Source organism: Onychostruthus taczanowskii, unplaced genomic scaffold (assembly GCF_017590055.1).
Source record: "Onychostruthus taczanowskii isolate IOZ18803 unplaced genomic scaffold, ASM1759005v1 scaffold110, whole genome shotgun sequence".
In the NCBI taxonomy this organism is placed as follows: domain Eukaryota; kingdom Metazoa; phylum Chordata; class Aves; order Passeriformes; family Passeridae; genus Onychostruthus; species Onychostruthus taczanowskii.
Genome location: NW_024497630.1, coordinates 1,553,396 through 1,619,404, shown reverse-complemented (window position 1 = coordinate 1,619,404; position 66,009 = coordinate 1,553,396). Strand labels below are relative to the sequence as shown.

At 45.4% G+C, this 66,009-nt stretch overlaps 3 protein-coding genes across 3 annotated transcripts; 2 read left to right on the top strand and 1 right to left on the bottom strand.

Moving 5' to 3' along the window:
- Positions 1-8,278: 8,278 nt before the first annotated feature.
- LMNB2 (lamin B2) lies at positions 8,279-44,965 on the top strand. The gene is made up of 12 exons (XM_041422981.1): positions 8,279-8,556; positions 16,748-16,884; positions 27,953-28,109; positions 28,796-28,921; positions 30,966-31,136; positions 34,240-34,365; positions 34,564-34,784; positions 35,351-35,642; positions 36,135-36,242; positions 37,017-37,136; positions 38,548-38,649; positions 39,755-44,965. The coding sequence occupies exons 1-12, from the start codon at positions 8,320-8,322 to the stop codon at positions 39,794-39,796; spliced, it is 1,839 nt and encodes a 612-aa protein (XP_041278915.1). The 5' UTR covers positions 8,279-8,319; the 3' UTR covers positions 39,797-44,965.
- Positions 44,966-46,283: 1,318 nt separating this feature from the next.
- On the top strand, positions 46,284-48,006 carry TIMM13 (translocase of inner mitochondrial membrane 13). Its single transcript, XM_041423198.1, has 3 exons — positions 46,284-46,486; positions 46,639-46,707; positions 46,783-48,006. The coding sequence occupies exons 1-3, from the start codon at positions 46,361-46,363 to the stop codon at positions 46,879-46,881; spliced, it is 294 nt and encodes a 97-aa protein (XP_041279132.1). The 5' UTR covers positions 46,284-46,360; the 3' UTR covers positions 46,882-48,006.
- A 1,184-nt stretch (positions 48,007-49,190) lies between these two features.
- Positions 49,191-64,137, bottom strand: TMPRSS9 (transmembrane serine protease 9). The gene is given in 19 exon segments (XM_041422955.1): positions 49,191-49,352; positions 49,829-49,965; positions 50,504-50,769; positions 50,931-50,995; positions 51,078-51,253; positions 51,895-52,011; positions 52,101-52,458; positions 52,944-53,080; positions 53,773-54,044; positions 55,469-55,640; positions 56,424-56,739; positions 57,940-58,076; positions 58,252-58,526; positions 58,743-58,914; positions 59,905-59,946; positions 61,061-61,236; positions 61,654-61,721; positions 62,130-62,257; positions 64,020-64,137. Coding segments are annotated over 19 exon segments (3,294 nt in total).
- Between the last annotated feature and the right edge of the window lie 1,872 nt (positions 64,138-66,009).

The window sequence follows — 66,009 nt, the reverse complement described above, 5'->3', positions numbered from 1 at the left end:
ACAATTTTCTGCATGCCAGCCTGTCACACCACACTACATAGGGCCATGCTGAAGCTGATCTGATCTTTTTTGTACATTCATAATTTTTCCCAACAGTATAAAACAAATTAAATCCTTCAAATCTATGCTATTCTCATACTCAGAACTGGGGTTTAACAGTGTAGAGGAAGCCTGCAAATATCACCATCAAATAAAAGCTTTTCCTCATTTGCTGTAGCTCCTGCCCATTTACTCCATCCAAGCAAATCTCTTTCATGGCTGCCCAGAACTTACGATTCTTGCTCCTGCCCATCTACATGAATTCTCATGGAAAAGAAAGAAGTGATGTGATGCTGCTAGCCTTCAAAACTCAGTACAGAGCACAGGCTGCAGGAGAGTGGGGTAGGGCATGGCCTTTCCTGACTGTATCAAACTCAAGACAGCAAATGGCTTCCTACTGTAGGTTCATGGTTAGCTGGGGCTGTTCTTTAGGGACATGCAGCTCCAACACAAGTGTTAACTGAGGCAGTACTCGACCACTTCGCTGTTGTCCCCAGCTGTGGACTGGAAAAACATTTTCCAATGAGACAGATATATTGAAAGCCCCTAAAAGGGCTCTGAAGAAACCTGTTTCCTGGGCTTCGGGGTCCTCTCTGGCTAGCTATAGACCCTTACCCACAAGATACTTCATAGACGAAGGTAAAAGATTAGAGAAGCGCTCTCCTCCACGTGGGAAACATTGTCCTTTATTCCAAGACACACATCAGGCAGACAAACCCATGGGAGAAAAGAGAGCGTTTTCTGGCAGTAGGGAGCTTTTATACCCCCCAGGATGGGGACAGAGGGAGAGGTCCACAGCCAATGGGACACCAGTGAGGAGTGGCAAGGGGAGGGGTAACCCAGGGGAGAGACCACCAGGGGGTACCTGGACAGGTTAGGGAAAGACCAAGAGATGGGGAAACGGGGTAACAAACCACGTGATATAACATAAGCTATACAATACAAAACTATTCTGTGCAACAACTAAACTGGTGCACCACAATAGGGCTCCAAGAGAGATGGAGAGGGACTTTGGACAAGGGCATGGACAAGGGACAATGGCTTCCCACTGCCAGAGGGCAAGGTTAGGTGGGATATTGAGAAGAAATTCTTCCCTGTGAGGGTGGTGAGGCCCTGGCACAGGGTGCCCAGAGCAACTGTGGTTGCCCCATCCCTGGAAGTGTCCCAGGACAGGCTAGATGGGACTTGGAGCAACCTGTGGAAGGTAGATGTCCCTGTCCATGGCAAGCAGTTAGAACAAGAAGAGCTTTAAGGTCCCTTCCAATCAAACCCAAATCAGTCTGTGATTCTGTTATTCTGTGATGCAAAAGCCAGGTTCAAAGAGCTACTTCATGAAACTCTAAACATACAGACATTAACTGAAAAATCTCCATGGTCATAGTTTTGTGGCAAGATCATTATAAAGCTTAATGAATTATCCTTTGTAAAATACTTTGAGATCTTGGGTGGAGCACACTTTGGAGTAGCAGAAAGCATTCTGTGGAAGTCATATTTTCTGAAAAATCACTTTGCCCAGGATTTTTCTCCTGGGAAGCTGAGAAGCCTCAGAGAAAAAGGAAAACAATATTATCTCATTTGCTTCTCCTGTGTTTTGCTGCTTTGGAATGTGGTTGGAGAGGGTTTATCCAAGAGGTGATTGTTTCATTGGTTTCATGTGAATTGTTTTGACTCAATGGCCAATCGGGGTCAAGCTGTGTCGAGGCTCTGGAGAGAGTCACAACTTTTTCATTAATGTCTTTTAGCCTTCTGTAAGTATCCTTTCTGTATTCTTTAATATAGTTTAGTATAGTTTAGTTTAGTATTCTTTAATATAATATAGTATCATAGAATAATAAATTAGCCTTCTAAGAACATGGAGTCAGATGCATCATTCCTTCCTTCATCTGGGAACCCTGCAAATAAAATAGCATTCCTTTCATCTCCTTGATTAATCATGTAATATATCCAAGAGAGACTGATCCCATGCACATACCTCATTATCTCCCTAGGCCTGTCTTCTTCCTTCTCACATATGTTTTACTCTACAAACTTTACCTTTGACAGAACCTCTGGCTTAAGTAATCAGCACTCCCAAACACATGTAGCATGTTACAGTGCATGATGGGATAAGGAGATAATTCTCTTTCGAAGTGGAACCAAAGGTTTCTACTTTTATCTTTCTACACTAAAAACTGAACTACAGTGGGAGCTGGTTTGTTTGTTTAATAGCATAAGACTGAAATCTCCAGTGAGACCATGACAAAGGCTGAGCCAGCCTGGAAGACATGAAGAACAGAACCGGTTACTGCAGCTGCTGGAGGAAAATATGTAAATAACACTATGGTGGTGGGCACCTAGCCAGCTGCAGTTGGGCTGTGGATATGAAAATTAAGCACCAAATGGTTGTCTTGGAAAAAACCCTGGGTTTGTTTTCTTTGGCAGATGAGTGCCAGGCTTCATATAATAACAGTGCAGGGGTGTGAGCATTGCATGCTCCCCTCCCACAGCTCCACCAGCATAGCAATGATTTAAGTGATTCTTGGAGCAGAGCTGGGATTGCTTCTGGCAAATAATACGAGCTTTTTGAACTCAGAGGAACTGCATTCAGAGCCAGCCCCTCCCTCCTTCACTGTCCTCTCCACACTGCCAAATGGCCAAATGATGAGCGGCTGGCACATGAAATGAGGGAACCTGAACCCCACAGGTTGCTGAGAATTTGGGCTACCCTGACAGTTGGATCCTTGGAAGTATAACGAGAATAAAATCCAGCTCTGTTGTAAAAGATAAAACTCACAGTGTTAGACATTATTTGCCCAATATTTCATTAAAAGTGATGTGAATAATCCCTTCCTTGATTTTAGAATAATGTTACTATTTATCTCTTTAAACAGCAGCTGCTCTGCACAAGGCACACCCATGGTTTGGCTCCAAAGGCTGCCACAATCTGGAAGGAAGCAGTGGCATTTTTCTACCTGGCCAGCTCATCTGTTTTCAGTGGTGCTTTCATGGTATTCAGCTGCCAAGAAATCTGTTTTCCTATAAGTTTGGAAGAATTTCTGAATCCTGGGGGGCCAGTGGGAGTGAGACACAGTAGGGATGATACCCTGAAGGCTGGTGTATCCCACCATACACCTCCTCCTGCAACCTGGGGAAAACTGTGAATGAGCTGTACTACAAGAAGCCACTCTGTGGCTCCTGGGTTACAGACAGGGCTCTTTTTAGCATGTGCTGTGCCTTAGTTTGAAAAATAAGTGTCTGCCAAGGAAGGCGAGAACCTCCCTTGGGATGGAGAGTATGACCTGCTTCACTCCAAATTATTATTATAACTTTGAAATTATGGGACTTTCAGCCAAAGATATGGGAAAATTAATAACAGTTCTTTACTAGTATACATATATAAAATAAGGCAAACAAACAACAACAGCAGGAGCATAAACAAAGAGATGGTGAGGGTCCTTTGTGAGGTGAGGCAGGTGTCAGTAAGGTCCCAGCTCAGTGGCTGCCGTCACAAGCAAAAGCCTCACCCCAGGGCAGAAGAAGTAGGACAGGACGGGGCTGGGCTCCTGCAGTGGCAGCAAATTCCCACCCCAAGCAGCAGCTTCAGCCTTCCTCTCCGAAGCCGAGAGATCAATCAAGCTTGCTGCTGCCCTGGCCCTTTCTTTTACCAGTCCAATTCCTGCAGTATCTCTGCCCCTCCGAGAGAAACTCTCAGATAAGAGAAACGCAGCCGGATGCCCTTCTCTCCCCTGAGCTTGGCAATTTATTTTGCCCTTCTTAAGTACCTGATCATTATTGTTTCTTAGGAAAAAAAAAAAAAAGGGGGGGGGGAGAATTCTCTAAGAGAAAAGAAAAACAAAATGATAACCCAACATGCTATTATAAACAAATCACTGTAGAAAAATGACAAAGTGGAATGGTGGAAAGTCAGGAAGCCCTGAGCACTGACCCCTCAGCATCTTCTTTTACCCCTTTTCTGTTGAAATGTTGGGAAATATGTAGTGTTTTTTGAATTAAATTCTCATTTCTTTCTGATCACATGAGGCCAGGGTCTGGTTGCAGTACAAGAGAGTCTAAAGGGCCATGCTTAGAAGTTACTCTCCTTCCTGCCACAAAAGAGGGAACAATTCCAAGCACAGACCATAATTCTCTCTGTCCAGACTTGGTTGACACTTCCCCCAGTGTGATACAGCTTGAATTCTGCCTCACTAAGGAGGTAAATGCTGTAGCAAACGAATATTGTTTTTCAAAACTCCTGTCAAACAGTAGATACTGGATTCAGAAAAAACCACACCCTTTACACATTACAGCATGATGTCTCATCTTGAAAAAACCCTTGTCCTACAGTCAGTCTGCTGTTGGCTTTAAGCCCACAATTGTGGGCCATGTTCCTCTTTACTCTTTTTTACATCTCAGCAAACTTTCTCGTAGTACATGAGGAAGGTTTCATCCATGACTCATGGTATGCCATTCATTTTCTCTACTTGCTTTAGTGCTGTCTGTCCTGACACTGCTGGAAACAACTTTATTCAATGAAAGATGAAATTCAGGAGCAGAGCTCTGTGGTGAGATATGAGTACTTCTTCCAGACTTGGACTCATTGCTAGCAATTTTTTGAGCACTAATGCTGAGGCCAAATTTAATTTGGACTGATAGGAAAATGTTATGTGATATGTGTTCAATCCTTTCTCCTTCCTGAAATTAATGACAATATGTGAGACAATTAATGAAACACTGTCTGGCTTTTTGAGCAAGGTGAAGAACATAAGGCAGAGGGGGAGTTAGGTGACTACAGGAAAGCTAGAAATAATCCTATTCAAGACATACAAATAAAAGAGTGTAAAATGAGAAACGGGAGAGCATGACAGCAACTGCTGAGAAACAAAAGCAGTTAAGAAGTAGCACTGGAAATCCTGTATCTCCAGATTTATGAAAATGTCAGAGTCATTATGAAATCCCAGATAGAATCAGAAAATTTGTGACACCCAAATGTACAGGAAACTGGTCAACGAATGAGAAGGTGCCCTGCATCAAGGGGTACACAGGGTTTCCCTTTGTCTTTATTATGTACTAGAAACAATTCCTTAATTTATCTGGTGGAAGAAACACTCCAGACCTAAACAGAGCCAATCTCTACTGTCTGTGTCTGACATCCCAAAAATTTATTTTTATCCTATGCAGACAGTCAGACATGTTGTAAGTGTCTTTGAGCTAGAGCTTCAATAGTGAACCCAGGGCTCTTCCAAGTTCCTGACTTTTTATCAGGGTGGGACCTGTACCTGCAGCAGCTTCCTCCTCTGCTCCACCTTCCACAAAGGGAAAGCCTGGGAGAGTGGGCAAGGCAGGAGCTGCAGTGCGGTCAGAACAGGTTTCCAATCTGAATGCCCAGGAATGCAGCCTTTTTTTTTTTTTTTTTTTTTTTTTTTCCAAACTGTTTTTCCAGCCAGATCCAGATGAGGCTGGCACATCCCTATACCATCCCTTGGTCAAACACTAAATTATTTTGTCTTGGAATAACAAATCCATTCTACCTGCTCAAAACAAAAAGAGTTTATTGTAAAATTGTTTTGGGTAGCAAAGATCTGTCAAGGTCTCTAATAAAAAACTAATTGCTAAACATTAAGAGATGAGCCACCATATTGACCATGGTTCAATACTAAATCCCTATCATAGGAGGGATCCAAGAGGACCAGTATTTAAATAGATGTAAAGCCACAAGTGAAACATGTGTTGCACTCCCTGGAAAACACAGCTGGTGAGTAGGCACTCAGCTTTTCTACTTCCCTTTCTTCCTTAATGCTTCCTCTCCCCATCTCACCTCCAAACCATTCTCTTCATTTTAGAAGAGATAGGAAAAGTGAACATACATATTCTGTTAACAAGTGGAGATTGGTGTCAGGGATGGAATTGTGCAAATGTCCAGGTTACTGCTGAAGAAAGGGACTTTCTAAAAAAGGTAGAAAATATCAGGTATAATTATCAATGCATATTTCAGGAAGTATATTTTGAAAAAAACCTTTACTGCAATACAGTTGATAGCAACACTATGAAAATACCCAGTAACACTAGAAGGAAAAAACCCAAACCAAACAAACAGGAAAAAAAACAACAAAAAAAAAACTCACACAAAACCCCCCAACCCAAAAAACCACAAACCTCAACAACGACAAAAAAAACCCCCAAACCAAACAAACCAAACAAACAAACAAACAAACAACCTAAAAAATCCCAACAAATTCCAAAGCACACAAACTCTTGAAACAAATTTTCTAAGCCATTTTCTCAACTTCATGAATAAAGGGGATTTACATCTGGTTTACATTATGAATCAAAATTAGGCAAAAATCTTAAAAGAATTTCTAAAATATGAAAGATGCACAGATGATCACATCAAATAACAAGTGAGAAAGCCCAAAAATGCTTATGCAGAGACTTTCAGCATTCTTAAAATATTTTTTCCTGTCTTAACTCAAACAGAGTTTATAGCTGGTCTTCCACAAATTTGCTGGTGTTGGAAACTGAATGTTAAAGAAAGAATCTAAGTGTACGGCTTGATGCTCAGGGGTGTTTTTTTGGTTTGCTCGGGGGAAGACGGTGCTGTTAGAGCCGACACGGACGCGTGGGGCAGCAGGCGGGGCAGGAGAAGGGGCCGGGGCCGGGCCCGGTCCGGCGGCAGGTCGGTTACAGTTTGCAGACAGGCGCCAAAATTCAAACCACGCGCTGCGCTGCGCTGCGCTCCCGAGTGCGGCTGCAACAAAGCGCAGGAGGCGGACGGGGCAGGACCCATCCTCCCTGCGAGCAGCGACCGCAGCACCCTGGGATTTGTAGTCTCTGCTCTCGCTTCCTTTCCCGATTCGGGCAGAAAGCTGAATTTCACGCTGAGTCGCCCATCATATCATCAGATCCCACTGGCAGCGCCCTGCCGGCAGCGGCCCTCATACCTCAGCCTAGAGAGGCTGTGCCTTTCAGAAAGTGCACGGGAGTGATCTGTTTTCATTTTAGCTGTTACTCATAAACACCCTCCGGGGAGCCCACTGCTGCCCACCACTGCACGGACTGGTGTGGAAATTCCCACCCTCGGCTCTCGGCAGGAGGCGGAGGTGAAGGGACACGCAGCCTGTCCCGGGAGAGGCGATGCCCGAGGAGGTGGGACAGGCATTCTGCTCTCTCACGCAGCCAGGACAAATAGTTTTGCATCAGATGGACATTTTGAGGAAAGTGCATTCAGGTGAAAACCTGTGATTTATGCAGTGATTGCTAAAGAGACTTACAGCTATTTGCCCACATGGATATTGAGCATCCAGAATTCCTGAGTTTATTCCAAGGTTTTCCATTTTGAGGTGTACTTGATACTAGGATTTCACATGAAGATTGTTTTAGTTCTATTTTGAGACCAAATTACTACCTACTTTTTCACCCTGGGTCCCTAAGTTTTCACATTGTATGCTGTATTTTCTTGCTGTCTTTCCTGTTTCTCTATCCAGACCCATACTCCCACCTTTGCATAATGCTCTTGCTACTTTTTCTCTTTAGTCTTCATATAGATGACAGACTTTTCAGTCTGTTTTTTCAACTTCTCCTTTTTCTCAGCCCTCCCTTCAGCTCCCTCAGCTGAAGGCACAAGACCAGGAACAGCTTTTAGCAGGAACGGTGATCTAGTTTATACTAGTTAATGCACAAGAACCGACAGAATTTGGGGTTTTGGGGGAAAATACAACTCCAAATACTCAGGAACAGAAAACTTCTCAGAGAATTTTAGTTTGTACAAAGTCTGACTACGTAGCCAAAAAAACATCACTCTTCAGGCACTCCTAAGAATATCAACCTTGGGGATGTCCAATCTATGTTTTCTCCATTTCAGCACATGCCTGGACTATGGCCTGTGCACAGCCGACAGCAAGGGGCAAAATCACACACAGAACAGGCAGCTGTGGACGATATTTGAGGGAACTACAGAGAAAACACAAACACACCCTTTTAGGGAACCCATCAGCCCAGAGGCCTGAGCCCTGCGGGGTATCCGGGCTGTTGCTCCGCCAGGAGGGGGTGAGGGTCAGTCCTGTTGGTCGCTCCGGTCCCTTCCGCAGTTGCCACCAAAACCTCTTCACTTCACCCACGTCCGGTTCTACCCCTGAGGCGCAGCCCGAACCTCACCCGCGAGCCCCGACTGGGCGCAAAATGGCGGACACTGCTACCCCCCGCGGCCATCTTGGCGCCGGGACTGCATGTCCCAGGCGGCGCCGCGGCGCGAGGGGCCGCCCGCCCGCCATCTTAGCGCTCCCTCCCCCGGTGCGGCGGGATTGAATGAGTCGCTGCCCGCCCGCCCGCCAGCCCAGCGCCATGTCAGGCACTCCGAGCCGCGGCACCCCCGGCGGGACCCCGCTGTCGCCGACCCGCATCTCCCGGCTGCAGGAGAAGGAGGAACTGCGGCAGCTCAATGACCGTCTGGCTGTTTACATTGACCGTGTACGGGCACTGGAGCTGGAGAACGACCGTCTGCTGCTGAAGATATCGGAGAAGGAGGAGGTCACCACCCGGGAGGTACGGCCGGAGTTGGGGGCGAGCAGCGACTGCTCGTGTGGCGCCCCCCGCCTCCGTCCCGGGGCGGGTCCGCGGCCCGGGGCTCGACTGGCCAGCTCCCGCCCGTTCCCTGCGCGGCGCGGGGTGCGCTGTGGCGGCTCCGTGTGGCCGCCGCGCCATGCCCGTCCGCCGCGCGGGGAGCGGGGGCTGTGAAGACCCAGCACCCACCCGCGCGGCCCTTCGGGGCGGCCTGGGGTACTCTGGCCGCGGTGTCGCGCTGAGGGACTACTGGCGACACATTCAAGGCGGGATTCGGCACGGGGAGGAGCCCGTGCCGGTGGCGGGAGCGGAGCGGGGCGCTGCGGGCGGTATTGGCGGCTCCCGCGCCGGCCGGGCTGCAGCGCGGGGCCGCTGCGGCTCCCTCGGCCGCGGGCGGGGCTCGGCCGGGGTCGCGGGCAGTCCGAGCCCTCCAATGCCCCGCGCCCATAGCACATGCATCCTCTGGTACCGGCGTGTTGGGTGTCCCCTATGGCCTCTGGTCTTGACTGCTGATGCAATGGGATGGGAGATTTGAAAGGGTTTAGACTGGCTTTGCCTCTGGCCGTAGGAAATCTTTTACAGACTCCGTAAATACTCGGAATCAAGTCCGTGTAAGCGACTCTGATTTGTTTCCTCCAGTTTTGGAAGCAAAACTGCATGTTTGTTTGTTTGTTTGTTTTTTTTTTTTTGCTAAGCCTTGCTTTTCCCTGTTCTGTGGTGTCTGCTTTCCGCGGTACTGTCCTTCCGGAAGGATGTAGTCGGTGACACCCTGGGGACAGTCCCGTCCTGTGCAAGCCCAAACCCCCTCAGCAAGCTGCGGTGCCCCACCATTGAGATGGTGTTAAGGTGCTGTGGGAAGCCTATCAATGAACAGCGTGGACTGTGATTTCTGGGATGTGATGGCTCACTGTGCCACTGTGTAGCTTTAAAATTTTTTTTGTCTTTTTTCCTTTTTTCACCCCTTGAGATGCTGATTTGATGGTGCTCGGGGTGTTGGGAGGAGGATTTGATTTGATTTAGTTTAAATAGAGCAGATGTTATAATGTCTTATTTGGGGATGGAGTACCTACAATCAGTGTATGTATGCCCAAAGCAGAAGTACCTTTAAAGTCCCTTTGTATCACTTAATGATATATTGTAACTTCCATGCTTTCAAAATCGCTAGCTATTTCTAAGCATGAAACATCGCTTACCGTGTGAAATCATGCTATAAACAAAATAAACACATCTAATTTAGGGAACTTCTAAGCTGTAGATTGCTGGAGGCTGGAAGGAGTATCCCTTTGAAATGCGAGAGGCAGAATGTAATTCTACTGACGGCACATATGTAGCAAGAATAAGAGGACAAGCAGACAACATAGATATAATTTCATTACACTTTTAACATCAGTGTAAAACAGTTTGTAACTGTGTACTGTGTGAGCAATTCTGAAAAGTATTCTGATGCAGTAATCAGAAAATAAACTTGAGAATATTGATAGGAACCTTTTGGTTACTTTGAGCTTTCTGCCTCTGTTTTTTTCATCCAGACTTCAAAAACGTCTTAATCCTTAGACATAACAAACTTCTTTGGGCTCTTCTTTGGCACTGATGCTTTGGCTTGTCTCTGGACCACTTTTGTTAAATACTTTCCTCATCCCTTTAGAAGGTCTATTTATTGTTTATGTATGTCCACAAAAGGAAACTTTGTAGTTTTGTTGTTTTAGTACTGGGTAGTAGACATTGGTTTAGGACTGTAGAAGCCACATAGCTGTCAGATTTTCTATTTACTGGAATGGGGGAATCCTGTCCTTTCACTTTCAGGACCAGCCTGGTAAATTGGATTTTCTGCTGACAATTCAGCAAATTCCAACAATTATTAATTGTTGGAATTTGCATTCATAAAATTATTAGACTTAGTGTGAAATAAGATATTAATTTAAAATAAACCCTCCAAATCCCACAACCTCCCCCAAACAAAACCCAAAGTGGCTCTAACTTCTGTGTAGAAGCACAGTTAAACATAGTCCAGTGTAATTTACATACTGTTCTCTCTGCATTATTAAATCTTTATATATGTAAGCATCTAAGCTCTGCATGCTTCTAGGAGACTATTTTCTTTTTCCACAGTGTTCAAAATGAAAATTCCCATTTGTTGTCCTCAACTGTGTGTAAATTTGAGTCTGATCTTATTTATTATTTATAAAAGCTAATTCAGTATTCTATTATTTTTGGCTTTTCTTTGGTGATGGCAGAAAACATCACCTGCCGCTGTGGTAAGGCGGTATCATGCACATTGTGGGAAGCAGACAGGAAGGACTGCTCACCAGTGGGCTCTTGGTACTACCTGAGACTTTTGCCTAGAGAGCAGATGATTGATAGGGGTCCATGGTCAAAGGTGGATTTCTCAAGGTTAAGGATAGCTATGGCAAGCAGTATACAGAACTGTGGTTATCATGAGAGAGGTGTTTGTTCTTTGCTTGTCACTCCAGTATCCCACAGGGACCATACCTGAGCTGGGTGAGACTGTTATTTACTGACATGACATGTCCTGAGTAATGGGTGACCATTCCTGACGCCCCCTGCCCCAACCCTGCATGCATGGGAACGGTTTTGAGCTGTGCTCAAAGTTCTGGTTTAGGGTAGTGTCTTCTGGATGAGAGAAGTTCTACTGATGCTGATCAGGCAAGGACTGTAGTCATTGTTCTGCCAGAGATTCTTTAATCATCAGCTGATCAGGATGTTCTTTTTCCTCATTGTTTCAATCACCACCTTGAACAAGATTGCAGAAAGCAGGTGTTTGCTGTTTGTGTGGCAGTCTCAGCATGGTCTTAGAACAATATAATTCCTGTTCTTTTTTATGAACACAGGGTTGCTATCTCTTAACAGCAGAGAAAAGGAGCTTTGCAGTTGATTAATCTTTAGTTCTTTATTAATTATAGCCTTTTTCCTAACCCTGTCCAATGCTGCTTTACTTGTATGCAGTAGGCACATAGATAAATAAAAAGTGTATACTGTAAGCCCTCAGACAAATGAAAAAAAAAGTTTGCAGATGTGGCTGAGGGAACCTCTAACTGTCCTCATTCCTTCTCTGTTTGCTTTCCTCCATCACTGCCCTTGTGTAAGTTAGCCTGTGACAGAAGAGAAATTGAGCCCATCCCCTTGTTTTTCTGCATCCTTAGTACATGACTGATGCTGTTCTCACTGTGTTGGGTCACTGTTGCAATAATCTGATTTGTGAGGCTGGGAGGGGACATACTGGAAGAGTTGAGAGACCAGTCCTAGAGCTCTCCTCAGTTGCGTTGTACGAACTCCCTACTCTCTCCTGCAGTGTGTATGGTTGTAGCCTTCTGGAACACATGTTTTGGTGGGGACAGGAGGGATTACTGTGCTGTTCAGAGGACACCCCACTGTGCTAACCCCCTCAAAGGAGAATTAAAAAAAAATAAGATCCTTGGGAGCCTCAGCTGCTGAGAGTGATTGCCCTTGTAACAAAAGGAGGATCTATGGGGTTCCCTCTTCACCCGTGTCTTCCCATCTCCGTGGGTGTGAGTGCAGGTGCGCTCACACCCCCAGAGATGCAATCTCACGTGGTTTCCTCTTACCTGCCAGTGTTGGAGCTACCATGCCCTTTGTGTGCACCATGTGTAGTGACCAGAGCTACTGTCATGACCAGGATATGAGGGTTTGGTGTTGCCTAGCTGTCACCTGCTTCTGTGGACGTTGGGTCACTCAAGTTGCATCCTCTGAAATACTGGGTTAAATGGTTTTCTGGCACTGTAAATGTCATCTTGGAGGTGACATAACACACATCTTCATTGTTCTTGAGAACTTGACTGATACTCTTGGTGGGCCTGAACCACAGCTGACTGGCAGTCCTTTGTCAATCTATAACTGGCTAAATAAGAACATACTGAGCCATGCTTGGTTGGAATACACTTGTGTTTTGCACATTAATGTATTCTTACGAGATTAATATTTCATCAGCAAATTTGTCTAGAGTCACTTGTCGTTGGCTGGACCATGTTTCTTGCCTAGCATCTTGGTTCAGTGTCTTCTTGAAGTGTTTCAAGTCTTCACTGAGTGACATCTTGCAGCTTTTCTCAAGTGGGATTGCTTTGGGAGGGTCTGTGTCAGTGTGTCTGCCCTTGACCCACTGCCTAGTGAGCTTTGAACACTGCCAGCACAGGTAGGTGAGAGCATCCAGCAGTTGTTTCTTTCAGAGTCTGCTATGGAAGCACCTCTGTTTTCTTTTTCAATTTTCTCATTCCCTGTGTTGCCCAGTTACAAATTTGCAGGCTCTTCTGCCAGCAAAAGAGGGGGTAAAAAAGTGAAAGCACATTTGTAGTGCAGTAAGAGTGTCTAGGTTGGCCTCTGTGCAGAAAGATTTACACTTGGGAGCACATGGGCATGAAGTGAATTGGGCTGCAGCATGTCCTTTTGTTTTCTGCTGAACATTTTGGGGTTTTTCCATTGCCTTCAGATGGGGTTTCCATTTTCACAGTTGAGGGACCCATTTGCTGGCCTAACTTGTCATCTGGGAAGGTTCGTTGCTGCTTCCCAGGGCTTGTGTTCTGGACATGGTAGAGAGACTGCTGAAGCACACATGGCCAAATGAGTTTCATCACTTCTGCTCTTCAACAAAGGGACCAGTGCTAGTGGCAAGGGGGACCTGAAGAGTATCAAACATAACTATATGGCTCTGGGAGATTGTTGGAGGTTAGGGGTGGGTTTTGTTTGAGGTTTTTTTGGTTTGGCTTTTTTGGTTTTTTTTTTAATTTGTTTGTTTTGTTGTTGGTGGTTTTTTCCTTTTCTTTCTCTTATAGAATTTTTCTCCCATTTGCTGCTTAAGAGACTGGAGCTATAGATGCTTGAGAAAGACAAAGGATGTGGTCAAGACGTGGGGAAGGGATGCAGCTGGCTGCAGTCCCTAGGGTGGGGGGCTTTCTCTTAAGAAGTGCAGAGACACTATGAGATTTTGGCTGGGGGCTCAGCTCCTCACTCGCTCTCGGGGTCAGAAGGCAGACAGTTGGGCTGCTGCTACTGCAGGGAGAATTCGCTGCCACCGTGGAGTTCTGTCCTGCACTGCTGCGACTACCATGGATGAGCCTTTGCTTATAAGAGCTGCCATTGGCCTGTGACCTTTTCAACACCTGACCTTACTGGGAAGGACCCTCATCATCTACTCAGGTGCTCCAGGGGAAATCTGGAACCCTGAGCCGGTCTGAGGGGGTCTCCCAGCTGCCACTGCCCAGCCTCCCGGTTTTCTGCAGCTGCTTCTGGCTTTTTGCTACACTAAGGGACACCCGGGGCTACCTGACCCCTGCCTCTCCTGGCACAGCTGCTGCGTTTTTGCTGCACTGTGTTTGCCACTCTGGGTGTGCCTACAGCTGCTGTTCCAGCTTGCTGCTCTGAAGTTCTTGCTGCAGGTAATTCAGCTTCCCAAGTTGCGCTGAGACCGGCTGCCCACTGAGGGTTTCCAAAGGAAGCCCCTTCTCTCTCTCACCCGCCATTGCCGTGTGGAGAGGCGGCCGAGCTCGCGCCACAGCGCCCCCTGCAGCCGCGGGGGAATCATCGCACCTGCCCCGCCTGGCCGGGAGCCACTGGCGCCCCTGGCGGCTGTGCCTGGAACTGCAGCAAGGGGGAAAGTGCCGAGAGAGGCTGGGGCTGGGGCTGTGCTTGGGGCTGGGGCTGTGCTTGGGGCTGGCACTGACCCTGTGCTTCTGTTTGTTGCTGCTGCTGTTGTTTGTTTGCCTTGTTATACATAAACATACTAGTAAAGAGCTGTTACTCATTTTCCCATATCTTTGCCTGAAAATCCCATCATTTCAAAGTTGGGATTTTGTGGGGAGAAAAGGTCATGTTTTCCATTCCTAGGGAGGTTTCTGCCTTCCTTGGCAGACACCTGTCTTTCAAATCAAGACAATGATTGTCATCAGAGCCCAGGTGGTGTGGGGAGAGTGAAGGACTTGAGGATAGCCAAGCAAATCCTGCAGTGCAACTCTGGATTGCACAACTGCTGTTGGCAAGAGGGTTTTGGATTCTACAGCAAACCCCATGTGCAAATTTCAGCTGGGTGGAGAATGGATTGAGAGTCTCTCTGGGAAGAAGTGGTGTTGGTGGGTGAGGGGCTGAACCTGCCCTGACCATTGGCACTAGCCCCCAGAAACCTCCTCTGTGATGGGCTGAGCCCCCATTGTGGGCAGCAGGGAATGGGGGGATTCTGCACCTCTGCTCTGTTCAGAGAAGCTATGGCTGCCCCATCCCTGGAAATGTTCAGTCCAGACTGAGGCTTGGAACAACCAGGGATAGTGGAAGGTGACCCTGCACATGGCAGGGGGTGGAATGAGATGGGCTTTAAAGTCTTTTCCAACCCAACTCATTATTTCATTCTTTAAGGAAATGTCTTTCAGGATTCACAACTGCTTCAGAGAGGCAGGATCCACCTGACTAAATGTCCAGCATACAGGTGGATAACCCTGTCACATGCTGGGTGAGGAACTGGCTCACAAGTTGGGCACAGTGGGTTATAGTGACAGAGGGACATCAGGCTGACATTGGTCACAAGTGGAGTTCCATGGGTCTCCAACCTCAGCCCATCAACATCTTCATCAATGATCCTTGGATGCAGGACTCAGAGGGATTCTAAGAAAGTTTGCCAATGGCACTAAACTGGGAGTAGCTGTCAACACCTGCAAGGGCAGAGAGGCCCTCCAGGGAAATGCTGACCAGCCAGAGATGGGAAATCACCAACCATGTGAAGCTTAATAAGGGCAAGTGCTAGATGCTGCCCCTAGGATGGGGCAGCCGTGGTTGTGTGGATGGACTGGGGAACGAGAAGCTGAAGAGAGGCTACAGAAAGCGACCTGAGGGTTCTGGCTGATGGCAAGTTGGATCTGAGTCAGCAGTGCCCTGGAGCCAGGAGGGCAAACCATGTCCTTGGGGGCATCAGGCCAGCTGGGTGAGGGAGGGGATTGTGTCTCTCTGCTCTGCACTGGAGCAGCCTCACCTTGAGTTCTGGGGGCAGTTTTGGGCACCTCAGTATAAAAGACATTAAGCTAATAGAGAAGTGTCCAAAGAAGGGCCACAAGGATGGGGAAGGGTCTAGAGGGGAAGCTGTGTGAGGAGCTGCTGAGGGTACTTGGTTTGTTCAGCCTGGAGGAGACTTGAGGGGAGACCTCAATGCAGTCTTCAGCCTCCTTATGAGAGGCAGGTACTAGTCTGTACACTCTCATGACCAACGAGGGAGGTTGAGGAAACAGTGTGGAACTGAGTCAGGCGAGGTTTAGCTTGGATGTCAGAAGGTTTTTTCCCAGGAGGTGGTTGGGCACTGGACAGGCTCCCCAGGGAAGCGCTCAGAGCACGAAGGCTGCCAGAGCTCAAGGAGCATTTGGGCAACACTCTCAGGCACAGTGTAGGATTGTTGGGGTGCCCTGTGCAGGGCCAGGAGTTGGACACGATGCTCCTGACAGGTCTAACCCAGCATATTCTATGAAAGTTGTTCTGGTATCCTTTCACAGAAGCAAAAGTAGCAGTCTTACATGGTCTGTACATTTTAGCTGTCTGATATAACTTTCAAATAATCTTGTCTTAAAAAAATGTAAAGGTATAGAAGACTTCCAGGTGCCTCATGCAGTCTGTATTACTGATTATATGATAGATTATTTTGGGACAGAGAGAAGTCTGTAGTTCTTTACTCTCTGAGATAGAGAACAAGAGTGGAAGCTCACTTCTGAACAGTTTACATTTCTTTAGTTCATGTGGTTTCAGACCCTTTGTAGCTTTGTAGTGGAAGAACAGGAGAGTCAAAATGGACCCTTGGGCTTGTATTCCACAAAATGTCTTCAAGTGTTAAAAAAAAAAAAAAAAAAAAAAAAGATCTCCCAAAGCACCAGTATTGGGAATAAGGGCAAATAATTGAAGTTAAGATTGTACGGTGCACTGATCTAGTTTAGTTTATCTCTTGGGAAGGTTTGCACATTTCAAACATAGTATGTTTTGTTGCAGTAGTAATGAAAACTAAATCTTTGGGTTGCTCATTAATTGAAAATGTTCAATATAGAATGTTCTTAAATGGCAGAAATCATATAATACATCCTTTTTCAAAGAAACTTGTGTGTACCCTGGTCCTATGTTTCAGTTCTTTGATAGTTGTTGTGATGTTCTCATACCCAAATACTTTTTTTCCCCTTAGGTGAGTGGAATCAAGAGTCTCTATGAGTCTGAACTGGCTGATGCTCGAAGAGTTCTGGATGAAACTGCCAAAGAGAGGGCTAGATTACAAATTGAAATAGGAAAACTGAGAGCTGAACTTGAGGAGTTCAATAAAAGGTGAGGAGGGTATTCAATTTCTTTTCTTTCGATTAGAATGGGCAATATTTGCTGTGGAAATGATACTAGTGATGCTTCTTAAAACACCTCCTGGAAGGAGATCTGTGAGAAGATACAGGTTTGTCAGAGGGAAAATCCTTCAGATTGTTGGTACAGCTGGTCAGAGCACATAATTCTAGCAGTATATACTGCCCACAAGTGCATTTGTTAATGTAAGATGAATGTCATGTAATGTGAGACTCAAGCAAATGGCTGTACCTGCTTAGTCCTGTCATGCCTCCCCTTACGTGAACACACGTGTGTGCACTGCTTGGTAAACTAGATTGAGAAAGAGACCTAGATTAAAATCGATCCATCCAAACTGCTTAGTCCTGTCATGCCTCCCCTTACGTGAACACACGTGTGTGCAGCTGCTTGGTAAACTAGGTTGAGAAAGAGACCTAGATTAAAATTGATCCATCCAAGGAGGGTTAATTAATGATTTTTATTTGGTCTGGTTCACTGTATGAGTGATGGGAGAAATGGAAGAAAATTGAAAAGGTTGGCCCTGAGCAGTTTGGGAATATGGAAGCAGTGTTGCCTTGAAAAGACATGAAGCCACAATGTAAATGTGCTGGGAGAAGACCTTGTACTGACTAAATTTTTTTGAACTGCTGTTCAGTTTGCATCACAGAGAATTGGCATAATAAACTCGTTCCTGAAGCCAAGTAGAATCCATTATTTCAATTCCCAGGGGAATTATTTGTAATCAAATATTGTTTAGCAGTAGAAACTTCATTTTAAAGTTAATATATGTAGTGGGAAAATAAATTTTTGCTTCTAATTGAATTTTGCTGCCTATTTTAATATATAAGATTCAGGAATTACACATTTTTCCTGAGCAGGTCATTATGTATATCACCTGTTTATCAATGTTGTCAGCCATAAAATAGGTTTTAATCTGGCAGTGCCACTAAGGCCTACTGTAAGTCTCTCATCTGTCTTCGTTTGCAGCTGAGTGGTTATAAAAGGACTTAAGTGTTTCCCTCCGCTGTCTTTTTTTTCTGACTAGCTAGCTGATTTATGATAAAGTATTTCACGTTTTCTCTGTAAATTTTGCTGTATCCCTAGATACTCATTTTCTCTGCTTTTTTTGAAGTCAGCCATTGGAGATATTTTTTGAATTTGCCCTAAAACAACTGTCCAAACATGAAATAGTGATAATGTAAGCATCTGCATTTGAGTCAGTGTAAAGTCTGTTGAAGCACAGCCAATACCATAGGCCTGCATGTGGTCAGGCAAGTTGTGTGCTGGTATTTGTGGACTTGGTTAGCTCAGCTTTTGTTAACCGTGAAAAACCCCTCTGGTAACCAGGTCAGCCAAAAAACCCCTGAAGTGCAGTGAGGTGAATCCCACCCAGCCCTGCTGGGATGTTCTTGTTGGGACTGTTTTTCCTCTTCAAAGCCTCAGGCCAGCAGTCTTGGCATTTATTTTGGATAGTATATTTTGCATGGCAGTTGGCATCATGTGGACTTTAAGGTTGTCTCTCTCATCTTGTGATAGCAGGTACTCTTCTTGCTTGGCTTTTAAAGCAAACTCCATAAGAGAGCAGCAGTAGTAACTGGGAATTTGGTTCACCTCTCATATTTCTCTGTTTTGATTAAGGTATCCTTGTAAGAAGTATCTTCACTTGGCAGGTAATGAGAATCCAGTTGATTCCTGTTCTTTAGACTTTTGATAGCCCTAAGAGATTGCACAAATACCTTGTGGAAAATTGTGCATGTAAAGTGATGGAGATAGTGTTTTCCCTTGGATCACCCCCCTCATCCATTGTCTGGGAAACAGAGTTGCCCCTTACCAGTCACTTCAATAATGAATTCTACAAAACTAATTTCAACTTTTTGTTTGCTTGTCTTCTGTGATAGAAGAGGGAAAAATACCTGGTTTTCTGGGTTTCTCTCTGTGTTTACAGTTCATAGCAGTAGAGTTGAATTCCTCAACTTCAGAGTTTCTTCTACTTAATTCCTTGCAGTCCATTGAGATGCTTATAATGTTCTTGGAGTGTTTGTGGTGTCTAGCTTGTGATGTGGCCAGATTTTAAATATGACTCTTGTAAGTGAAACTTCCAATTTTTTGTCTGGTTTGCAATGTTCACTTGACATCTACCTCATTACTGAAGCTTCCCTGTCAATGCTGACAGTCAGGTGGTGCTTCTCTCAGTATTGTAGAGGCAGGCCCCTGAACGGGAATAATGAGCATTGACTCCATGATTGCAGAAGGCTGATCAAATGCTTTATTAAGCTATACTATACTATACTATACTACACTATACTATATTAAAAAACCCTTCACCTTGCCAGACAGTCCGATACACACATGTGGGACCAATTGGTCAATTAATCAAAACACCATCACCAGAGTCCAATTAAGAAACTGCCTTTTGGTGAACGATCTCCATAGCACGTTCCACATGTGCACAACAACAGGTGCAGAGATTAAGATAAGAATTGTTTTCTCTGAGCTTTCTCACAGCTTCTCAGGAAAATCCTGGGAGAGAATTAAGTCTCTCTCTGTTCAGAGAATATGTGATTACCACATCTCAGACCAAACTTGCTTTGAGAACTGTGTAGTGGAAGAGTAGGTTATTGCATAGGTTTATATTCACTACTATTGCCTGTATCTCTCTTTCAAGCTCATAACAGAGGAGAGATTTAAGGATGCCAGCACAGTCTGGCCAGGAGTGATCCCAAACACTGCCATTCTGTTTCCTTGGAATAGGTTGGTTTGCTGGGACAGGAGATAATAGACTTCCCTTGCAACATAGGATCACAGTCAACCTCCTGGTTTATTAGCAGATTCCCCATTTCTTTTTTTCTCCCAAAGCCTGGGTTTGTGAGCATGGAAAGCTCTGAAGATACTCCAGGGAAGCCACAGGGTACAGTTGGAGGTGGTAACATCAGGTCTGGTTTGTGCCCAGAGGAGCCTGAGGCTTATCCTGTGTTTAGTTCCTTCCTGGGGCTGTCTACTTGCACAATTTCAACTTGTGAAGCAACTGACCAACCTGCATCAAGAGCCTTGGATAGGACACAAGGATTTGAGACAGGGCCTGTGGTCTGGGAAAGAGCAAGGTTTTTTTTGTTGATGTAATGGACTTCAGAGGAAGCTCTTCTGCTTATGTCTTTCTGTATCTTGTCCAGATACTGACAGATAACACTGCACCAGGGTTCCATGTGAATGCAAATTCAACTCCCAGGGCTTGGATTCTGGTGCACATATTTGTTTAGTTTAGATTTTTTTTCTCTGTGTTACCAATGTTGTAACATTTGCTGGGGGATTTTTAGTGTTTGAGATAATTGGATATAATTTTCCCTGCTAAGTCAACAAGAAGCATCCCAAGGCTTTTTCTAGAGCAGTTTGTTACCGCGGTGGTGGTAAGGGTGCCAGGACCTTCCTGAAGAGCATGCTAAGAAGGACAGTTCAGGGGCACAGGCATGTCCTTCTCCCAGCCCAGCATGTGATAATCAGCTCAGGCGAGGTGGAGAAAGAGACTGGAGCTCTGTATGGTGTTCCACAGTGGCCTTCATTAAAAGCAGGGCCCTCCGCGAAGGGAGCCCGGAACAGGGGCGCTCCAAACCAGGGATTTATATAGGGATGGTGAGGGGCGGGACAAAGCCAGTAACCAATGGGATGTGGGCTCAGGGGTGGAGCATGAGGGGAGCGACCAATGAGCAACAAGGGATTAACCCAGAACTGCAAAGGCCTCTGGGGGTGATTTTTACTCGCCCTAATGTCAGTGGCTCAGGGGTTCGCCCTCAAGGGGAGTGCAGCAAGCCCTCCTTTGGCTAGCTCTTCAGCCCCCACAGTTTGAATTGGAGCAAAGGTCTACTTAGCCTGTTAATTGATCTCTGTTCCATTTGTCTAGAGAAAAGAGGAATGTAACACGCATAGCAACAGTTCTCTGGAATACTCTTCCACTCTTCAACAATTCCCTGCAGCTAAGGGACTTCCTGATGTCCAGCTGGATTCTGTGAAATAGCCATCATGGATTTGCATTTCATAGTGTGTCCGGTATTCTGAGACCAGCTGTTTGTGGAGTTCTTAGACATACCAAGGGGATTCTGAGTTTATCTACATATTGTATAAACATGTTGTTCAATCTGCCTGCCCAGTTTCATTTGTTCATTTATCCCTTTATTTTTGTATTCTCCTTCATATCTCCTAAGATTTTCTCTTTAATTATCTCGTTTTTTTAAGTGGAAGCATCTTACTGCTTAGTTGCTTCTACACCTGAAGTTGCTTTGTGCTTTCAATCAACATTTTGTCCTCTGTCATTTTTGCTGTTTTAGTGTATCCTCTTGGGAAGGAAAGCTGCAGAATTGGAACTTCAGTCAGTATTCAAGATGCTGTTGTTACCATAACAGTGTTCTATGTCTTGTTCTGTATTTTATTTATGAGTAATTTCTCAAGCACAGTTGCATTTTGAGTGCTTCTGAGCTGCTGATGTGTGAAGAAAGGTAAGCTCCAGGTAGTATTTTACATCAGACTCAGCTGTCTCCCAAGACTGCAGTGAGTAGCAGGAGTGGTACAGAACTCAGAAGTGTTTTGTGGTAATCAGATTTGCTGTGGCCTCTTTAGGCAGAGTAAGGCCCTCTTAGAGCCCTTCTGTGCAGGGTTTCTACCCCTGCTTATGCTCCTTGCCTTCCGTTACAAAAACCAAATTAGTTCTGAATTTTCAAATTCTTTTGTGTTTATGCATATGCCCACTACTTTTCTTCATTGATGCCTTTGTCAAATTTTACCTGTGCAATCAGAGAAGGATTTTGTGGGGGAACTTTATCAAAGGCCTTACAGAATATAGACAGACAATATTCATAGCCCTTCCACGATTAAGTGACTCCATCAGTGGGCAGGGGAAGGCCACTAGGAGAAGCTGTACTGGGTGTCTTGAATCATTTCCCTTTGCTCCGTATGCCTTTGCAGAGCTTTTGAGAGCATCTGTTCCATGATGTTCTCAGGTACGGAGGTGTGGCTGGCAGGTAATAACTCCTGAAGTCCTCCTTCCCATCCTTTTGAAAAATGGGTGCAATGTTTCCCTTTTGCCTGGGCCTTCATCTGACTGCCGTGAGTTTTCAAATGTCGTGGAGAGTGGCTTGGCAGCTACATCAACCAGTTCCTCTGGAGTGCATCATGTCAGGTCCCATAGACTTGGACTCAGGTTTCTCAGGTGGTCACAAACCTAACCTTCTCTTATAGTGTGAGCTATTTTGCCTTCCCAGTTCCTGTTTTGTGGTCCGTCTGCTGGAGAGGTTGCCATTGAAGGCTGAGGCGTAATAGTTGTTGAGTACATCAACCTTCGCCTTGTCTGAACCACTTTGCCAGGCTTGTTCATTGAAGAAGTACGCTTGCTTTGACCTTCCTTTTCTGACTAACATACCTGCAAAAGATCTTCTTGTTTTTCTTGGTGTCTCTTGCCAAGTTCAACTTCAGCTGCACCTTGGCCTTACTGACCCTATCCCTTCACAACCAGGCAATGTCTCCATACTTTTGCCAGGATACCAGCCCGAGCCACCCTTGCGCCAAGGATGACACAAGAACAGATGAACGACCCAAGTGCAAGAGGAGAAAAGAAGGCTTTATTACAAAAGAATCTTCAGTTATTATAGACTGATACTATACATTCCACTTGGTTGACTAGTTAATAAAAAACATCTTTCTCACACACACCATCCTTGAGAAGAACAGGAAAACAAGATGGAAAAACACCAGCTGCAGATTGTTTGTACTAACAAGTTATCACATTCTTACAAATCCCTAAAAAGTCTCACAAGCCACTGTGAGAAACGATTGCCATTTCTCCCTGACTGGCTGGCATCCACAAGCCCGTACTAATACTGCCTCTTCATTATCTTCTTGCCTTTTAGTTTCACCTGCTGGTCTCAACTCATCCATGCTGGTCTCTTGCCTTCCAGTCCCGAGGATCAAGAGCTCTTGTGATCTAGAAAATTTCCTAAAAGATCTTCTCCCTTGTCCCTGAGGGCAGTTTCCCAGGGGGTGCTATTGACCAACTTCTTGAACAGTAGGCAGTTTGCTTTCCTAAAATTCATTCTTCATTACTTTTCAGTTGACCCGTGTCTCTCAGGACTGCAGACTCCTGGACTGCATGATCACAGCAACCCAGGCTGCCTCCTGTCTTGACATCACTGATTGGCTCGTTTGTGTTGGTGACCATCAGGTCCAGTATCTCATCTCATCTCATGTGGTAGAGCCATTTATTACCTGGCTTGACAAGCTGTCCTCAGTGCTCTCCAACAGCCTCCTCGATTGCCTACAGCTCACCCTGCTACTTTCCAGCAGATGCTGGGATGGTTGAGGTCCCACAGCAGGATGAGTCTAAGAGCGCAATAGCTCCTGTAGCTGGAGCAAAAAGGCTGCAGCTGACCAGTCAGCCAGGAGTAGATACCAACCACAAGGGTTCCCATTGTTGCCTCAGTCTCTGATTCTTACCCATAGGCTTTCAAATGCTTATGGCTGTTCTTTAGAGATGGCCCTTCACATTCAATTCACTTCTTGGGGGGGGGTAACCCCTCCACCCCTCCTTCCTCACCTGTCCATTCTTGACAGCCTGTAGCTGTTGATAGTTGAAGTCCAGTCATGAGATTCCACCAAGTTTCACCAGCAACTAGGTTGCAGCTTTCCAGTACCACGGTGGCTTCCAGCTCCTCTTATTTACTGCATGCATTGGTATAGAGAAACAGCTGGACTGTTGGCTGGATTGTCTTCTTAGATGAATGGTCCTTAATTTCTTGGCAGTATTTCACATGTGTTTCCGTGTTGGCTCCTGTTATCTCAGGAGCCACCAGCTCATCATCTCTGTAAGACTTCCAGAGTACCCTAAAACTGAATGTGAAACTAGGGCATGAGGGGGGCAAGGGGCAGGAAGCACTTCCTTCTAACAAGAAAGAGGAGCCAACCAAAACATGTGTGGTGCAGTTGATGCACTGAAGGGAAGGAATACCATCTAAAGAGATGAGAGCAGGCTAGAGAAGTGGGCTTGTGTGAACCCCATATGAGGTTCATCAAGGCCGAGTATAAGGTTCTGCATATGTGTTGGGTCATTCCCATCACAGACACAGGCTCGGTGGAGAATGGATCAAGAGTAGCCCTGAGGAGATACAAGTATCAATGGATGCAAAACTGAATTTGAGCTAACAATGTGAACTTGCAGCCCTGAAAGCTGATCAAACCCTGAACTGCATCAAAAGAAGTGTGGCCAGCAGGTCAAGGGAGGTGATTTGCCCCTTCAAGCCCACCCAGAGTACTGCGTTCTGTTCTGGGGACCCAGCATCAGAATAATGTGAAGCTACTGGAGTGAGTCCAGAGAATGCCACCTGTTCTGGTGTTTTGAGGACTGAAGCCCCTCTGCACTGGAGGCAGTCTGGGACAGCTGGGGGTGTTCACCTGGAGAAGAGAAGGCTCCAGGGAAGGGAAATCTCAGAACCCCTTCCAATGCCTAAAGGGGCTCCAAGAGAGGGAGAGGGATTGGTACAGGGCAGTAGTGGTGGGACAAGGGTGAATGGATGCATACTGCCATAGGGCAGCATTAGACTAGGATATTGGAAAGAAAGTCTTCCATGTTAGGGTGGTGAGGCACTCAGTCATAGAATCGTGGAATATCCTGAGCTGGAATGGACCCACAAAAACCGCCAAATCAACTCCTGGCCATGCACAGACACCCCAAAATCCCACCCTGTGCCTGAGAGTCTTGTCCAAGCTGTCCTTGAGCTCCGGAAGCCTTGGGACTGTGATCGTTCCCAGGGGAGCCTGTTCAATGCCCCAGCACCCTCTGGGGGTAGAACATAGGGTCCAACCAGCTGTGGCTGCCCCATCTGTGTGGAAGTGTTCAAGGCCACGCTGGATGGGGCTTGGAGACAACCCAGTCTAGTGGAAGGTGTCCCTACTCATGGGAGGGGTGAAACAAGATGAGATTAAAAATGCCTTCCATCCATTCTGTGTATTTTACAACATCTACCATACATATATATTTGTACTTGAATGCAGCTCATGAATGTAATTTTTTTTCTTTTGAACCAACTTCATAACTGGGTTCATAAAGCAGTTGGGTAGTTTCACTTTATAAAAAGTTAAATATCTTTAGGATGTTTGAACACCATTTATATGATGTAAGGAACAGCTTAACTTTTAGTTTAAAGATGTTTGTATCAGGAGTAGGGACATATTTTTAAATCGAGAATTAAAATATTGTTGTAAAAATAGCCATTCTCATATCATTCTGTAGCATGTATGGTTCTCTCCTATATGCTGTGTAGTGTCTTCCAGTGTTTGTGTTTTCATCTTCAGCTGTTTGACAAAACTTTTGACTACTGTAGGGAGGGGATAAGTGGAGGAGGTATGGATGGGAATAATTCATTTATGGTGAGGTGCACAAGACTTCTGCTTGGGTAGAACACCACCCTCCCTGTGACTGTTGAACCAGACCTGGTGAAGTGAATAAGGTCCATTCATTGATAGCAGAGGTAGCTCTAATGGTGTGGTTAAGGAAAGTCTCCTGTCCTGTTGTTCATGAAGTGTCAGTTCATATCTTTACCAGCGTCATTTTTTCCCAGGTCAAGCTAGGTCTGAAGGTCAGTATCTGTCAGGTGCCATCATTCTGCTTGTTCTAGCAGTCCTGCTGGAGCTGCATGCTCCTGGCACTAAGATGGGTGAATGTCATGCTGTGGCTTCCTCTGCCTGCTACCTACCTGTAAGTAGGGACAGAACAACAGGGCATGGCTTCAGACTGAAAGACAGTAGGTTTACGTTTGATATTAGGAACAAATTCTTCCCTGTGAGGGGGGTGAAGGCCTGGAACAGGTTGCCCAGAGCAGTTGTGTCTGCCCCATCCTGGAAGTGTTCAAGGCCAAGTTGGACGGGGCTTGGAGCATGACATGGTTGGAATGAGATGGGCTTTAAGGTCCCTTCCAACCCAAACAATGCTGTGATTCTGTGGTCACTGAAACATTTCCCTGGAACAAACTTGGCTCTTTCTGGGGAAAAAGAGCTCTCAAGAGTTACCCTACTTGGAAAGTTACTTGGTGTTCCTTGAAGCACTGACACATCTCACTAGGTGGACTGACTCCTTGTGGGAACTTTTTAAAATCTCAGAGACCCCCAAAAACAGTTGTACCTTTGTAAAACCTCTGTCATGTTTTTGCATGAAGGCAATAAACCAGGCTGAAATTATAAGTGAAAATAAAAACTAAAATAGCTTGCTATGTTGTCAGTGTGCTTGAGGGGGCCAAAGTTACTTACCACTGTCAAGAATTCTCTATGGTTCAAGCTGTACATCAAACACTTCTATTCATTCCCATCCCTGGAAGCACTCTCTTGCTGCCTGGCTTCTGCAGGTGGGAGGAAGCAGGAGGCTGTGTGAGCACATACTGCTGTTCATGATCAGAGTGAAGCAGCATTTGCCCTTTGAGTCCTGCACAGGCAGAAGGCTCCCAGGACTGATTGGTGTGACGCAGGCACAGTGGCTTGTTTTACAACACATGTGTAACATAGCACTTGTGACCTTCTGACTACTGCTAAATAACTGTCTTTTAAATAGAAGCCATGTTTTGTCTGTGCCTCCAGCAAGCTGATGAGTGTGAAGACACTGCACATATGTTGCAGAACAGAATTCACAGTGACAGATTGGACTGATGATAAGAAAAATTGGTTACAGTTAAATGAAAACAAATTCTAAGATCTACACCATGAAATATAGAGAGAAAACACAAGCTGAATGCGTCACAAAATAAAGATGTCAGCTTAGAAAAAGATGCACATCATGCTGAACCATGTAAACCATTGGTAAAACACTGATGAGCCAAAGGCAAACCATTGTGTGGAGGGCACACCAATACCCGATAATGGAGGATTTTCGTAAAGTAATTCTGGCCAATTCAAGCAAATCAGAAATTCAAGAAGACAGTACAAGTGATGAGGATTTTAGGAACCAAGCTTCAGGATCCGGGTTGGGCATCAAGGTTTGTATTAATCTAGAACACTGGTTTTCAGCTTTTTTTTTCCTCTTTGCAAACATAATAGTTTTTTTTCCATGTTTGGAGTTGCAGATTGAATACAGAGCTTCTAAAAGCCTATATGTAGTAGAAATTCTCTTCGAAGTTATTTCTGTGGGCCCTTAAAGCAGCTTATGGACCATAGGTGCAAACTACATATCTATAGATTAGAAGTGTGAAGAAAGGAAAGGAGAAAAAGTGTCTGCAACAATTTAAGAGAAAAAAATTTTAAAAGTATTCCCTCTGTCCCATGTGGTGCGAGGCTAGAACAGCGAGCTTAAGCAGCAACAAGGAAGGATTATAGCACATAACAGATCAGTTTTTTAATAACATAATAATACATGCTGAGAAAAGCTGCAGAAAGTCACTGTGTTAGATGAAAAGACTGATAAATTACTTGGTGGGCAGAAGGAAGATTATCTTGATCATATCTGCAAGTTGGATATAACAGCTCAAATAATGATATTTAAAGCACTCGGACATGCTTTGCCCATAATGAATACTGCTGAAGCAATACTGGTTTATTCCTTAAAGGTGACACATTTCCATACTGGATTATTTTACTACTTTTTGTGGGAATACGTCATAAGGAATACACTTGACCATATCAAATATAAAACCTTGGGGATGTTCAGGCCTCTTTGGCCATTGCATGTACTTTGCTTTGTGGGCTGTACTCTAAAGTAAAAGATATCAGCCGTGTAGCTGCCAGATGAATAAGTGCTGTTTACACCTTGTGTGCATTACCGTCTCTTAGCTGCCAGAGTTGCCTTCTTGTTTTTCCCTTGTCTGTACATGATTGTTTTTTACTATGCAATGCATTTACAGAACATGGTACCAGCTTCACATTTTGGGGGGTGTTCCAGGTCAGTGATCAGCAGCCTTTGCAGGCTACTGCAGGAGCTATATAGTGGTGAGCTGGGCTTGATAAAAGGTGTCTGATAACAAAATACCTGTGGCTGTAACCAGGACATGCTCAGGATGGGTGTGCGCCCATGTGTAAGTATAATGTACTTTTGCTTTTCCAGCTACAAGAAGAAAGATGCAGATTTGTCTGTGGCTCAGGGTCGTATCAAGGATCTGGAAGTTCTCTTCCATAGAAGTGAGGCAGAACTCAATACTGTCCTGAATGAGAAACGCAGTCTGGAAGCAGAAGTGGCTGATCTGCGTGCCCAGCTTGCTAAGGTATGCTAGGGAATGCTCTCTTGCTTCAGCACAGGACAGGCTGCGTAGCATAAATTCCCTTTTTTCTTTGCAGTTAGTTTCTAGTCTGAACATCAATGATGCATCTTACTTACTGCTGAATCTTTGGCTGCCCCTCTTGGATACAAAACTAAATTGTAAGAAATCTATGTGAAATAACCAAAGCAACACAGTGTTTTAAACATTTTGGTTGTCAGAAGTTTTTGTTTTAAAATTTCTGATGTTCTAGATCTTGAGTCATTAAATGTTGTCCTTTGTAAGGTCCTGCATAATTTTACACTTGTGCTGGAGTACCCAGTGGGACCATGCTAGCAAGAAAAAGAAAGTGCAACATATTGTGCTTGAGGAGTTAATAATCCTCGGCTCCTCTACCAGAATGTATTGAGCTAATACTACATTTTAAATAGCTGCTATGCAAACATATAAGCTTGGTTTAAATATCAATTAACGTGCACACACACTTGTTCTTTCTTTTTTTTCTGTGGCTTTTGTTTATTTATTGTGTTTCTTTCTGGTGATGGTGTGGATTGGTTTTCTTTAAACCAGTGGCTTGACATTAGTTTTGTTATTGTGAGTAACTGCTCCAAAGACATCAGATGAAGACTGTAAAAGGTTTATGGATGGAAGACAGGAATCCAGACAAAATCATCTTTAAAATTCTTTACTAGGCTGAAGATGGTCATGCTGTGGCAAAGAAGCAGTTGGAGAAGGAGACACTCATGCGTGTGGACCTGGAAAATCGGTGCCAGAGTTTGCAAGAGGATCTGGATTTCAGGAAGAATGTGTTTGAGGAGGTATTATCAATCTAGTAATATTGCCACTGTCCAAAGTTAATGTAGCTTTTTATCAAATTGACTATGAGCAACTACTAACTAGTCCAGGTAGAGAAAAATCAGTATTATCCTTCCTATAAATGGGTTGAGTAATAAAATAGGTGAAGGTTTTACACCTTTTTACATGGTAAATCAGTGGTGAAGTCAGTATGAGAGCCAGGTGACAAAAGTATTGTTCCATGGGCAGGTGAACTGGAGCCAGCTGACTGCTGTGAAAAAAGGAAAATCTTTTTCCCTCTCACTGGACCTGGTTGCATGCCCCTCCTCTTTACTTACATCAGCTTTGGTTCCTGGACCTGATCATAAGCTGTTTTTATTGACTAGAATAGTATGTAACTGCCTTGCTTATTGCAGAGGTAGTTTTCTGCCTGTTAAGTGAATAGTTCTAGTGAAGACCAAAATTTTTGTAATAGTGGGAATTGGGAGAGGAAAGCATGACTTTCTCTCTGTACCCGATGCCAAGTGTTACGTCAGTTTATTCCATCTCTGGTGGTTCTGCAAGCTCATTCAAGGAGTGGCTGCTGAGCAGTCACCACATGCTTCCACTGTTCATCTCACCTACTCTAGCTTGGCTCACTGTTCACCTAACCATTTCAACCAGATTAACTAGAAACATACTAAAGTTTTCTTGGTTGAGTTTGGTTTTTGACTGCTTAGTGGCTGAGTTGATTTACCACAGAATCCAAATGAGTGCTCAGACTGGTTCAAGGGATGGGACAGGGCTGTGTGGCTAAGGACAGGGGACAGGGGCTGGAGCAGGGCAAAGAAACCAACCAGGGAGATCAGCCTGAGATGTTCTGACCATTGTCTCACTTCCTTGCCCTGGAGTGCTTGCATTGGTACGCTGACTGCAGTGACAGATCCTTGTTTGGTTGTAGGACCTTAAGATGACTTTTCTTCTAGTGGTGTTGAACTGCTGGATCAGCTCAGCCCTTCACCTGATCCTTTCTAGTCTCCCATGACATTCCTTTAGCTTCTGAGCTGTCATTGCCTACTGTTACTGAGAGACTGCTGCTTGCTAGTTTTCTTGGTGTAAAAATTAACCACAGAAAGAAAAGCTTATTCCATATCACTTCAGAGCACATTGCTGCTAGTAAAAGGACATGTTTCTGGGGATCTATTTTAGATGTAGACCATTTCTGCTAAACAACTAGTAAAGTTGCTTTGAGTATGTGTTAGTCTTCTATGACTACAGTCTAGCAAAATTGAGCCTTGCTTCACTTGCTGTTGTTCCTCATGGCCCTGCTGCTAACTTCAGGCCTCCTCCCAGTACTCAGAACCACTCCTTGGTTGTTTGTCCTGCCCTGAAGGAACAAATAGTTTTTCTCATACCACACATTCAGACCTGGCCAGGTCTCTGCATGAATAAGTGCATGAATAAGCCTTACCTTACTAGTTTGCAGCCAGTGTTCTTAAGCACAGAAAGCCCATGCATTTCTAAAAATGCACATTTCTTAGTGCAAGCTCTGATCATAAAAAATATGTCTTCAGGATTGCTTGGATTGCTGCTTTATTAATGCTGTAATCAAAATCTAATAAGAAGGAGTCATCAAGTATATAGAACATAGATGAGACCCACATGTGCTTAAGACTGAAATTTGAAGATGCAGTTTTTCTCTATAATTTTTTAAAATATATATAATGTTCACAAATGGTGTTCATTTTCATCTGATTCCTTGTAGACTGCTATTGTAATGTCAGGATGTGCATTGAGAAGGACAGAGTTTGTAGTGAAGCAGTGAAACAGCCCCTTACTTAAGACAGTACATGGCTGTTTTTGAAGCTGGTGTTAAGTGGGATTACTTTTAAGAATTACATCCTGACAAATGAGAACAGTAACTTGAATCTGTTCTGCACACAGCAATTCCCAGGCTTAAATGCCTGTAGTACTGCAGCTCCATTATGCTAAATAGCTAGTACTGCAGTAGTTAATTGTCTGAATGTAACTGCTTGTACTGTTTACTTGAGTGTGGGAATTTGTCCCTCTTCTTTTGTGTTTATGTAGGAAATAAGGGAAACAAGAAAACGACATGAACATCGTTTGATTGAGGTGGACACAAGCCGCCAACAGGAGTATGAATCCAAAATGACTCAGGCCCTGGAGGATCTGCGAAATCAACATGATGAACAAGTCAAACTGTATAAGATGGAGCTGGAGCAGACATATCAGGCTAAGGTAACAACTGCTGTCCACAGCACTGTCAGACTGGAAGCCCAGTTTGTGAGATAAAAGCCACTTCTACCAGCTCTACTGGTCTTAAGGGGACGAGTAACTATAATTTGAGGAAGTTTTGTTCCAGTGTTCAAATGCTTTCCCTGGGACTTGTGTGCAGGTGCATTTCCAGGGAGGTTATAGCCAGAGGTAAAAGCAAGCAATGGCTTTAGCCAAGAGAGGTCAGTTAGTGAGAGAACATGTGGAGCTGTTTTTGGTCTCTGCAGAAGGCACAGTGGGAGTAGTGGATGTCACACAGTAGCTGATTAGACAATGTCTTTTGCTATAAGGGTTCTTTTCTTACATCAGTAGATCCAGTTTTTCTTCACAAATGGAGGGGCATGGGAAAACTTGCAATATGTGCAATATGTTGTGCATAAGAAGCTGAAGGGGGGGATTGGAGATCTTGGAAGTGAGTGTGTCTCACTATGGGCTTCTGCTAGGATGCAGTGAGCTTGCAAACTAATATAGACACACTGGAAGGGGCTTCTTATCTAAAGGTGCACTGTCACTTTGCTCTTACTGTGGCCATTGCAGTGTTCTTAATCATGCCAGTACACTTTTAAGTATGTCTAAGCCTTGCAACATTTCAATGATCTAAGATAGTTCTGGACTGGAAAATTACTAGATGCAGCTGTGAATCCTTTAGTGACAGGGAAACTTTAGGCAAGATATCAGACCTTTCTTGACCAGCTGTGGTGATGAAAATCATGGTATGTAATTTGAAAATCATAGAATTGTAGAGTGGTTTGGGCTAGAAGGGACCTTTAAAAGCCATCTAGTCCAGCCCCCTGCCTTGAACAGGAATGTCTTTAAACTAGACCAGGTTGCTCAGAGCCCCATCCTGGCAATTCTGGCTGTTGAAAGTACTTGTCAATAGTTACAGCCACTTCTTGTTCTCTTGTGCTGGAAGAATGATGGTACTGCTAACATTGTTCTCTCCCACCTTCAGTGAGACTTCGTTTGATTTCTTTGAGTTGATGATTTGGTTTGAGAAATACTGATCTACAAATATTTAACTATTACTTACAGCAGCAACCCTATAGATAATAGGTATTAAAACCCCAAAATTAAAATTAAAACCCCCAACACAGTTGGCAGGATTGAAATTATTCACAGAACTCTGGAACATGTAAGGAGCTGTTTGGATTGACTTGTCACAGTCTGAAGGAGATCGAAGATAGAAGGTGCTTAGTAGAAGAAAAAATTTTAAAAGGATGCAATATACAGACTTAGAGAATGAAAAAGTGACAAGCTTTGAACAGGGGAATGAACAAATTAAGCTGCTTTTTCCCTGCATAAAGGTGGTTGTTATGGATGAAGTTGGAATATGTAGGGAAAGGTGTGAACTTAATTTTGTGATTTCTGAACAAGGACATGTCCCTGTTAGAGAGCCATAGCTGGGGAGAAATAAGATGTCAAAGCAAATCACTAGGTTTAGCTACTGAGCAGCTCCAGGATGAGATGGTCTTGGGTAAAAGCTCATTTCTTGCACAGGGCAGATGTGGAGTGGCTGGAAAAAGTCCAAAAAAGGCCACAAAAATGATCTTGAGGACTGGAGCACCTCTTACAGAGAGAGCTGGGGTGTTCAGCTTGGACAAGAGAACTCTCCAGGGAGACCTTATTGTGACTTTTGAATACTTAAAAAGGGCTTCTAAGAAAGATCATTATGATCTGTGATGATAAGCAACAGCAATCCTAAGTACTTGGCACTATGCCAGCATGACTGTAAGGTAGTGAATGTTTGTCAGACTTTAAATATTTTTTCATTTTAAACTTTACAAGAAGTATTAAAGGTGTAGTTGAAGTTCCTTCAAAATCTGTAGCCTAAAGAAGGCTCTGTGTGTGCTGCTCAGAACCTAGTGAACAGCAGAGCTAGTGAAGATTGATTTTATAAACCTTTGTGCTGTGTGGCTAAAGAACATCTTCTGCCTCTAACTGTTCTTAGAATTAGATTGGTTTTGTTTTTGAGTGGATTCCGTGGTGTGGCAAAATTGTTGAAGTCCAACTCTAAGGCATGCAAAGGATGGTTCTTCTAGCTCTCTGCTTGCCATGTAAGAGTTCTGGTTTTGCTCTCTGTTTTGGTTAAAATTAACCACTAGAAATTAAGCTTGTTCACTAGGTAAATTTAACAAAAAATTAAAACCAAATCATATATTGGCAACTATTAAGGAAAGAATAAAATCAAAACCATTGATTTGTCTCTGGGAGAGGATGTCATCTGGAGTGCTCTGAGTAGTTTTATTGCTTCTTGCAAAGGTACTGCAGAGTTGGCAGAGACAATTTAGAGCGGGAAACAAGTCATGCATGAAAAAATTTTGAATAAAACTTCACCTGGAGAAGAGATACATTGAGAGAGGTGAAAGATACAGTGGATGTCTGTAAAGGGATAAATAGCATGGGGGAAGGTAAATGAGGAGTGATTGTTGTTTTTTCAGTAGGAGCAGGGACAGTGAACATCCAGTGAGAATGGCCAGATAGAGAAGACACTAAGTAATTGTTCTTTAATATAGAGCTAAACTCGTTTCCGCAAAAATTCAAAAAGCAGTGGCAAATTCCTGCCGGAGAAATCCACTGAGAGATAGTAAGCAGTAAAATACTGTGCCTGACTGAGGAGGTCCCTGAGTTGCATATAGCCAGCAGAGACATAATACCTGTGAAATATTTTATTGAGTTAGTCTCTGGGCATCCAGGGAACTGCTGGACCAGGACATGAATTAGGTAGGCAGCCTTTGCTGTCACCCAGTGTGATTTGCCTTAGGACAAACAAGCAGAGCACATGCTCAGTTTTTTGGAAGCTAAGGTTGCTTGTATAATGGAAGGGCTAGTAGAGGGTTTTTTTTTAACAGCATAAGCAAGTCCTGCATTTTTTTAACAGCATAAGCAAATCCTGAAATACATTTTCCTTTGGTCCTTAGGGCATTCCTTAATGTCTTGCAGTTCCTATCCTAAACTTACCAGACCATTTAAAATTTTCTAAAATTAAGTAGTTGCTATCTTTTTACCAAAAGGATATTTCAGGATTTCTAACTCAGTACAAGTGAGCTGTATAAAACTTTCTTTCCAGCTGGAGAATGCCAAATTGTCCTCTGACCAAAATGACAAAGCTGCTGGTGCAGCTCGAGAGGAGCTGAAGGAGGCTCGCATGAGGATAGAAGCTCTCAGCTACCAGCTTTCTGGTCTTCAGAAACAGGTAAGGGGACTAAATTGGCTTTCCTCTCAAACACACAGCTGTTTTGTGTGAATATATTAACATTTCCGACCCTTTGTATTTTCTGAATTTTGCATAGAGAAATCTTTGTTATGTTCATTTGGGAGGGAGAAGGGTTTTAACTTCCTGAGTGGACCTGCATGGATGCCAGGTGGGCTTTTTCTTGTGCTGTGTGCCTAGGCCAGTGCAGCAGAAGATCGCATTCGGGAACTGGAGGAAATGATGGCTGGTGAGCGGGAGAAGTTTAGGAAGATGCTGGATGCAAAGGAGAGGGAAATGACAGACATGAGGGACCAGATGCAGCTTCAGCTTACAGAGTACCAAGAACTACTTGATGTTAAATTAGCACTGGACATGGAGATCAGTGCTTACCGAAAACTCCTGGAAGGAGAAGAGGAAAGGTGTGTAAAGATTCCACTTTCTTTTCTAAGGACTCTCAAGTGTTATTTTCATTTCTTGCCCTTATTTTTTACCACTTGAACAGGAATGGCCAGATTACCTTTCACTGAAATTATATTGGCTTCACACCACAATGTTGTTGCATGGAACACCTGTTCTCAACTGAACACTGTCGTTACTTTGGGTTTTTGTAATGGTCTTGGAGTACAGTGAAATATATCATTCTGTGCTTGGTCTTCATATCATCTTTTTACTTAAATGCTTGTACTTCTATGGTTTTAAATCATGGGGCCCAAGAATAGTGTGTTCAGTAGTAGCTGTACTGGAGGGAGGGGTTAAGGGATCTGTGTTGCTCTCAGTAGCACTGCTTTCCATGCCACATGGTCATATTGCCAGAGCATTCCTCGGGGATGGGTAGCTCCCTCCTCCTCATGTATGCAGTCTTCTTGACATACAGAGTGAGGATGCTGTCAGCCTTGGAGCACATTACAGTCTGCTTACTTGAGGATATTGTAGCTTTGTGGTTCTCTGGGTGAGTTAATTAAAATGCTTTCTTGGTTGTGTTAAGGTTGAAGCTCTCTCCAAGTCCCTCCTCCCGTGTCACAGTCTCTCGGGCTACCTCCAGCAGCAGCAGCAGCAGCACTTCACTTGTTCGCTCTTCCCGAGGCAAGAGAAAACGTATTGAAGCAGAGGAGCTTTCCGGCAGTGGAACTAGCGGGATCGGCACTGGGAGTATCAGTGGCAGCAGCAGTAGCAGTAGCTTTCAAATGTCCCAGCAAGCTTCAGCTACAGGAAGTATCAGCATAGAAGAGATAGACCTGGAGGGCAAGTATGTTCAGCTTAAGAACAACTCAGAGAAGGTGAGCATCAGCAGAACTCATAGAAAACAAGCAGGAGCTAAATTGAGATGATACACAGCACTTTGCAGCATGAGCAGGTGCGGCCGTGTGGAGAGTGGGAACAGCATCTCAAGGTGCAGCATCCTGCAGGAACTAATGGGGGCTTTGGAAAATTGAACATAATGGTGGGCTAACATGCTGCAGGAAGAGAACACAATTTGTCCCAAATGTGTAAATGTGTGCTGGGACATTGCTCACAGAAACAGCCTGCTGTCTAGCAGAACTTTGTTGTGTGAAATAGTTATCTTTTTAAATTTTGGTGAATGACCCTATGGGATTTACACTTTAGACTATGACTGGATATAGGCAAATACTTTCAAGGTAGAATGCAAATGACTAACAACCACATAAATAAATTTATATCCCCATTATTTTAGTAACAAATACCTAGATTCTGATGACTGTTCGTTCTGTTTTGTTCGCTCTGAATAATTTTCTGACTTTATCCATTAGGATCAGTCTTTGGGTAACTGGAGACTGAAAAGACAAATTGGAGATGGAGATGAAATTGCTTACAAATTTACTCCTAAGTATGTCCTCAGAGCTGGGCAGACTGTTACAGTAAGTTGTATTTACAGTATGTCAACAACATATTCTTCTGTTGATGCTGTGGCAATTGGAAATCTTGAAGTCTGGTACAGCCTGACTTGGTTTCATGGGTCTCACTCTAGAGGAGCAGGATTTCAGTTATAAAAATGAAAAAAAAATTAATTTCTATATTAGTACTTCAGTATTTAAGACCATTTTTTTGGGCACATAGAAAGTTGAAGAAAAAGGTATTTTGGGGGATTAGTCAAGAACTGTTTGTTTCCAAACACCTTTGCCCAGGTTTAGCACCCTAATCCTGCTCAATCTCTTAAAGAATTGGGAACAGTTCAGAGCATTCATCCAAGACTGGACATTCTCAGCATTAACTGTAGTTAATGTTGTAGAACAGCTGCTTTTCAATAATTTTGCATTTTATTTTCAGTCTGCAACAGATGTTCTTTTAGGATGAAACAAATGTATCTTTTAAACACTTGCAGCTATTTCTACTTAAGTATCAATTGTTCAGATACATATAAAAGATTTAAGTTGATGCACTACATGCTGCTTTTTGCCTTGGCTCCATACAGTATGGTTATTGAGACAGTGGTAGGAGAAATTTGTTCAGAAAAGAATTCATGACTGCAATATTAGATTTTTTTTTAATGCCTTACTACCAGTAATAGTGTAGTTAAAAGGAGGGTAAAACTGCCATTGGAATTCAGAAAAGAAATGTAGTATGTAGGAGATATGTATATTTAAAAGAAAAATATGGATAAACAGCTAATTACAGATTGTCATTCTCTCTAGATCTGGGGTGCAGATGCAGGTGTATCTCACAGCCCCCCTTCTGTTCTCGTGTGGAAGAATCAAGGCAGCTGGGGCACTGGTGGAAATATCCGCACTTACCTCGTCAACTCTGAAGGAGAGGTAGGCTGTGTCCATGGGTTGGGTTACCTCCCAAACTCTTAATTTGAGGGTGGGGTGACATGACACAATGACAAAATCCTGACTGTAGGATCTCCGCTGTTGTCTACTAATATGACAGTTTATAACACTGAAATAATTACATATTATTTATGCACATATTTCTGACATTTTTGGGATATTTTTGAAAACTGTGATCATTGTGATTATGCCTATAGACACTTTTTTTCTACTTTAGAAGAATACCTTGCTAGTAGAGAATTTGTTTGGAATTTGAGTATGTACTTTCAGAAGAGACAAAGAAAAGAAGCATTTCTGGCAATTCCAGTTCCATTATGTAGTCCCTATGATGTTCTGAGGTGCAGTGTAAATATTAATGTAGGAAGATAATTGTCCTTTCCATGTTAGAAGCATATCATAAGTTCTCATTTGGCAGAGACTCCTGAGCATTCTGCATTGTTCTACATCTGCCCACAGTTAATTTTTTTAAAACCATCTCTGCAAATGACTTTTGGAAGGGAGAATTGTGCCTTGGCTGTTACTCATAACCGTACCATTATCCCAGCAATCTGATAGCAGTAGGAAAAGGAAACAGACCACAGTCGTATCAGTTTTTGTGTTGCCTTTCTTGCTGGCAGTTTTCTGGAAGAACTTTATGGGCAGGATGAGGTAGGAGGACAGTAATTTGTACAAATAGAAAGCTAATACTCTCCGTATTCAAACTGTGTGGTCAAACTAGTATCTGAAAAAATTTCAAATCCATGTCTGTTTTCACTATGGTTACCTTTAGTATCCTTGCTTAGGAGAGTATGTTAAGGGCAGCTTTTTCCACAATTAGAGATTTTCCTCTGTGATTTCCACGGTGCACGTAGGCAGAAGAATTTCTTACTATTTAGAAGTGTTAAAAATAATTTAGTAATAAAGGAAGCTTCCTAGGGTTTTAGAATTTTCTTTAGTGCCTGACTTGTAAAACTGCTGAAAACCAACATACACAATTAACATTGAATATTTTTAGAAACTGGGAATATTCCTTATGTTGTGTAATCATACTGAGAAAGTTTGGTTTCTCACATTACACTGTATCTCAGACAGCTCCTACCTGTGTCTGCTGTGACCTTGTGTAAAATTGACTACCATCACCTGAAACATGTCTGCTTCCTCTTAAATCCCAGGGTAATGAAAAGAAATCAAGTGGTTGAATTACATTACCGTGCCTTTTAGTGCACAGAAATAGGAATGATGTTGTGGTTTACAGGATATTGCTGGTGTTTGCTTGCATAGCTAGTGGTTAAATCTAGGCCAAGTTGCTTTAAACTCTCCAAAATTTAATAAGGATATTATATTGATGATATAGCAAAAACTTAACAGATAGATAAAGACTTCTGGCCATCTCCTTACCTGTCATTTTGTATAGGAAGTTGCAGTGAGAAGCGTTACTAAATCAGTAGTTGTGCGAGAGAATGAAGAGGAAGAAGATGAAGCAGAATATGGAGAGGAAGACCTTTTCAACCAACAGGTAATCAGATGCAGACCAGATGTTTAACTCGTGCCTCATTAGTTGGGTCAATCAGGCATAAGATTTACTGGGGGTGGGGGGGATCCCCCTTCGACTTCTGCCAGCTCTGAGCTTCCTGGTCCTTGCTTCCAGTGGTTGCTTGCAACATTGCAGTGCACCAAGAGAGGACAATGTGAGCAGTGCTGCCAGGAATTACTGCTGGGATCCATCCTCATACAGCTCAGGCAGTGGCTGATGTCAGCTCTGGGTACCTGTGCTTCAGATCACACAGTTTCAGCATTAGCAGGCAGTGTTCCTCCCAGCATCTGCTGCTCTGTGCAACAGAGCTGGGGCATTCTTGCTGGAAGCAGGATATTACCAGATAACCACTGAAAACCAGGAATGGGGGTGCTTCTCTTGCTGCAAGCTTCAGCTTATTGGTTTATTTTCTGACACTATATAGCTTCTACACCTGAAATGAACTTGTTTTTTCTTAATAATACCACCTGTATGTTTTGACAACCTTTCGCTTAATAATGTGAAATAAGTGACCAGGAGTTGACAGAGCAAAAAAAGGAGAAGGATATATAGGTGATACCAGAAAATATTTTATATTTGATACCTAAGGGATTTGTTCTTCTGATCAATGGCCATTAGTAGGTCTTTTCACAAATAACCCATTCTGTGCAGGTTTGCAGGTGAATTCTCAAAGCTTTTTTGGTCCCAAAGATTAAGCAGTGTATTTGTAGTATAAAACAACTGATTTTTCTTACCCAAAAAAGCAGATATACAGCAGAGATCACTCTCAAAATCAGCATTTGAAATACAGGAACTTGCTGGTCTCGAGCTAATGACATCACAACTTTCATTTGTCGTCTGTATCACTGCTGGAAATACGGAAACTAACCAATCAACCTGTTGCAGAAAACCCCAATCAGAGGAGCAGTGTGTCAGTCCTGGCAGCAGACTGGGGCATGTACTCTACTTCCTCTTATGAAGGGATGTTTCCTTAATGTAACTAAATGAATAAAAAAGTGCTTTTGGCAACTGAGATGATTAGCAGAGTCTAGCTTGCAATCTGAATAGCTGGTAAGAACTGAATTCAACTCTGTCTATCTTATTTTAGGGTGATCCCAGAACAACCTCTAGAGGATGCTCAGTGATGTGAAGAAAGAAGAAAGAAACTATTATTTACGCTTTCCCCCCTTCATTTATTTCCTTTTATTTTTGCTATTTTTTCCTTCCAGAGCCACTGAAAACTATTTTTATATGCATCACCTGATTTCTTTGACGTTTACTCCTTGGTACATTTTTATAAAAAAAATTCAAAAAAACTTTACTGAACAAAACTGCCAGGATTTTTAATAGATTTCTTTATTTTTCCCTCTTTGTTGAAATACTGTATTGGAATACAATATTTTTCCCCATACAGAATTTAAAGTCTTACATAGAAACCTAAAGCAGAAAAGAGATTTTTAGCTAAAATGAGATGAGACTCCTTGAGTGTACGGTAAATCTATAATTACATATATAACCAGTATAATACCTCCAGAAAAAAGGTTTAATGAAGTGTGTTCACTTACAGGGCCCTGGGAGAGATTCAAAGAGTGTTTCCTCAACAGTTGTAGAAAAGCTAGTATTTTGCCTGGTAACCTCAGCAATTCCCATCTTAGCAAAATTAGACCATAGATTAATTCAAAGTGCTGCTCCACAATTGCAGTGACGGGGGGAAGCTTCATTTTAAGCATTTTTGACTCAGGACCTTGCCATTGTGTCTTTCTCCAAGGTTTGACAGCCTAATGGTAAAACATCTGGGTCTGTCACACCTGAGCTCCATGTCATCATTTCAGAAGTTGAATGGTGGGTTCTGCTTCCTGAATATACACATCATCCCAAGTTGGAAGTGTCAAACCCAAAGGTCAAACTGTTTGATTTTTAGGGGATTTTGCCATTGTCACAAGTTAAATCATGGACACAAATTGTGATATTCAGTATTTATAATTTAATCCTTTTGACATACTCAGCTTTAAAAATATTTGATTAAGATTTTAGAAGTAAAAGGTATTTATACTTTTGGCAGTGATACATATTGGGGATTTTAAAGGTTATCCAGTATAAATGTTGACCTTTTTAATCAGAGCTAGAAATAGCTTGTTCATACTTCTGTTAGGTTCAAAGGGGCATTGTTGGGTATCCCAGGGAGCAATATTTGCAAAATAGAGCAGAAATAGTTGAATGACTTTAAACAGTTCAGAGGAACTGCCTCTGTTAAGGATGTAAGCAACGCAGTGTTCAAGTGCTCAAGGCAAAGTCTAACAAGGAGTGAAGGGAGAATAATGTTTTTTATAAAAAATGCATTGTATGGGTAGCAGGTGATTTCTATTTTAAGAGGATGCATTTTTTATCTGATTGTGTCCATTTAGCTAAAGGTTTCTGCCGTTGCATTTCTCTGGAGATAACTGAGTCCCATAAGAGTTAGTGTTCATCTTTAAGCATAAGGAAAAATACTTGACTGCTCCAAAGAATGCAAATGTTATTTCAACTACTAGTTGAAAAACAAACTTAGTAGTTTGGATACAAAATTTGGACACCATTTGATTTCAGCATAGAATCCTGTTGTTACCTTCACTCTTGGACTCTGATCATGTCATTCAAAATGTTAAAACTCATCAGACAAGTGACAAGGTTTGGATGTTTTCGGTGGCTTTTGGACATTATGTTCTCTGAACAGTATCGTGACTGACAGATATAACCCAGAAAGGTTTTGTGGCTCGGATTGATGGCTTTGTTATGCAAGCAGGGTGGGAACAAAAGGGGCTTTAAGCTTCAGGATTTATTTTGTCGTTTAAAAATAAAGATGCTACTTTTCTCTCCTTGAGTGGGATAACTGAGTTGCTGAAGTTAAGCTAATAGACATTTAGAATTATGTTTTAATCCATTATCAGAAGACCCATTACAAAAAAAACAGGATAAAGATTTGGCTGTTTGGGCTGATGAGATAACTGAATTGATGTACTTGGCCATCTTTCTAATGTAATTTTCCCACTCTGCTTGTGTAGAAGGTTAAATATGTAGTAAATCATGTCTCTCTCTCTGTAAGATGTATCTAGTGAAATTATGTTTCTCAGACATACTGTTACAATTACCTTTTCTAAATTCATTGTTATGCAAATGAATGCAATCAGTGTAAAGTTATTTTTGCAATACACCTTCCAACCACTGGACACTATTTCCCTTTTCTGACCCACAGCTTCTGTAAGATACTGGCATAGTGTTTGAGGGCTTTTTTGCTTTTTCCCTACAGATCTATATATATTTTTTTTACATGGGCCAGTTTTCAGACTGCTTATTCCTTTAAGATTGTCCTGTAAATTTAAGATTATTTTGTGATCTTAAATACTAAAGTAATGAATGTGTAGTTAATTTACATTTTTTTTCTGTGGTTTTTGGTTTGTTTTCTGTAAAGAATGGCCTCAGAAAGGCAGCTCAAATGAAGAAAAACCTCTTGCTACCTGAGCCATAGTTTTCCTAACAGCTACTGTATGAGGAATATGTCTTCTTGTAGCCTTAAGAACTGGTGCTTGCAGATTTCTTGTAATGAGCACTGTGCCCTTGAGTAACAGTCTGCAGAATATGTCCTTAGAATTGGAACTGTGCCATTGAACTTTGGAAGCAGTTTATTTGATTCTTTGGGACCATGCTTAGGTATATGCAGGTCAAATAAACCTGTGATTGACACTGTGGGAAAAGCCAAGTCTGAATGTGGATGATTCTGTTACCACAGTGCTTTTTAATAGGCTACTACAAATATGATAAATAACTTTTGGCTGTAAATTACAAGCCACAGAAGAACTACTGTATACCATGTACTTTGGTTTTTGTGTTGCCTTCTCCAGACACCATCCCGGCCTCTTGCTTTTGATGCTGAGCTTCAGTCTAACAGCGCTGTTCCAGCCAGACTGGGAGGCAGTTTTGTGGCTTTACCAACCCAAAAAGCATTGTTTCTTTTTTTTTTTTCTAGCTTTCCAAGATTTTTTTCCATTTTCAGGATATTTAAAGTTTTTTCTTCAAATAAAATCCAGCCTCTCCTTGTCCCCTTTTTCTCTTTGATGCTGTATATGAACTCTTGATGAAATTAGAAGTGTGGACAGCAGTTCTACTTCAGTGCTGGTACCTGGCATAAAGCTTGAAGGAAAAATAGATTTGACTTGACTGGAGAAAAATTATTTTAAGGTATCACTGATAAGGGAAGTTAAGCTTTTATCAGAGTGGTTACTTGAGCATAACTATCCATATGGATGTTCTTAATCCAGATTTTATTCTGAATGAAATAGTAAATAGATTTTCCTATGTGTAGCTCATAACAGAATATCATATAAAATACAGTTAGCACATCCTGCCTCCTCCTAAGCTCATGCCACATGAAAACACTTGTCTCAAAACAAGTCCCATCCACCTGCAGACCTGTCAGGAATGTGATACCTTCTGGAGTGAGGTGTGGCCTCAGAGTCCCTGGCATTTCATGCCATTTTTTTCTTCCTTGCTTCTGCATTTGTTCCTTTTAACTGTTGCATTGCAGTGACATTCTCCAAGGAGCGGAGTGGCTGGGATTCCCTTGTTCCTGCACATCCATATTTCCCATTATTCCTTTGCTGCTCCACAGCAGCAAAGGAATTTCCTGTTCCATTTGTTGCTTCACAGCTCTATTTCCCAGCAGGTCTCTTCATGCCTACACGGGGCTCCAGCTTGGCTCTAACAGAACCCATCATTTGCACTGACATGTTGCTTACTTACCTTCAGCTCTGTGTTACCATTAGATGGGCAGTTGGCTGCACAGTCTGTGTTTGTAGCAGGAACCAAAAGTCTCACGAAGAATATAAATATTTGCTTCCTGTGATGTAAAAGCCAGCTGAGCATGTGTGCAAGCTGGCAGTAGTGTGGGAATTGTACTGCAGTGTGAAAGGAGATCACTATGTGGTGTCTGTCCTTGAGCAATGGGACACTTCATGTTCAGTTCAGGGATCTTACTGGATTTCATACACCCTTTTTCTTTTTTATGCTTATCCTGTATAAAGGCCCTTTATACAGGATAAGCATAGGTCTCTTCTAACCTTAACAGAGGTTGCAGGTTAGAAGAGACCTGTAAAAATCCTCTCTACACCCCAGGACCTTGGAGAATCTGTTACCTTTATGTGCATCAGAAAGGTTTTGATGCTGCAGGAAAACATGCATGCTGTATGTTCTAGATCTCTTGTAGCCACTTCTCTCATGTATTCACTGTTAAACCATTCTATCTCTTTCTGTATCTTCTTTTGAAAGTCTTATCTCTAAACAAAGGCATATCCATATTTGATCCTGCATTTTATTGACACTGTTGGGTCCAAACTGTGTAAGCAAAGCCTTGTGAACCAGTGAGCGGAAGGTGAGATAGTGATTGCATTTTTTAAAGCACTGTTTTAGCTGAATGTCAGGACAAATTATCTTGGAGATTGTTTTCTCATTATATAGGCCTGGGAAACAGAATTTTTATTTGCCCTTCAATATGCTTAGCTTTAAACCAGTTTAAAATTATTTAAAGGTGTTTGTTGGGTTTTTTTATACAAGACCATATTTACACGCAATTATTATTTGTAAACATAATTCTTTTCTTGAAATGCTAAGGTCTAGAGTGAAAAAGATGCAAAGAATCATCATTCTGATGATTCCATTCAGAATAGCACAAGTAATGAATTGACTTGGAGTTCCAGAAAAGATGTTGTTTATTGAACTTCCAGATTTTCTAGTTAGCTGCTACTGAAGTGACAAGGCCATCTTGGTAAGGCAGATGTTACTGTATATTCAGCTACCCAGATCATTACACTAAAATTACAAGCAATAATCTATTTTGAGCAAGTTTAAGCCAAAATGCTTTCCATTTGGGCACAAAATACAGTTGATATCTTATTTTCATAGCAGTGATGCCTTGTGACTTGAATTTTGATTTTTATTTTTAAAATTTTTTAAACAAAATTTTAAATTTAGACAGGTCTGGCTTGAGGGCACTGTAGTAACCACCTCCAGTCAGCTGCTGCAGATGAGTTTTTGGAAAGTTCAAGTTTTTTAAATGGGGAATTATGAAAAAGGCTGTTAAAAGAAACACAAAGACAAAACAATTAAAATGTTCACTTGAAACTTAGAAAAACTACATCATGACCTAGACTTTACCATTTCAAAGTGGTTTGTTTTTTTCTTTTTAGACTATGCATGCCAAATGTCTTGTCTTTTTCAATGATTTGTAATATACATTTTATGACTGGAAACTTTTTGTACAACACACTCAAATAAATGTTTTGCATTTTATTGGTTTCCTTCTGTCTGTCACCCAGCACACAGGTAATGTGAGCTATTTGAAATGATTCATCCAAGGAGGCCTCTAAGTGTGGAGAGAGGACACAAAGAGCTGCTGTCTGTTCTCCTAACATTGTTCAGCTGAATTGTGTCCCAGCAGGGATCCTGGGGTGTATCAAGGAACGCTTTCCTTAAAGCTGACGGAGTGCTGGTGGAACCTGCTGTCCTCTCTGAGCAGTACCAACAAAAGCAGGGGGAAGAATATCTGGAGCTGGAGCAGATAAACCTTCCCTTGCTTTCTCATCAGCACTGCAGGGAACGGATTCTTTGATTTAACCTGCTTGATGCTAAACAAGAATGAGAGCAGAAACCAATCGCTGGCAGGGATGGATTCTTAGGGATAGACAGAAGCATTGCCACGAGCTGATGCATTTGCCAACCTGGCTCTCAGCTTCCAGCCCACTTTTGAGTACAGACTTGAAAGTGGGCTGGAAGCTGAGCCAGGCTGGTAAATGCATTTAAAAATTGCATTTTAAATTCATTTAAAACTTGTACCTTAGGTGTCTGCCCCATCGTTAGCACTAGCTGATTATGTTTCTTGCAGGGTGCTAGGAATGCCTTCTGTTTGAAGTGGGCAGATCCAAAGAGAGGATGGTATGGTTTGCAGTACTCTCAGTGTGGGCTCGGGCTAGTGAAGATGAGCACAGTTTTGGCTTCAGCTCTGCTGTGGTACTCAATGCCCTCCTCTCATGCCATCTCCTCCCTGCACATCACATCTCGCCCATGAAAAAAGAGCTCCGTAGCGCGGTCCTCTCCCATTTGCTTCTACTTCGTCCCACAGCATTCTTACTTAATGGAGGGAAGTGTAATGAAGCTTACTTTAAGGGCATGGGCCTCTCACCCGAGTCACGGAGAGGAAAGCCTCGAAGAACAGAAGGATGAATTCTAGAGAGAAGCCAAAGGGGAGTTTCTCTCTGCAGGGATCTCGGCAGAGCTGGTGTTTCACCACGGGGTGCAGCTGGGCAGCGTTTGTGTCTCTGGTGATGCCGGTTTAAAGCCCCTTCCCGTTGCCCTCAGTTCGTGGGGCTGCGCTGAACCCTTGTACTCGAGCCCTGCTGTCTGACTCGGGCCCGGCTCGGCCCCGGGGAGTCCCCTTAGGAGCTCGCTCGGGGCCGCCTCCTCAGCGGCCGACGGTGACACCAGCGCTCGGGAACAAGGGCCGCGAGTGGCGGCGGGACGGGCCGGAGACGGCGCGGAGCGGAGCGGCTCCGCTGAGGCGGGCCGAGCGCGCAGTCCCGCCCGGCGCGGAGGCGGAGGAGGCGCGGGGCCCGTCGGGAACCGCAGTCCGGGCGCCGCCATTTCTCCCTCCGGCAGCGCAGGGGCCTGGACCGCGGTGACTCTGGGCATGGAGAGCGGCTTCGGCTCCGACTTCGGCTCCGGAGGAGGCGGCGGGGGGAAGCTGGACCCGGGGCTCATCATGGAGCAGGTGAAGGTGCAGATCGCCGTGGCCAACGCACAGGAGCTCTTGCAGGTCAGGAGGGGCGGCGGGGCCGGGCGGGGGCTTGCTCGGTCCCGGTGCGGGTCGCGGGAGACGGCCAGGCCGCTCCGCTCCCCTCGCAGCAGGGGCGGCGGCTGCAGCCGGAGCCCCCGGACCGCGCTGCCGCTCACGGGCTCTCTCCGCAGCGGATGACGGACAAGTGCTTTCGGAAGTGCATTGGGAAGCCCGGCGGCGCCCTGGACAACTCCGAGCAGGTGAGGACGGGCGGGAGAGCTGGGCACCCGCGGCCCGTTAGCTCGGGGCTGCCGCTGAGGCTCTGTGTCCCGCAGAAGTGCATCGCCATGTGCATGGACCGGTACATGGACTCCTGGAACACAGTTTCGCGAGCCTACAATTCTCGGCTGCAGCGGGAGAGAGCCAACATGTGACGCCTGCCGGCCTCCGGGCCGAGAGGGACCATGTGGGGAAAGGACAGCGGCCAGTCCAGGTGGTTAGGGGTGAATCCTGCTGCCTTCCCAGCCCCTGCCATGGCAGAGCAATAAAACCTCGCTGAACCTTTTGCATCCGTTGGCTTTTATTAGCACCAACACCAGGAGAGAGTGATTTTTTTTTTTTCCCATGAGCTGCTTGCGTTACTTCTTGTCTTTCCCAAGTGTCCAGATTGGCCCAAGGCATTATATCAATTTCTAAATCCCTGCTGAAAGGGCTGTGACAGGCAAGGAGCCTTCTGTGGAAAACAGGGGCCAAGCCAAGCCAGCAACACAGTACCCTTCCTTGGGACTCTAGCATGGACCCATCCTAAAGGTCCTTACTCAGTCCCTTTTCATTAGTGGAGAAACTGCCAGAAGATTGTCCACATGCCACTTTGGCTGTTTCGTCTCTTATATCTGTATAGTGTTTTGTGGGGCTGTCTTTGGGCTCCTAGGCTTTGACTCAGCTCAAGCACAGTGTTGGGGAGCAGGACAGCCTCGCAAATAGTTGTATGAGCACAGCTAGGGAAGCAGGGTTGGGAAGTACTTAGGTTCTTTTCTTTGTAGAATAAAGTGTGTTGTGTGGCTGTAATATTCTGTAGTTTCTGGTTTGGCTCTGGCACAGATGTTCCATCTTGGAGCCTATATCCTAAGCATAATTTTTTGAGGGAGGAGCATGTCTGCAACAGGGAATGTTGGTCTGCTTTGGGGCACAACTCTATTTTTGTGCTTCCACACTGCTCCTAAAAAGGTGGGTTCATGCTACGTGGTCAGCAGCGGATACAACAGCTGCAAGAGGAGAGTGTTGGAGATCAGCAGTGCCCATGTTGGGTTTTTTTAATCCTTTCTTTTGAAGCTCTTCTGTATTTTATGAAAGATTGTATGGTTTGGTAGACACCGAGACAGACTGGAAGAATGACATCTCCGCACCTCCTAGGACATTCACTGGGATGTGGTGGAACCTAAAGTGTTCTCACACCAGGTAAACTATGAGGAGATATTTGGGAATTTGCACTTACTGAAACTGGAGTTTCCTTTCTAGACTGAAAGAATGACTACTTGAAAATAAAGTGCTTTCAGACATGTTTGCTTAGGGGTCTTTTTACTTTTCTTTATGGTTGTATGAATTCTGTGGTACTGGCTGTCGGCAGTCCCATTTCATTCATGGGAGTGTCCCACAGGTGTTTTAGTCATGAATCTGAACCCATCTGGAGCTGAGCCATGCCTGGGATCCCGGTCTCCCACATAGATGGTGCTCTGTCTCAGAACGTTGTAGATCTTGCTGCCAGCTGGGTTGGGATGGAGGAAACCTCTTGTTATGCCCAGATGCAGAACTTAAAGCACCAAAAATGAGGAGGGGGTTTGGGGTACAAGCAGCTGTTCAGTTTTGGTAGCTGAATCAGTGGGGTCATGCGTAAGTCTGCTCTGCCCAAGACTCAGCACATGAGCTCTGCTGCAGTTCTTTGCTTGTGAACAAAGTTGTCTATGTGTCTTATCCCGGCTGGTAGGACTATCTCGGCACTTAAAATTTTTCCCACCTAGCTTAGCCAGACAGTGGTCTGTGTGGCCATGCCTTAATCTTTCCCAGTGGAATCACCAGTTACCTAATGCTAAAGGAGGTGCGGGGGGATGTGTGAAAAGCCCCTCCTTACACTCTGCTACAGGTCTGGGCCTGTGCAGTCTGAACTCCCAGGTGTTCTAGTCCTGCATTCTCTTAGGATCAATTGGTGGGCCAGGAGGTCATCACTGAGCTCTCTAGTACCACACAGTAATTGGAAACAGCATCACACCCTTCCTAAAAGCCACTGCACAGCACAGTGGCTCCATCAAGTCAGTGAGGTCTGAAACTTCTACAAGGCATAACTTTGGGCCAGGGCAAAGGTCACGAGTCTGTTGGCTTGGCCGTGGGATGACAGCTCATAGGCAGGGCTCAGCCAAACTCCATGAATCTTTGGCAGATGTTTCTGGCACCCATCCAACTAGGAAGGTCATGTCTTAATGTGCAGTATATTTGGCCAGGTCTTAAGATGGGACAGGTTTCATTTATTTGTAGAAAAGGTTTAGAATTTGTACCTTTCTATGCAAAGCAGTTATCAAATGCCTTGATAACAACCAGCAGGTCACACAACACGCATTTGCTCAATACCTGCAAGGCTGTCTTCACCGCTTTGCAGCATCAGAAAAATGTACAGTAGCTGAGAGGTTAGTGCATCCTCTGGCAGTTATTCCTCTCATTCATTGCCTTCCCTGAGTGGTGAAATGCAGTTTCAGAGCTTGAGGTTCTGCACAATCCAGCCTTGGACAGCTGTGACTTTGGTGTAGACACCAGGGAAGTATGGCCTGGCACAGCCATAGCCCCAGCTTGTGATTCCTGCTAGAAACCACTTCCCTGAAGGTTCTCTACATGCCAGGGGCCCACCTGCATCACCCTGCAGAGAGAGGAAAAAGATCCAGTATCAAGCCACGAGCAGTGCAGTTCCCCCAGCTGTGAAATGTTCTTTCTCTCTGGGGCATGGGCATTTGCTGTCCTGTTCCCCACTTCCCCAGGAACCCCATTCCAAGCTGGAGGACTGCTCAGTGATGTACCTGCATGAACAATCTGAAGCTGGGGTTCTGGAACATAGAAGAGTGTGTTTAGGTGTACAGTAGGGTCATGGAACAAGCTCCTTGTGGTCTTTTGCTTAGCATTACCTCTCTGTATTTCCCTGACCTGTCACAGGTTGGTGGGGCAAGCAGCATGAGGTGTATGCAGGATGGACATGGATAAAAGCAGCAGCCAGTTGATAGATGGACAGACATCTGAGCTAAGGGAGACAGGGCTGGGCCCTCCTGAGAGAATATAGTCTAGGGACTTGGCATAAGTTTGCTCTGTCCCAGTCACTGCATTTGCTGCTCTTGCACTCACTGAGCAGCTGTCGACGGTGCCCTGTGGGAAACCAGCACACAGCATCCTGCTGCTGATCTGGACAGGGTAGAACTTTTTGCAGGCCTGGTCTCCGATCATGTTCACTGCTGCTTTTTGCAGATGCTTTGACATGAGGCCTGAGGAGAGACAAGTATTGCTGTTAGCTGGGTGAAGAACGCATGAGAAACAGCAGCATGTGAAACGGGGTCTCTGCAGCCTCACTTGTTTGCCAGAGGGAGAGACCTGCTCTGGGAAAGTGAGTCACCTGGTTCAGCAGAGCAAACTGCAGAAGGTCCCTTGGGTGTATCGTTTGTCAGGCAGCTTGGCTGACCAGACACAAATGGTATTGGGGTGTCCTTGTACAGCAGGAGCACAGCTGGAGCAGCTGCTGTGGAGGTGGAGAGCACAGTGGCTGGCATGTGGAAAGCTTGGGAAAGCTCCAAGAGGGAAGAGGTGTGATAAAAGGGAGGAGCAGTGTGCATGGTAGCTGGGAGGAGATGGTGGTGGGACCAGGCCTCGCCCAGCTTGGTATCCTCTGCAGCATATGGCCTAGGATGGGAGTGCTTGGGGTAGTGGTGTGGGAACTTAGATGTTTGGGCTTGCAGTGTTGCAGTGTAGGTGGCCAAGCACTGAACTTGGCCATTATGGTTGGGGGGGGGCGTATTTAGCCAGTACCTCCTTCCTTTGTGGAGCCCCAGCCTGTGATGAAGCATCTGGCCCCTTCATGGAAGATGTGAGAACTGTCTGGGAGGCATATAGGTCTGATGGTGCTGGTGAACATGACAGGTGTGCTCAGTTCCAGTAGTGCCACATCATAGTCTAGGCTGTAGACGTTGTAAAAAGGGTGTTTGTAGATACGAAATATTTTCTCCATTTTGCCATCGATGCCACTCAGGAAAGGTGTTCCTAGATAGGCCACCCACATTTTGGGGTCACTGTAACTGCAGAAAGACAGCAAACCTGGCTGTTAGGAGCATAGCCTCACAAGGAGGGCCATCCCTCCACTTGTGGGGCTGGCCACACCTTGGGAGGTCAGGACCCCTGTCTCCAGAACCAGTGGGTGTACTTGGGCTTTGTTCCACCCTTTCCTTTTCACACTCACCTCTAGGGGCATTTCTCTGATAGGGGGTGTGTGCTTCCTGTGGGGTACAGCATGCCAGCCAGGTGCTGGACCGCAAGGGAGGGGAACAGCAGGTTGGCTGATGGGACTGAGGCAAGAGCCAGCTGACTTAACTAGCTTATCTCAGACTTACATGTCAAAGCAGTGAGCTGCAGAGAGCAGCCACCTGTCAGCAATAAGGACAGCCCCACACTTGTGCTCCTTCCGTCGAAGCCAGAGACTGACTTGCCAGGGCCATTCTCCTCGAGCCGCGCTGCTGCCACCCACGATCTTGCTAAAGGCCAGAGCCGTTGTTGAGCCACAATCTGGAACACAGGAGGAAGCACCATGGTTTTAAATAACCATAAATTAAAGGAATGACTTCCTGCCTTCCAGAACCTGTGCTGTGGGACAGCCTGCTGGGGGAGCACGTACAGGACAGTAGAATGTGATGAATTCAGTTCACCCCGCTGAGGCAAGCCTTGACAGGCAGGGTATATTTTGCAGACTTGTTATCACAGATCACACCTTCCATGGATGTGGTATGCGAGGAGCAGGTATTTGGATGGACTGGTTCAGCTATCAAACAGCAAGGAATGTGCAGCCCGAAGTGCAGTCCCAGGGATGCCAAGACACTTTCTGGGCTGCCATGTTGTGCAGGCCCGTCTTGCTACCTTGTGCTACCAGACTGACTGGCCAAAAGGCCTGTGTGCTGGGAAATGGGTTCTAATGTCGGTAGCAGAGTAGAAGAGGCTGCACTTTCTGGCAGTAAATTTGGACCCAGCTCATCCAGCTTTATCTTGTTTTAGGCTCTGGCAGAGCAAGTACGATCTGGACCCCAGTGGGCTAGGCCCCCAGTGTATGGGCCCAAGACAGCCAGTGTGAATATGGTGGGTACCACTGTGGAGGAGTCCAGGTCATGTACAGCACAGCTGGCAGCAGCCACGGGCTACAGAAGAGAACTCACCACAGTTGTGCTCGTCGAAGCCGTTGCTGCAGTCCACAACACCATCACATTCAGGATTTTCTTTTCCAATACACACCTTGCTGGAACACTTGAAAGTGAGGCTGGTACAAGGCACCACTGGAAGGCAATAACCCATGACCTGCTCAGTACTCTATATGCTGGAGGCCTCCTGCCAACATGTCAATGCCATCAGTTACCAGTTTTACCTGGGGTTTGGGTAGGCTTGGCAGTCTCAGTCGTTCTCAGAGCTGTGGAGGTTTCACTCATGGTTGTACTCCTCTTTGTCCCCAGGGTGGTTCTGCTGGCTGGACCTGCAGCCATTGTGCTGGGCTGGATAAAAATGGCTGTGGTAGAAGTTCTAGGAATGGCTGAACTGGAAGGGATGCTTGTGCCACCACTGGGCAACTGGGAGATGGTGTCCAGGATCCAGTCTGTGAGTTTGGTAATTCTGGAGTACACACCAGGTCTCATAGCCTGGGCACAACCAAATCCCCAGCTCACGATGCCAGCAAGGTAAAACACTCCTGGGGTCACCTCACAGGCCAAGGGCCCACCTGAATCTCCCTGCAGAAGAAGCAAGGCAATAGATGCTCAGTCCAATCAGGTTTGCCCCTCAGACACACCAGAAGAACTTAACTACCCCCAACTCTTCTTTCTCCAGCCTTGTGGGCCTGTCTGCTGTCATGCAGTGTGTATGCAGGGCATGAGTATGGAGCAGTTGAAGTTAGGGTCAGTGGCTCAACCTGGCTCCTGTCAGCACCTTTCCACAGCTGCCACTGACTCACTGCCACAGGAGGAGACCTGTGTCATCCAGATTTGTCTGGCCAGAGTGGTGGGATGTTGGTTTAAGTAATTCTCAGCTTGGTGGAGCTTTATTTACTTTTCTGAATTTCCAAAGTAGCGGGCTGGGGTTTTTTGTGCTCAAGTACATGTGAATTGCACAGATGGATTACAGCAGCTCAGTAAATATTTCACAAGGATCTGCTGAAGGCAAAGTTAGCCCAGCTTTCTAGAACAATCTACAGAGTAGAGAAATCCCGCACTTTTACCTGGCATGAGTCCACCATCCCCTCCATGAAGCCAGCACAGATCATTCGATCAGTGAGGGAGAAGTTGTAGAGGAAGTTGCAGGTGTTCTGTTCTATGATGCCCACAGATGCTTTCTGCAGGATCTCGGGCTTGGTGTCTGCATGAAAACCACAGAATTGGTGAGTGCAGCAGAGGGAAGGAGCTAGCTAATGGCTTTTAGACTGACTTAACACATATTTTGGGAAAATAGGTTCCAATCCCACATGGCAATTGAGTCCTATATAACCTATATAACCTGTTTTCTCTGCAGCCCTGAAGCTTGTGGCTCACCCCAGGGTGCAGTTTCGTGTCTGTGCTAAGGATTCTGCACAGTTTTTGTCCCATGCTCATGAGTTTGTGGGCTTGTCAGCTGGACTTCTTTGGTAGCACATGTGCCACTCTCAGGCCTTCTCCCTGTATCTTTGCTTATGCTCATTGCTTGGAACACCTCTGTGACTGAGAGTGGCTGCTGTGGCTGACATACCATCCTGCCAGAGCTGCAGCAGGCTCCGAGGCGAGCGCCTGACATGGTAGAGCTACTGAGGGCAGTCCAGCAGGTTTCTCCTGGTTCCCACCAAGCTGCTCTCTCCATTTTCTTCTTTGCTGGTGACTCCTAGGTAACTGTGGCTTAAGGTAGTGCTCCGTGTGCCTTTGTTTTTGCTAATTCTTGTGTTTGTCAGTTCCTGACTGTCCCTGTTACTGACCCCTGTCCTATACATTCCCAGGAATGTGGGTCACAGTGGCATGGGCTTTGCTGCTCAGGGTATCACTGCTCCAAGGCAGAACAGCAGGTATTGCATTACTGCTTACCATTCCCTTCCTGGAGGTCACCCCATCCAGAAATGAGGCACTTCTTGCCAACAGGAAACTTCTGCATGGCAACTGGGAGGCACACAGGCTGTATGTATTTGTTGAAGACAAGAGGTCTTGCCAGTTCAAGTACAGCCACATCAAAGTCCAGAATCATGGGGTTGAAGAGGGGATGTGGGATCACTCTTGTTACATTGACTTTCACTGCATTCTCATCTGTTCCATTTATTGATGTTGTTCCCACATGGGCTTCAATCTCTTCTGGCATTGTCCTGCAAATACATAAGCCTAAATGTGCATACTCACACACTTATCCCTGGCATGAATTCTGACATTAAAATTACAGACAGCTTCACCTGAACAGCATGCAGCAGAGCAGCCCTGCTAAGTCAGGCCCAAAGAACTGTTTCCAGCAGTGGTACCTGTTGGATATTATCTGAAGAGCAAATAAACATGTAATAATAATCCTCTCTTCACCTCCAGAAATTTGTGATTTCAGGAGTGTTCTGGCACACAGGTGGTGCCCCTGTATGCAGTAGGTCTTGCTGGATTTTTTGGTTTTATTTGGATTTTTCTAAAGTTGTGTTTATTCTTTTTTTTTTAACCCCAGGTGAATTTTTAATATTCAGCTTAATGACATTTCTTAGAAGAACTTTTGCTTCCTTTTGATTGTTTTCTACCTGCTCTTGGTGATTATTTGGTATCTTAAAAAGACAGTCAAAAGGCATTCCCTAAACACTTTGTACCCTTCATTATTGTACAGTCCCATCAAACACTGCCTTCCCATTAGTTGGTTTTTTCCCCAGGTCTAGTCTGATCTATTTTCTTGTGCTTCCTATGATGCTGCTCCACATCCTGCTCATCCCTGAGCCTTGTGAACACATTCTCACAGTGTTACTCTTGCCCTCCCTGTGATGTTGGAGAAGTTGGTGTGCTGTGCATTACCAGCAACATCCCGCTCATCTCCCTTGTTTTTTACTGCTCATTCCTATGCTCATTAACTGCCCCTGCCACAGGATCACTGCTGTCAGGGCAATATCCACATGTTTCTGGCCTCTTGCTTTGAACTGCAACAGCTGATGGAGACTCACCCTCATTCACAAACGGACAGCACTGCTGGTTTTGCTGTGTACCTCATTTCACACTTGCCTACCTTGCAGTTCACTTGTTCCATTATTGCCCAGCTGTTTAATGCATGAGGTTGTCTTAAAATCCTTCAGAGTTAGTAACCCACCTTTTCTGCTTCCAGGAATTTATTCCTGACAAGCATTATCTTCTTGCTACTCACTTCTTTAGGCTACTTATAAACCTACGCTTGGGTTCTTGCAATTTAACAAAACTGTGCAGGATTGAACTCACCATTTTCCCTTTATTAGCTGACCATGTGTCTCTATTTCAAATATTATAGACAATTTTTTAAGGTTAAGTTTATTAAAGAAACTCTCTTGTGACACTTTCTTCCACTCCTTTTAGATATGTTGTCCTTTCTCTCTGATTAGGCTGCTTTAACCTTCCTCTGCCTCATTCCAACCTCCCCACAAATTCCTTTTTGCTATGAATGTCTAGTTATAGCAAAAATTAACTTTCAACATGTGTTCTTGATTTCCATTTCTTGGCTCCACTGCCACACTGTGGGTTTGGCTGCTCTGTACTGGTGGGCAGGTGAGCTGGAGCAGGGACAGGGATGGGCTCTTACTCATTGAAGCAGTGAGCTGCTGACAGCAGCCAGCGGTCCCCAATGATGGTGGCTCCACAGAAATGTCTGGAGTCTTCCTTCAGGCTGACTTGCCAAGGGATCTCTCCTCTGGAAGCATCTGTTCCTCCCACAATCTTGCTGGGTTTAGAGAACCCGGGTCGCCCTCCACACTCTGAACAAAAATCAAAGCATGACTTGTGAGTATTCCTAGCAGAAAACAAGCAAGGAAAGACTTTGCTCTTTCTAACCTTAGCAGGGACAGGTTAGGCCTGAGGTGTGAGATATCTGCCCATGCCCTGCTGGCTGATAGTGGCAGTGGCCATGTACAGCTGGACTTTCACACAAACTGCTGTTCTGCATCTTGCTCTTGGCAAGTCGTGAATCCTGGGCCTTTCTTGAAGGCAGAGTAATCAGCAGCTCCATGCCTCTTAGCCTTGACATTCCAGATAAAAGTTTATTCTAGATTTAGAAAAATACCCTTCATTTGCATCTCCTTGCAAAGCTGCTGGGAGCACTCCTTGGAGTGGACAGGTCATCCTGCAGACACTTGCCCTCCTTCCCTTCAGGGAGCATTGTTGCTGTGAAGGGGCAGCCATCAGTTTTGAACTGCTGGGAGCTCCTTAGGTGGCAAGCAAAAGTAAGTGATCAACAGGTTAAATACTGTCAGATGCTGCTGTGCCTTAGTGACCTGTTCTGGGCCTGCCAGAGCAGACCAGTTACACAGCAAGATTACACAGTCACAAAAGCAAAGGAGTGCAAGGAACTGCAGAGGTACTGAGTGACTTTGCCAGGTTGCTCTGGACTGAGCTAGGGCAGCCATATAGTGTCATTTGTACCTTAGCACTTCAGCAAAGTTGTGTGGCTCACCCTAGAAAATGTCAGCTTAGGTTAGCGGAGGAATGAACCTGATGTTTGGACATGTACCTGCCAGTCTGCCTGCTGTGGGTGCTCATACCTTGTGGTCCTGCTGCAGTCACTGGCCTGCTGGCAGCTGGGGCTAGTGAGGTGGTTGGGGTTGCTCTGGTGGTGGTGTTGACCTCTTCAGCACTGACCATGTTACTGTTAGTCCTGAAGTGCACTGGAGGAACAGTATGGGCTATGGAGGTAGGGAAGGCAGAAATAGCATCCAAGATCCAGTCTCTGAGTTTGGTAACACGTGTGTAAACGCCAGGCCGCCTGGCTTCAGCACATCCAATACCCCAACTCACAATTCCCGCCAGAAAAAACCTGCCAGATGGTTCTTGGCAAACCAGAGGCCCACCAGAATCACCCTGCAAGAGAAAGCAGATGGTGAGCTCTCCCTAGGGATGCACTGAGCTTGCCCTGGCCACCCTCAGCATCCCTCTACCAGCTGGGGTCTCTCTGTCCCTGTATGTCCTAGCTCACTTCATATTTGCTCCAGCCTAGTGATGAGTGGAGTATCTGTGTGCTGGCCTTTGGGTGTTCCTCTGGGCACGCTGTCCTGCTATTACACAGAAGCCTTGGGCCCTTTATATTCCAGAAGAACAAAGGACACAATCTGTAAAATCTAGGATTAAGCATTTCTACTGCTTTAATAATTTGTAAAACCTCATAAAGGTTAATCCTAGCAGCCCATACACAACCAGATGATGGGTGTTCATTGCCTGATACAGAACCCAGGGAGACCACATTAATGTTTGCATCAGGTTTTCTTGATGTCAGAAGTGGTTCATTTCTTGGTTATTGTGGGGCCCTGTGACTATTATTGATGGACATATGGTGTCTGTGAAGCTGGTTATGCCTTCTGGGGATGAGATTGCTCTAGATCAGTAATTAATAACCTGATGGGTCATGTTCATCACACAACCTTGAATCTTCAATTCTTGGCCCCTTCTCTGGTGTTTGTGCTGTATTTGGTGCAGAAATACGAAGCACTACCACCAAAAAAGTGCATATTTGTTTAGCTGGTTTCTGTTGGTTTGAATGTTCCTGCCAAACCACAGAGACAGACCTGGAAATCACAGTCCTCCTCCCGCATCACAGTTCTCCTCTCTCCACACTATCAAAGGCAGGACTATCTCCAGGGGACCACTTGCAGTTCCAAGATGAATAAAGGCTAACTAAAAAACCACTCTGTTGTTCACCAAAAACCATTGTGTATGTTTTAATTTCCACTGCTGCCCTTTGACCATCTGGATTTTTATCTGAAGACCTGTGTGGAATATCGGTAGGGCCAGCCCTGATGTCAGCTCAGGAAGACGAGAAAAGTAGTTACTTATCTGAAAGAGCCCCCTAAACAATAGTGCCCTGCTCTAAGCAGTAGAGAACATATCCTCATTTGTGTCTTCTGCAGTCACTGATCTGTGCTTGGGTCCAAGGCAGAGCCTCAAACCTCAATGGGAAACTGTGACTATAGTGTCAGTTCTGCTTCTTGAAGTGTCACTTGGTACATACTGGGAGGGAAAAGCCTTATGTGGGCAGGTGTGCCATCTTCTCTGGCCAAAGCTTACCTGGCAGGAGTCAACCTTCCCCTCCAGGTAGCCAGCACACATCATCCTGTCTGTGAGGACATGGCTGTAGAGACTGGAACACAGGTTCTGATCTAGGAGCTCCACTGTTGCCTTCTGCAGGAACTCAGGTTTCACCACTGAATGAGAAAGACACAATTGTGAGCTCAGTGCAGGAAGCCCCGCACAGGATCAGCAGCTCAGGGTACAGCCCACCTCAGTCGGCCAAGCAAGGTCCAAGTTCCCTTCCCCAATGCCTGCTGCTGCACTCACACCCCACCATGTCTTCTCTGCTGCCTGCCATGCTTTGCTTACAGAAATCCTCCTTGAGGTAGCCCCAGCCAGAAATAAGGCACTTCTTGCTGGTGGGGAAGTGATGGCCAGCATCTGGCAGGCACACGGGCTGGATGTACTTAGTGAAGGTCACAGGTCTCTTCAGCTCCAGCACGGCCACGTCATAGTCAGCTGTGTCAGCGTTGTAAGAGGGGTGTGGGATGATCTGGGAAATGTCCATTTTCACTGCACTGCCATCAGAGCCTCTGAGGGAGGTGGTCCCTATGTAAGCTGCCCACATGGCTGGGTCCTGAAACCTAGAGGAGAGACAGTGGGAGCCATGTGAACCTGCAGCCACAACATTGTCCTGCAAACCCAAGCTGCCTACTGCCCATCCTGCCATCCACTCCAGAAGTGATGGAAACTCCTCATTCTCCCTGTGGTGGGGCAGAGAGGTGCAGTGGGATCTTGAGCAGATACAGCAGCTTTTGGAACAGGGATGGAGGGTGGAAAGCGGTGTGACTGAAACTTACTCAGTAAAGCAGTGAGCAGCAGACACCAGCCACTTCTCTGTGAGGATTGCAGCACCACAGAAGTGCTCATTGTTCTCTCGAAGGCTGACTTGCCATGGGAACTCCCCTCTGGATGCCTCTGAGCCTCCAACTATCCTGCTGGCAGTCTGCATGGCAGGGCGACTCCCACAGTCTGAAAGGGAGGAGAAAGTCAGTGCATCAGGATCCTGCTACTGCACCCCAGCAACACACTCTTGGGGGCAAGTGGGAAAAGCTGCTTCAGCTTTGTGTGTGCTGTTGGCATATGCTCAAGCAGCAGGGTGGTACTTGGGATGGCACAGAGCAGCCTTTAAAGCCTTTAACCTGCAGGCTTGGGAGGAGCACCGCAAAGCACAGGGCCATCACAGCATCCTCCCTGAAACTCTTCTGGAGCAAGAAACTGCAGAGCAGCATCCTGACTAGTTTGATGAGCTCAGCTACTGCCTTGTGATAAGCTTCCAGCAGCCCATGGACATGTGGCTCTTGTCCATTGTGCCAGCCTACCAGCAAGGTGGACTTTGTCACAACCCATCACAGTGGATGGGACCAAGGTGTTTCCAAGGCACAGTGTCCCTCATCTCGATGCAGCCATTTACCATTGGCTTGAAAAGTCATGTCATATCTTTGGCTGTCTTCAGTGCCTGAGAGCCACTGGTGTCCCAGCTGTTGAGGTCTATCAACAGTAGGTTGTGGCTGGCCTCTGTGTCCAGGAGACCTGCTGTGGGAGATTCAGCACAGCCCCTTCCATCAGAGGCATCAGCACAGCCTGTTTGGCTGTCACATTCAGGGCTTCCTTTTCACATATTGGATGTTGGAGCAAGTGACAGCCTGTGTCCCAAGGGCAGCTCCCTGGGGACAGCAAGGCTTGAGTCACTCATGTCTTCTGCAGTCCACACAGCAACTCTCCCCTGGCTTGCCCAGGGGCAACCACCACTGTATCCTTGTCCTTCTGCTCCCTGGCTGCCCCAGAGTCCCTGCAGGATGGTGCTGGGAGCAGAGCTGCAGCTTCTTTTGAGCTTGCCCTGGGCCACCAGGCTATGAACAAGATGGGGCCCAAGCCTGTGTCTGTATCCAGGCTGCTGATGAGGAAGAGGAGGAGGAGGCTGCAGAGAGCAGGTGATTCTTCCTGCTGCCTGGCTCTTACCTGATTTCAGTCCAGGTCTGTGGGAAGAAACCTTGTTGGGACCTGGGACAAAGAGGGAGGAATCAGGATCAGCAAGGGCAGGGCAGCCCAACCTCAGGTCCTGGAGATGTGTTCCTGGGCTGGGGCTGCCACGGCCTTTGCTGCATCTTGCTTTCCTGCCTGGTGATCTCTTTGCCCACCCGTGGCCACTGTGAGGCAGGGCCCAGGTCCCTGCTGGGGACTGCTCTGCCACAGGGCAGGGGATGTGCAGCCCCCTTCTCCCTTGCAGGCTTTGGGGTGACTCCATGTACAGAGAGAAATTCCCAAAAGCTGCCTCTCAGGAGCAGATGGGGCTGAAGCTATGCAAGGCTGTTTGCCTAAAGCCAAGGGGACTCTCAGCACCTTCCATGTGGGCAGCACAAGGTTCCCAAAGATCCAGGGATCCTGCCCATTCCAGCAGAGGGTGCAGAGGGACCTGCAGAGGAGCTCACACCTTCATGTCTCCCAAGCTCATGGGTTATTTTTAATTGGCTGGACCTGGAGTTCTATGGTCACATGCAGCTGCACTGTCACAGAAGGAAAGGAGAATTTCTTATCAGGTGGTTTCAGAGAGTAATTCAAGTATGAGAAATAGCAGCCTGAGCTGTAGTTATTGCTACAGCTCTGAGGTCTGCCTAAGGGCTGCTGTGCACAGGTAGGTACAGACAACCCAGCCATTAACTTCTGGAGCTTAATCCCCTGTCCCGCAGACTGACTTCAGGTGCTGCAAGAAAAGCCAAAGCAGTTGCAATTTATGCTTTATGTTCTGTCATTGCTGTGGGCCTCTCAACCTGCTCTTGCAGTGTAGAGCAGCTGGACAGCATTAGTGTTGGAGGGGTATCTGGGAACCCACAAATGTCTCTTAAGCTGACAAGACCTAGGCTGGTTTCTGCTGCTGTCTGGTGAAGCTGGAGCAGCTGGGAGCCAGGCAGACAATTTTATTGGTTTGCTGGGTACCTGCCAGCACCCCAATTTCTAACACTGCTGCTGGGCACAAAGCCTTGACTGGACATGCAGAGCTAAAGCCCTGCAGCAGTTTGGCTGACTAATGGTGGCTTGGCTCTGTGCCCTTGGGTGCCAGCAGCCCCAGCACAGGGCACCCTGCTCTGCCGGCCCAGCAGTGGCACGAGGGCCATACCTGTGAGAGAAGCTGAGGAGATGGTCCCATAGGCAGCCAGGGAAAAACCCTGCCTTTGCAGGGCAGCTGCCAGCCCATGCCTGAAAGCCTCCTCCTCCAAGGTGGAGCTCAGGGGCTGGGAATCCTGGGGGGTGAAGAGGAGGCGGAAATGGACGATCACACTGGAGTTTCCATTCCTATTGGGAGACAGAGAATTAAGGGGGACCTTGGCTTCATGATCAGTCAGGTTCCTATGCTAGCTGTCTACAGGGAACTCAAAGGAAACAAATCTTAATATTTTGATTCTTAATAATTTAAAGTTTCTCTGGAGATGTGCTCTGGGTTGAAGTGGTCATTTGATTTTTTTTTCCCCTTTGGCCCAAAGCTGTGGTTGAAAAAATTGTTTTCCTCTGCCTTTCTGACTGCATTTTGAAACGAACAAATCCAGAACATTGTTGCAATCCCAGATGAAAATCCAGCCTTGACCAAAAACCAGTTTTTCTTTGTACGAGCTTTGAACAAGAGCACAGGTGAGTTCACCTTCTTGAGGTGAGGCTTGTCAGAATTCTCTGAAACATGAGCTGCAGGGTCTGCAGAGATAGCTGCCTACTCACCTGTAGCCCAGGATGGTGCAACCAGTGCAACTCCAGTTCAGCTGGGAGTCCTGGAGACTGGACAGAAACTGCAAAGCAAAGAGTGATGGTCACACACTTACTGGACCCCAAGGAGGTAGGAATAGATGATGCCTGGGATTTTGATGGAATGTGGAGCTGTAGATGCATGGTCTTTTGTCTCTGTAAGCAGAAGCACCCATGTCTAGCTCATATGTAAACTTTTGCCTACCCTGGCTTTTAGGGCATGAGGTAGTACATCTTTTTTTTTACGCAAGGAATAGGCCTGAACACACATTTCCCACTCCACGAATGTCTCTCAGAGCCCTGACAGGGCCTCTCAAAGTGCAGCTCAGCCCCACAGTGCACCCTGCCGATGTTTAAGAAGTCCTAGTTTTCCTCCTTGGCATGGAGATTCTGCTGGTGCTACCACTGCAGTATTTCACAAGTGTTTTTCCAGAAGGCCCAGATCAACTCACCAGCCTCTCAAGAGCAGGTGTCAGCACCCTGTAGTAGTCCGAGTTCTCTGTCTGTAAGCTGCTGTTGAATGTGATTCCTTGCAGCTCCACTGTGTGCTCAAAGCTGGTCTCTCCTGAGGAATGGCAGGCTGCCAGAAAGGGAAGGTGTCTGTCAGCTTTCCTCACAGCTTTGCAACATGAATATCATAAAGTCCTTCAAACCCCCTGTTTTTAGCAGCTTGACTGTCCCTGAGCATCCCAGCTGCCTTGGGGTGCCCCATAACCAGACTGGGGTCCCCTGCACATGTGCAGTAATAGCATTTTGTACTGAACTTGTTGGAACTTGAAAACCATGGGTTTTTGTCAAGCCTGAGACAGAAATACATGAACAGACGGGTACAGTCTGGCAACCTGAGATTGGCCCTTTCCTTGCAGGAACAGTCTCGGGAAGGTTCTGCTGGGTACTGAAGCCACTTCAGAAACTGTGACTGTACAGTGGCACATGTCAGTCATGTCATGCTGGGGTCCTCACTGGGGTGCTGGCCTGAGGTGGCCATGGGACAGCAGAAGCAACAGGAGAGATGTGGAAGAGGGAGGGAGATGGTGGCCATGCTCTGGAGTGGGACAGTAAAACAGGCAGTGCTCAGTGGCTGCAAGTGGTCATGATGGGAAATGGCAGAGGCAGCAAGGTACAGTGACAAGAAATTTGAAAGACACAGAGAGAGATTACAGGACAGAATCATAGAATCATGGAATTGTTTAGGTTGGAAGGGACCTCTGAGATCACTGAGTCCAATCATTTCACCAGCACTGCCAAGGCCACCATTAACTCATGTCCCCTAATGCCATATCTACATGTTTCTTAAGTTGCTTAAATTGCAGGGATGGGGATTCCACCACTGCTCTGGGCAACCTGTGCCGGGTCTGGACAGCCTATGTACTGAACAAATTTTCCCAGTATCCAATCTTAAACTCCCCTGGGCTACCTTGAGGCCTTTTCTTCTTTCCTGTCCTTGTTCCCTGGGAGCAGACCCCAAACACCCCCTGGCTGCCCCCTCCTGTCAGGGAGCTGTGCAGAGCCAGAAGGTTCCTCCGAGCCTCCTTTTCTGCAGGCTGAGCCCCCCAAGCTCCCTCAGTTGCTTCTGGTGCTTCAGCCCCTTCCCCAACTCTGCTCTCTTCTCTGGACACGCTCCAGCCCCTCAATGTCTTTCTTGTTATGAGATGTTCTAAAACTGAACCCTGGATTTGGGGCCTCACCAGTGCCCAGCACAGAGCGACAGTCACTGCCCCGATCCTGATGGCCACACTATTCCTTCAGCAGATCAACATCCCACCCAGCTTGAGTTGTCTGTGAACTGACTGAGGGTGCCCTCAATCCCCACTAATAAAGATATTTAACAGGGCTGGCTTCAGAGTGGCCCTGAGGAACACCACTGGTCACCAGTGTCCAGCTGGATGTGACTCCCTTCACTACCACTCTCTGGGCCTGGTCATCCTGCTAGTTTTTATCCGTTAAAGAGCACACCCATCCAAGCCATAAGCAGCCAGTTCCTCCAAGAAAATGTTTATGGAAAATGGTGTCAAAGGCTTTACTGAAGTTGAGGTAGACCAGATTCAGACCCTTTCCCTCATCCACTAGGCAGGTCATCTTGTCATAGAAGGATGTCAGATTGGTCAAGCAGAAAAGGAATAGAGCATATGTATCATGAGATGCTGAAGATAAAGTGCTCCAAAGTCACATATTGAGAACATGAGCTGACTACAGCCCTTGTAGTTTTTGTGCATTGTGCAGAAAGGTGTCTGCATTTTGTCCTCAGTAGGAGGATTTTGAGGGTTTTTGCTATAAGCAGTGCAGAGCATTGCTCTTTTGGAGCTGATAAACTGAAAGAATGCACCTGGCTGCACACTCACCCAGCAGGATCCCCAGGCAGAGGGCTGTTGTGCTGCCAGCCACGGCAGCAGCAGCGGTTACCTTCCAGCAGCAGGCCCCCAGCCTCCTCCTCTGGGCACCTGGCTTTAGCTGGTCCATGCTTTCTGAGCAGCTCTACAGATGGGCTCTGTGATTAAAAAGAAGAGGAGGAAAATGACAAGACTGGAATGAAATCTGTCATGCCAGCTGTGGTTACCCCAGGAGCATCATTGTCTGCTCCTGCTGGACCATCCCGACCTGGCTATGGAAGACTTGGCATTAGGCTACTTATACCCCCAAGGTGCATGTTATATGGATTAAAATTCTCTAAGTAATAAACCTCACCCTGGAGTCGTTCATGAGGCAGATTGCAGGGTGAGGTTTCATATAGCCCAATGCTATTCCACATTTTTTGCAGGAATTCTGGAGGAATTATAAAATCACAGTGGGTGATTTTATTTCCCCCCACTTTACAGCATTTAGCTGAGAGCTCCCAATGCCTAGTAATGCCAGAGCAATTAATATGTCCTTTGCTTACAGCTTTGCTGCTACCCTGATGAGCAGATTCTCCTTCCCTGTGGCCAGCATTAGTACTGGTGCTTCCAGTATTTTGCCCCAAGTGGTCCTGTACCAGAAGCAAAACCCCTTCATGTCACCTTTTCTGCCTCCACATTTTCCTTTGCTTGACTGGTTTCAGTATGTCAATGTTTTTCATGCACTGAAGATATGTTGCTACAAGTGCGAATTCAAAATGCCAAAAATAGAAAGAATCTCTCTCTTGGGTTTTTTTTTTTTTTTTTGTTTTTGTTTTTGTTTTTTTTTTTGTTTCCTTTGTAGCTTTGCTAGTACAAGCCAGACTATATTCGGCCTTTATTTGCACATCATCAACAACTGGGTGTTACTAGGAATGAAACCAGCCTGTAATACACATAGTTATTACATCATTCAGACAGGTTAATATCTACAACAAGGAGACAAGGAGGGACACCGATTTCCTGTGGTCCTACAATGTATTAAATTACTGTATTAATATTTCTCCCTCATAGGAATGAAGAAGACACACAATGCTGCTGTTCAAACTGGGAGGCTGAAGTTGTCTCAGACAATTTGTGTGGTCAGAGTGGAAATCCACAGAAGTCCACTCCTGTTGGCCAAGGGTCCAGAGCTCCTCAGCTGCAGAGTTTTTGTTGGGAAACTCAGATTTACAGGAGACACCAGAAAAGCCTTGGCAAGGCACAGTCACCTCTCACATTTACTCTGCCTTGATATCGACAGCGTCAAGAGTACCAAACCCACAGAGCTCTTCCCTCCTCGGTTCCCGAGCCTGCCCTGCTGAGGGACATCCCAGCGGTCACTGCCGACCCTCCGTGCTGGGAGAGCTGGGGCTGCCACAGCAGCGATTCCCCAGCACTCTAAATCAGACTGTGACTTCAGAGAAGCTGCAGAGGAACAGCCTTTTCTCATGTAAATGCATCCAGCAATGAAAGGAAGAGGGGAGGAAAGGGACACGGGGAGAAGCAGCTCCCTGTTTCAGAAGAGCTTTTCAGTGTTTTCCAAGAGGCGTCAGCAGCTCTTTAAAGAAAAGCTTCTAGATAAGAGATTTTAGAAGGTCACTCCTTTGTGAGGCAGCAGAGAGAAAGGGGAGAGGAAGGGAGAGTCTGTCCAAGATGCCTCTTTTTTTCTAGCAGACATCCAAATATTCTTTTTCAGCTGTAACTGAGCCTGGCACAGATGGGCACTGTGGCTAACAATATCTCTGTTTGACAATTCAGCTCTGGCTAAGGGGAGACAAGTAGGGAACCTTTTTTCCAGGGTCCTTGTGGCCTGAATACATACAGATGAGGAATCTCTCCTTCCCTCTTTCGGCAGGTTTTGGAGTCACTGTCCCTCTTGCAGTGTGCTGAATGTGGGCACTTAGAAATCTGGTTCAGGTGTGCTGACCAGTGCAACAGTGGACTTCAATGGGCCTCAAAGGTAGGACAAATGCATCTG

Coding starts and splice junctions, on each gene's coding strand:
- LMNB2 (XM_041422981.1), top strand. CDS start 8,320: ATGAGTCGCTGCCCGCCCGCCCGCCAGCCCAGCGCCATGTCAGGCACT. Junction 28,110..28,795: donor TGCGTGCCCAGCTTGCTAAG/GTATGCTAGGGA, acceptor ATTCTTTACTAG/GCTGAAGATGGTCATGCTGT. Junction 37,137..38,547: donor TCGTCAACTCTGAAGGAGAG/GTAGGCTGTGTC, acceptor CATTTTGTATAG/GAAGTTGCAGTGAGAAGCGT.
- TIMM13 (XM_041423198.1), top strand. CDS start 46,361: ATGGAGAGCGGCTTCGGCTCCGACTTCGGCTCCGGAGGAGGCGGCGGG. Junction 46,487..46,638: donor ACGCACAGGAGCTCTTGCAG/GTCAGGAGGGGC, acceptor CTCTCTCCGCAG/CGGATGACGGACAAGTGCTT. Junction 46,708..46,782: donor CCCTGGACAACTCCGAGCAG/GTGAGGACGGGC, acceptor TGTGTCCCGCAG/AAGTGCATCGCCATGTGCAT.